At 39.7% G+C, this 72,089-nt stretch overlaps 2 protein-coding genes and 1 non-coding gene across 3 annotated transcripts; all 3 read left to right on the top strand.

Annotated features, from left to right (window-relative positions):
* The first annotated feature begins 42,773 nt into the window (after positions 1 to 42,773).
* NT5C1B (5'-nucleotidase, cytosolic IB) lies at positions 42,774 to 57,992 on the top strand. The gene is made up of 10 exons (XM_086328370.1): positions 42,774 to 42,896; positions 46,133 to 46,222; positions 46,553 to 46,735; positions 47,353 to 47,490; positions 49,012 to 49,515; positions 49,806 to 49,973; positions 51,065 to 51,194; positions 52,630 to 52,752; positions 53,157 to 53,341; positions 57,626 to 57,992. Exons 1-10 carry the CDS (start codon positions 42,774 to 42,776, stop codon positions 57,947 to 57,949), a joined length of 1,968 nt encoding a protein of 655 aa, XP_086184496.1. The 3' UTR covers positions 57,950 to 57,992.
* Positions 50,610 to 50,716, top strand: LOC147362771 (U6 spliceosomal RNA). The gene has a single exon (XR_015137543.1). It is a non-coding gene; the product is annotated as a U6 spliceosomal RNA (small nuclear RNA).
* A 2,827-nt stretch (positions 57,993 to 60,819) lies between the features above and the next one.
* On the top strand, positions 60,820 to 65,747 carry RDH14 (retinol dehydrogenase 14). Its single transcript, XM_086323591.1, has 2 exons — positions 60,820 to 61,298; positions 64,698 to 65,747. The coding sequence occupies exons 1-2, from the start codon at positions 60,906 to 60,908 to the stop codon at positions 65,313 to 65,315; spliced, it is 1,011 nt and encodes a 336-aa protein (XP_086179717.1). The 5' UTR covers positions 60,820 to 60,905; the 3' UTR covers positions 65,316 to 65,747.
* The last annotated feature ends 6,342 nt before the right edge of the window (positions 65,748 to 72,089 follow it).

Below are 72,089 nucleotides of genomic sequence, written 5' to 3'. Positions count from 1 at the left end.
TCCTTGAAGAATCATGAGACATTCTTCAAAAACTAAGATGATATTAATGGATACAATGTTTATATAATTTTCCTTTTTGACAACTACTATAGAGTTTGTGGGAAAAATGATTAATAGCATAAAAATGACTTCTATCTTTGGCTAACTAGTATCCAGTAATTAATCAACTCATCACAACTGAAGATAATGTGTACTTGTAGCATGCTCAAATTTCTTAAAGATGACATGATTGCAAGTGGCGATATTCCAAATCATGAAATATTTACATGGCAATGAAAACAGTTAAGACACAACAGGCAAGTAAGGACAGCATTGTTCTGGACAGAAAAACAGAAATGTGAAATGTGCGCTCAAAGATGAACAGATATATGGGTCCTTCATAAGAGCCTAAGACATCTCTCAGGATAGGCCAGTCTTCTACAAGAGTAAATGATTAGAACCCTTTGCTATGTCTGAGATGCAGCTGTAAAGGCTATTGCCTCTCAAAACTGGAAATAGAACTGCCTTATGATCCAGCAATCCCACTGCTGGGCATACACACTGAGGAAACCAGAAGGGAAAGAGACACGTGTACCCCAATGTTCATCGCAGCACTGTTTATAATAGCTAGGACATGGAAGCAACCTAGATGTCCATCAGCAGATGAATGGATAAGAAAGCTATGGTACATATACACAATGGAGTATTACTCAGCCATTAAAAAGAATACATTTGAATCAGTTCTAATGAGGTGGATGAAACTGGAGCCTATTATACAGAGTGAAGTAAGCCAGAAGGAAAAACACCAATACAGTATACTAATGCATATATATGGAATTTAGAAAGATGGTAACAATAACCTGTGTACAAGCCAGCAAAAGAGACACTGATGTATAGATCAGTCTTATGGACTCTGTGGGAGAGGGAGAGGGTGGGGAGATTTGGGAGAATGGCACTGAAACATGTAAAATATCATGTATGAAACGAGATGCCAGTCCAGGTTCGATGCACGATACTGGATGCTTGGGGCTAGTGCACTGGGACGACCCAGAGGGATGGTATGGGGAGGGAGGAGGGAGGAGGGTTCAGGATGGGGAACACATGTATACCTGTGGCAGATTCATTTTGATATTTGGCAAAACTAATACAATTATGTAAAGTTTAAAAATAAAATAAAATTAAAAAAAAAAGTTAAAGTGAGTAATAGCTGCTCTGGCCATTGGCCAAGTGTCATTTAATTCATCTCTCTTTCTCTCTCCCTTCTTCCCTCCCTCCTTCCTTTCCTCCCTCCATCCTTTCTTGAATCCTCATTTTCCCCTTCTCCTCTTCCTTCTCTTCCTCCTTCTTCCTCTTTCATCGTCTCTACCTCTATTCTACCTCTATCACAATCTCAACCTCTCTACTCTGTCTGTCCATCCGTCTCTTTAGATTTTTCCTGAACTTGTAGCTTTAATGATTCAAGAATGAAAAGGAGATTACTAGTATATGTTGAGATATTCCTTTAAAATACTGTCAAGCATAGCAATAATAAACAGTCAAATCTAAGCCAATTTCTACATATCCATTATATTTGAACAATGTATTGTCAGAATGTCTAATCAATTTAGACTCTAGGAACTGGTTCCAAGGTTTCACATTGAATTAATTTACAAAATTTGCGCTGACTCAATTTCCCCTTCTTTCTACATTCCATTATCACTGGACTAAAGTAATCAAACTACTATTTTGTAATAGTAATCCTAATTTTTTACAAACACAGCTAATATAAGTAAACAGAGAACATTTGCAAACAGATATCAGGACACTGTTATTTGTATAAAATCTAGCCCAGAAAATATTGGATTTTCTTTGGTATAAGATGAACTACAGAATTTATTATTTTAAGAACCCTTCCAATTTGAAATTGCATAGCCTACATTTCTAGGATGCCAGATATCAATTGCCTTGAATTCCATAAAAATGGATTATTATCCATTTCTCTCATAGTTCTATGATTCAAGAAGTTATTAATAAGACACAAAAATGTACTGTTGCACTTTACTGTTCAAGCAAAAGTTAGAAAACATTTTTAAAAAAGCATTTCACTTAATGGTGCTTATCATTCTACAAAACCAGCTCATTTAGCCACAGTCCTTCCTAAAAACAACGGACACTCTTGCATATATATGCATTTTCCTATCTCCATCGGAGTGTCACAGTAGACCTCTTTAAACAGCAAACAGGACTTGTATCTAGCGTTAGCTTTATTTAAACATTGGGAGTATTGGTATTACTGACATCAGTCTCTTCCTTGAAGTCCCCATTCTCCATAACTAACTGTACAATGTATTTTCTCAGATTTACTTACCCAAAGGCAAGGGAAATATAATTGGCTTTCTGGTGACAGTAAGCAACTCTTCTCAGTAAAAGCCCATGTATTAAAATTGTATGGACTGGTTCACTACTAGGCATCATGTGGATGTTTCAGGAGAGTTTCCTAAATCAGTCAGTGGTGCGAGCAGGCTATAGTCAAAGGACATTTTGGCTAAATATTTGCTCCTGGCATTTCTTGACTTTCACTAGAAATCAGGCATGTTTTATTACACTGGAAATTCACCCATGGATGGTATAGCTGTAGTGGTAACTGAAGTGATTCCCATCGTGTTAATACTGCTAGCACTAGGTGTTACCGTTTATAAAATGATGACTTTCACTAAGCACTTCACATGTGATATCTCATTTAATCCTCCGAACCACTAGAAAATTATAATCATTACCCCCATTTTACTGATAAGGAAACAGAGTTTTAAACTTCAGGGCCAAATACCTAATAAGTAATAGATCTGCCTCTTAAATCCAGGTCTGGTGAATTCTACAGTCTGATTTCCCCCCTAGTTCTTTACTATAAATAATGTTTAGAGCATAAACAATTACTGGCATAGAAATAGAAATAAACTGGACATCAAAAGCTCTTTTTATAATGTAATTGAAATAGCTTATCTTCTAACCACATCCTTCATCCTGAGTTTGTTAGTATTCTGCAGGAAAACATGGGCCTAGAATCAGGTAAAAGAAGTACTGGCTTTGAAATTACCACCAAGTTAGTGTGTGATTTGGGGAAATCCAGTTAATCTCTTTGGGTTTTGGTATTGAGATATACAAAATGAAAGATATGGATTAGATCATCTTTGGGGTCACTTACTATTTTGAGATTCTATAGATGTCCATTAGTTGATAAAGCCTTGCCTTTGTGAAAACACACACTTTATCTAAACCACAATGACCATGCTTTTTCTAATTAACAGGATCTTAAGAAATGAGATTCATCTTTTTTTTTTTTTTTTTTTCCTGAAGCTAACACAGCACTAGAAATCAACCCTCTGTGTGCGCTTAATTGCTCAGTTGTGTCCAACTCTTTGTGACCCCATGATTGTAGTCCATCAGGTTCCTCTGTCCATGGAATTTTTCAGGCAATAATACAGGTGTGATTGCCATTTCTTCCTCCAGGGGATCTTTCCAACCCGGGTACCAGACCCACATCTCCTGCATTGCGTCTCTTGCATTGCAGACTGATTCTTTACCACTGAGCTACTTGGGAAGGCAGTAAATCAACTCTACTCCAATATAAAACAAAAAAAATTTTTTAAGTACTTAAGTGCAGTGCTGTGCTGCATGTGGTGGTGTTAGTGTTATTCTTTCCATTGACTGTTATCTTAAATGAGTTTTTATTTTATAGATAATGGTCTTATATGGTACAGAAGGTGCTTCTTCATACATGCTTCTCATTAATGATTAGTGTTCATTCATTCACTTGCTTGTGTGCTTTGACATTGCTTTTTGTTTTTTTTTTTTTTCTTTTTTTTTTTTTTAAATTTTATTTAAAAAAAAAAATCACATGCTCCCCATCCTGAACCCTCCTCCCTCCCAACCTCCCCATACCATCCCCCTGGGCCTTCCCAGCGCACCAGCCCCAAGCATCCAGCATCGTGCACTGAACCTGGACTGGCATCTCGTTTCATACATGACATTTCACATGTTTCAATGACATTCTCCCAAATCTTCCCACCCTCTCCCACAGAGTCCATAAGACTGTTCTATACATCAGTGTCTCTTTTGCTGTCTCGTACACAGGGTTATCGTTACCATCTTTCTAAATTCCATATACATGCGTTAGTATACTGTATTTATGTTTTTCCTTCTGGCTTACTTCACTCTGTATAATAGTCTCCAGTTTCATCCACCTCATTAGAACTGATTCAAATGTATTCTTTTTAATGGCTGAGTAATACTCCATTGTGTATATGTACCACAGCTTTCTTATCCATTCATCTGCTGATGGACATCTAGGTTGCTTCCATGTCCTGGCTATTATAAACAGTGCTGCGATGAACATTGGGGTACACGTGTCTCTTTCCCTTCTGGTTTCCTCAGTGTGTATGCCCAGCAGTGGGATTGCTGGATCATAAGGCAGTTCTATTTCCAGTTTTTTAAGGAATCTCCACACTGTTCTCCATAGTGGCTGTACTAATTTGCATTCCCACCAACAGTGTAAGAGGGTTCCCTTTTCTCCACACCCTCTCCAGCATTTATTATTTGTAGACTTTTGGATCGCAGCCATTCTGACTGGTGTGAAATGGTACCTCATAGTGGTTTTGATTTGCATTTCTCTGATAAAGAGTGATGTTGAACATCTTTTCAAGTGTTTGTTAGCCATCTGTATGTCTTCTTTGGAGAAATGTCTATTTAGATCTTTGAACAAAGAGAAGAAATACAGTTCCACCCATCAGAACACTGACACAAGCTTCCCTAACCAGGAAACCTTGACAAGCCACCTGTACAAATCCACACACAGTGAGGAATAGCCACAATAAAGAGAACTCCACAAACTGCCAGAATACAGAAAGGACACCCCATACTCAGCAATTTAAACAAGATGAAGAGACAGAGGAATAGCCAGCAGATAAAGGAACAGGATAAATGCCCACCAAACCAAACAAAAGAGGAAGAGATAGGGAATCTACCTGATAAAGAATTCCGAATAATGATAGTGAAATTGATCCAAAATCTAGAAATTAAAATGGAATCACAGATAAATAGCTTGGAGACAAGGATTGAGAAGATGCAAGAAAGGTTTAACAAGGACCTAGAAGAAATAAAAAAGAGTCAATATACAATGAATAATGCAATAAATGAAATTAAAAACACTCTGGAGGCAACAAATAGTAGAATAACAGAGGCAGAAGATAGGATTAGTGAATTAGAAGATAGAATGGTAGAAATAAATGAATCAGAGAGAATAAAAGAAAAACGAATTAAAAGAAATGAGGACAATCTCAGAGACCTCCAGGACAATATTAAACGCTACAACATTCGAATCATAGGGGTTCCAGAAGAAGAAGACAAAAAGAAAGACCATGAGAAAATACTTGAGGAGATAATAGTTGAAAACTTCCCTAAACTGGGGAAGGAAATAATCACCCAAGTCCAAGAAACCCAGAGAATCCCAAACAGGATAAACCCAAGGCGAAACACCCCAAGACACATATTACTCAAATTAACAAAGATCAAACACAAAGAACAAATATTAAAAGCAGCAAGGGAAAAACAACAAATAACACACAAGGGAATTCCCATAAGGATAACAGCTGATCTTTCAATAGAAACTCTTCAAGCCAGGAGGGAATGGCAAGACATACTTAAAATGATGAAAGAAAATAACCTACAGCCCAGATTATTGTACCCAGCAAGGATTTCATTCAAGTATGAAGGAGAAATCAAAAGCTTCTCAGATAAGCAAAAGCTGAGAGAATTCTGCACCACCAAACCAGCTCTACAACAAATACTAAAGGATATTCTCTAGACAGGAAACACAAAAATGGTGTATAAATTCGAACCCCAAACAATAAAGTAAATGGCAACGGGATCATACTTATCAGTAATTACCTTAAACGTAAATGGGTTGAATGCCCCAACCAAAAGACAAAGACTGGCTGAATGGATACAAAAACAAGACCCCTACATATGTTGTCTACAGGAGACCCACCTCAAAACAGGGGACACATACAGACTGAAAGTGAAGGGCTGGAAAAAGATTTTCCATGCAAATAGGGACCAAAAGAAAGCAGGAGTAGCAATACTCATATCAGATAAAATAGACTTTAAAACAAAGGCTGTGAAAAGAGACAAAGAAGGTCACTACATAATGATCAAAGGATCAATCCAAGAAGAAGATATAACAATTATAAATATATATGCACCCAACACGGGAGCATCGCAGTATGTAAGACAAATGCTAACAAGTATGAAAGGAGAAATTAACAATAACACAATAATAGTGGGAGACTTTAATACCCCACTCACACCTATGGATAGATCAACTAAACAGAAAATTAATAAGGAAACACAAACTTTAAACGATACAATAGACCAGTTAGACCTAATTGATATCTATAGGACATTTCATCCCAAAACAATGAATTTCACCTTTTTCTCAAGCGCACATGGAACCTTCTCCAGGATAGATCACATCCTGGGCCATAAAGCTAGCCTTGGTAAATTCAAAAAAATAGAAATCATTCCAAGCATCTTTTCTGACCACAATGCAGTAAGATTAGATCTCAATTACAGGAGAAAAACTATTAAAAATTCCAACATATGGAGGCTGAACAACACGCTGCTGAATAACCAACAAATCACAGAAGAAATCAAAAAAGAAATCAAAATTTGCATAGAAACGAATGAAAATGAAAACACAACAACCCAAAACCTGTGGGACACAGTAAAAGCAGTCCTAAGGGGAAAGTTCATAGCAATACAGGCACACCTCAAGAAACAAGAAAAAAGTCAAATAAATAACCTAACTCTACACCTCAAACAACTAGAAAAGGAAGAAATGAAGAACCCCAGGGTTAGTAGAAGGAAAGAAATCTTAAAAATTAGAGCAGAAATAAATGCAAAAGAAACAAAAGAGACCATAGCAAAAATCAACAAAGCCAAAAGCTGGTTCTTTGAAAGGATAAATAAAATTGACAAACCATTAGCCAGACTCATCAAGAAACAAAGGGAGAAAAATCAAATCAATAAAATTAGAAATGACAGTGGAGAGATCACAACAGACAATATAGAAATACAAAGGATCATAAGAGACTATTATCAACAATTATATGCCAATAAAATGGACAACGAGGAAGAAATGGACAAATTCTTAGAAAAGTACAACTTTCCAAAACTCGACCAGGAAGAAATAGAAAACCTTAACAGACCCATCACAAGCATGGAAATTGAAACTGTAATCAAAAATCTTCCAGCAAACAAAAGCCCAGGTCCAGACGGCTTCACAGCTGAATTCTACCAAAAATTTAGAGAAGAGCTAACACCTATCCTGCTCAAACTCTTCCAGAAAATTGCAGAGGAAGGTAAACTTCCAAACTCATTTTATGAAGCCACCATCACCCTAATACCAAAACCTGACAAAGATGCCACAAAAAAAGAAAACTATAGGCCAATATCACTGATGAACATAGATGCAAAAATCCTAAACAAAATTCTAGCAATCAGAATCCAACAACACATTAAAAAGATCATACACCATGACCAAGTGGGCTTTATCCCAGGGATGCAAGGATTCTTCAATATCCGCAAATCAATCAATGTAATACACCACATTAACAAATTGAAAAACAAAAAACATATGATTATCTCAATAGATGCAGAGAAAGCCTTTGACAAAATTCAACACCCATTTATGATAAAAACTCTCCAGAAAGCAGGAATAGAAGGAACATACCTCAACATAATAAAAGCTATATATGACAAACCCACAGCAAACATTATCCTCAATGGTGAAAAATTGAAAGCATTTCCTCTAAAGTCAGGAACAAAACAAGGGTGCCCACTTTCACCATTACTATTCAACATAGTTTTGGAAGTTTTGGCTACAGCAATCAGAGCAGAAAAAGAAATAAAAGGAATCCAAATTGGAAAAGAAGAAGTAAAACTCTCACTATTTGCAGATGACATGATCCTCTACATAGAAAACCCTAAAGACTCCACCAGAAAATTACTAGAACTAATCAATGATTATAGTAAAGTTGCAGGATATAAAATCAACACACAGAAATCCCTTGCATTCCTATACACTAATAATGAGAAAACAGAAAGAGAAATTAAGGAAACAATTCCATTCACCATTGCAACGAAAAGAATAAAATACTTAGGAATATATCTACCTAAAGAAACTAAAGACCTATATATAGAAAACTATAAAACACTGGTGAAAGAAATCAAAGAGGACACTAATAGATGGAGAAATATACCATGTTCATGGATTGGAAGAATCAATATAGTGAAAATGAGTATACTACCCAAAGCAATTTATAGATTCAATGCAATCCCTATCAAGCTACCAACAGTATTCTTCACAGAGCTAGAACAAATAATTTCACAATTTGTATGGAAATACAAAAAACCTCGAATAGCCAAAGCGATCTTGAGAAAGAAAAATGGAACTGGAGGAATCAACCTACCTGACTTCAGGCTCTACTACAAAGCCACAGTTATCAAGACAGTATGGTACTGGCACAAAGACAGAAATATAGATCAATGGAACAAAATAGAAAGCCCAGAGATAAATCCACGCACATATGGACACCTTATCTTTGACAAAGGAGGCAAGAATATACAGTGGATTAAAGACAATCTCTTTAACAAGTGGTGCTGGGAAATCTGGTCAACCACTTGTAAAAGAATGAAACTAGAACACTTTCTAACACCATATACAAAAATAAACTCAAAATGGATTAAAGATCTCAACATAAGACCAGAAACTATAAAACTCCTAGAGGAGAACATAGGCAAAACACTCTCTGACATACATCACAGCAGGATCCTCTATGACCCACCTCCCAGAATATTGGAAATAAAAGCAAAAATAAACAAATGGGACCTAATTAAACTTAAAAGTTTCTGCACATCAAAGGAAACTATTAGCAAGGTGAAAAGACAGCCTTCAGAATGGGAGAAAATAATAGCAAATGAAGCAACCGACAAACAACTAATCTCAAAAATATACAAGCAACTCCTACAGCTCAACTCCAGAAAAATAAATGACCTAATCAAAAAATGGGCCAAAGATCTAAATAGACATTTCTCCAAAGAAGACATACAGATGGCTAACAAACACTTGAAAAGATGTTCAACATCACTCTTTATCAGAGAAATGCAAATCAAAACCACTATGAGGTACCATTTCACACCAGAGATTCATCTTAAAACATTAATTATGGCTGAGAAAATTGTCTGAATAATCTAGTTATAAAGATGGGAAACACTGGACATTGTGCTCAGTGTTTCACTAATGCCTTATCAGTTCTGAGATATGTCTCTTTATACTTATTTTACAGAAAAGGAAATTGAAGCCCTGAGAGGTAATGTTTCTTATCTCAGGTTATGTAGCTAGAAAAGGGTGCAGCAGTGGCTCAGACCCAGATCCCTCTCCAAAATCACAGACTGTCAGGAATTAAAGGGGTTTTGGAGTTCACATAGCTTAATGTTCTGTCTAAAATTAATATTGCATTACTAATTCCAGTGAAGTAATTTAGGATCTTTTGTACTGGATAGAGCTGTGAAATGTACAGTCTCCTAAGGTTTGGATGAAGAGATAAGGACATAAAACACACTAGAAGATTTTTTTTAAAAAAAAGGTAAGATCCAATAAAATGAAGGAAAACCCAAATTTAACACAATGATTAGGAGCTCAAGCCTTAAAAACTGACTTGCCTGGGTTCAATCTTGACTCTGATACTTAATAGGTATGTGAGAAAACAAGGTACTTCAAACTCGGTAAGCCTCAGTCTCTACATCCATGAATTAGGAGTACAGTATCTATTTCAACACTGTGCTATTAAGATTAAATGGTATAATTCATGTTAAACTGCTTAGCAGAAGTATCTAACACACTCATAAGTAGGCTATTGTTCTTATTTTTCAATGAACAAAAGGGAAGAACATGAATCTACAGTCATTACTTCACTCTGATCTCCAAAACTCCCAACCTTTCTTCCCAATCCCCTACTGCCACTGTAAAGAAGTTACATTTCACTAAGGACAAATCATGCCCATGGTTCAGTAACTGACTTAAGTGTGTCAACCAGCCATTATTTGTCTGACTATTAGCTGTCTCACCAGAGATAGCTTTAAGAAAAGAGCAGCAAATATACTAGTCCCAAGCCCTCACTGTAGAGCTTCGGCATTCAATATAAACCTCAGCCTGACTAAAGACATCATCACAGACCAGGTAGTAACCCATGCAACCTCTAATCAAAAAAAAAATATTTGGCAAGAATTGGAAATGTCAGAAAATGAGGAGGGAAGGAAGAGTATGAGGTAAGAAAAGTGCTTCAGCTTCAAATATGATTAAGATGGATGGTTAGCGATAGGGTTGTGCCAGAAGCTAGTAGCATGGATGATTTGTCTTGGAAGAGCTCATCTAAAACAATAATTCTTGTTTACGTGCAATTTTTATAGCACTTTCCTTGGAAAACATGAAGGTTCTCAGCACAGTACCTCAAGTTCTTCCAAGGAACAATTATAATGAATAGTTTTAGGGCTACAACAAGTTTGGCAAGAAGGGGCGTAATTAGGGAACAATGAGGACAATGAGCAGCCAAAGGAGAACGGCATGGAACAATAAACTCGGATGTGTGATGATGCAGAACCAGGAAGAGAAATCAGTCTAGTGGTGCTGACTCTCAAACCCTCATCTCTTAGAATAAAAAAAGCTGTTTATTATAAATTCAACTTTGATTGAGCATACTATATTTTAGGGGCTTCCCAGGTGGTGCTAGTGGTAAAGAATCCACCTGCCAGAGCAAGAGACACAAGAGATGTGGGTTCAGTCCCTGGGTCAGGAAGATCCCTTGGAGGAGAGCATGGCAATCCGATCCAGTGTTCTTGCCTGAAGAAACCCTGGCAGGTTACAGTCCATTGGGTCGCAAAAAGTCAGACACAACTGAAGCAACTTAGCACGCACACAAGGGTTAGTATAGGGTAACCTCTAAAGGTTCTTCACGGTCTTAGAAGTGAAAAAAGCCTGGCAATAATTTAATATGGGACCAAATTTAAACAATACACATACTACATTCCTGAATATAAAAGCAAAGAATGTGTGCTATTTAAATGAACCACTATGAGAAAAGATTTAAATTTTATAAGCTGGGCAAAGAGATGCCTAATGAAATAACTTTACCAAGGAGGAAAATGAAAATGAATTTAGATTTGATTAAATAAATGAAGAAGCAAAAGATTTTGGTGACTCTCCAAAACTAAATTTAAGCCAAGTCGTTCAATAAAAATTTAGCAATATTTATTCAAGATAAAAGCTACAAGATTTGAACAAGTTGTTCTAAATTTAATATCAAATGGAGGCTTAAAATGGAAATTAATGCACTTACTCCCACAAGATGAAGAAATCAAAAAAGTTATTATAATTTCAAGCAAAACAGTGGTAAGTTACAGAAGTATTTTAGTTATTTCTGACTAAGAAACAGCTAAGCATAACACATGTATTAGAACTATTCCTTAATCAGGCAATCTGAAAAGATATCATATGTTTGATTTCCAAAAAAAAACAAACCATTTAAACATTTCTATAACATTCTTAGAAAAAATACACATAAAAGAGTGCTATTTGATTGTCTTGGAAATCTAATCAATCTTCATGTAACACTGAATTAATGGGAAAACACTTTAGTTTAAGTAGAACTTAAAGCAAATTACCTGCTTATGGCCCATTTTTAAGTTCAGTGCTATACCTACCAGAGAACAGAGGTATCTTATAAATCCACAGAAATGATTTACTCAGGGCCTTTAAAACTCCCCTATCCTGTGTAATTCTTTAGGTCACCAATCCCACACTTCCCTGCCCACCCACAGGCACACCAGGCCCAAGACAATTACAAGAGCCTGAACTTGTGTTGTGTTCACTGTTTTGGTTCTATATCATTCTCTCAATCCCTTTTTTGCAGCTGATTTCATACTGCCTTCCACTCTGTCTACTAAACTTGCTGCCCATTATCATCATCCTTACCTTACCTGTTACATCTGTCACTTACCACCACTTTCCTAGCTTCAACCTTGGTTTTTCTCAACAACACAGTTTTCTTTATACCATTCCTCTGGCCACCTTGAATGAGCTTCCTTGAGAAGTCCACTTGACCCCAAGACCTTCTGCTCCAGTGTACTCCACAGACAGGGCCACCATTAACTCTGCCCAATCCATCAGAGGAAAACAAGACCAATATTTTTATCCCCCCAAGTAAGTTATCCCAAGGAGTGAAAGTTGCTCAGTCGTGTCTGACTCTTTGTGACCCCATGGACCAGACAGTCCATGGAATTCTCCAGGCCAGGATACTGGAGTGAGTAACATTTCCCTTCTCCAGGGGATATTCTCAACCCAGGGATTGAACCCAGGTCTCCCACATTGCAGGCAGATTCTTTACCAGCTGAGCCACAAGGGAAGCCCAAGAATACTGGAGCAGTAGCCTATCCCTTCTCCAGCAGACCTTCCCGACCCAGGAATCAAACCAGGATCTCCTGTATTGTAGGCAGATTCTTTACCAACTGAGCTATGAGGGAAACCCTGATAAAAATTCTATAAAATTCTTAATAGGTGACTGAGCATATAGAAATAAGAGTGTCATCATTTGGCTGAATGAGAAATGACTACTCACTTGATCAATAAATAAAATTAAGTACCTGTGATGTATGAAACATCATACCAGGTGCTAAAGTCCAGCATATTCCATGACCACAGGTACTTTAAAATTTAATGGGTATAAACTTTTGACAGGTAATTATAAGAGAAATGAAAGTAATAAAGTAGAGATGCAAATACACAGAAGTGTATTAGAAAGAAATAGGAAGACTAGCTTATTGAGATGTCAAAGAAATCTGTGCAAAAGTCAGAGAAAGGTCTTTATAACATATTCCATCCAAAAACTCAATTTACAAATACAAGCATTTTGAGCTGGAAAGACAAAGTGACCAGTTTGCCCCATGAATGAAAGAGTAAAAGGGTAGTGGCTAACTTTATACACTTAGCTCTCTATCTTCTCACCTACTCTCTAAACAGCTTCCAAAACAAGGAACAGGTTAAAAATACTGCACTACACAGAGAGATGAACAGTAGGCAAGCAATTAAAGTTGTTATCGTAAATGAATTTTGTGTGTGTATATGTATGCGTGCGCTTGGGCTTCCCTGGTGGCTCAGATGGTAAAGAATCTGCCTTTAATGTGTGAGACCTTGGTTCATTGCATGAGTTGGGAAGATCCCCTGGAGGATGGCATGGCAAGTTGCTCAGTCATGTCTGATTCTGCAAACCCATGGACTTCAGCCCTTCAAGCTCCTCTGTCCATGGGATTCTCCAGGCAAGAATACTGGGGTGGGTTGCCACGCCCTCCTCCAAGGGATCTTCCCAATGCAGGGATCAAACCTGCATCTCTTATGTCTCCTGCATTAGCAGGCAGGTTCTTTACCACTAGTACCACCTGGAAAGCCCTTATAAATGGTAACCATCTTTCTCTCTGTCTTCATGTGGCCTGAGGCTGGAGAGAGAAAGAGATTGGATCAGCTCTGGTGTTTCTTCCTCTTTTTACAAGGAAACTAGTCCTATCAGATTCAGTTCAGTTCAGTTCAGTCACTCAGTCGTGTCTCTTTGCAACCCCATGAATCGCAGCACACCAGGTCTTCCTGTCCATCACCAATTCCCAGATCCCACCCAAACCCACGTCTATCTAGTCGGTGATGCTATCCAACCATCTCACCTTCTGTCGTCCCCTTCTCCTCTGGACCTCAATCTTTCCCAGCATCAGGGTCTTCTCAAATGAGTCAGCTCTTCCCATCAGGCGGCCAAAGGACTAAAGTTTCAGCTTCAACATCAGTCCTTCCAATGAGCACCCAGGACTGATCCTCTTTAGGATGGACTGGTTGGATCTCCTTGCAGTCCAAGGGACTCCCAAGAGTCTTCTCCAACACCACAGTTCAAAAGCATCAATTCTTCGGCACTCAGCTTTCTTCACAGTCCAACTCTCACATCCATACATGACCACTGGAAAAACCATAGCCTTGACTAGATGGACCTTTGTTGACAAAGTAATGTCTCTGCTTTTGAATATGCTGTCCGGATTGGTCATAACTTTCCTTCTAAGGAATAAGCGTCTTTTAATTTCATGGCTGCAATCACCATCTGCAGTGATTTTCGAGCCCAGAAAAATAAAGTCAGCCACTGTTTCCACTGTTTCCCCATCTATTTCCCATGAAGTGATGGGACTGGATGCCATGATCTTAGTTTTCTGAATGTTGAGCTTTAAGCCAACTTTTTCACTCTCCTCTTTCACTTTCATCAAGAGGCTTTTTAGTTCTTCACTTTCTGCCATAAGGGTGGTGTCATCTGCATATCTGAGGTTATTGAGATTTCTCCTGGCAATCTTGATTCCAGCTTATGCTTCCTCCAGTCCAGCATTTCTCATGATGTACTCTGTATAGAAGTTAAATAAGCAGGGTGACAATATACAGCCTTGACGTACTCATTTTCCTCTTTGGAACCAGTCTGTTGTTCCATGTCCAGTTCTAACTGTTGCTTCCTGACCTGCATACACGTTTCTCAAGAGGCAGGTCAGGTAGTCTGGTATTCCCATCTCTTTCAGAATTTTCCACAGTTTATTGTGTTCCACAGAGTCAAAGGCTTTGGCATAGTCAATAAAGCAGAAATAAATGTTTTTCTGGAACTCTCTTGCTTTTTCCATGATCCAGCGGATGTTGGCAATTTGATCTCTGATTCCTCTGCCTTTTCTAAAATCAGCTTGAATATCTAGAAGTTCATGGTTCATGTATTGCTGAAGCCTGGCTTGGAGAATTTTAAGCATTACTTTACTAGCGTGTGAGATGAGTGCAGGGTCCCAAATTTATGACTTCATCCAACTTTAATTACCCCTTTAGAAGCTTCATCTCCAAATATAATCATGTGGGGGGTGGTTAGGGCTTCAATATATTAATTTTGGGACAATACAATTCAATCCATAATAAATAGGTAATTACAGCAGATAGCAGAGGTATGAATGGGTGACAGTGGAAAAAGAGGAAAAGGGACAAAACCCAGAAAAATCTATGAAGGAATAATCACTATGGCCTGTAGCTTACTTGTATACTGAGAAGGACAGAATAATCCAAACTGAAGACAAGTTTTAAGGAATGTAATTGACAAAAAAACAAAAAAACCTGATGGTTGGATGGCATCATCAACTCAGTGAACTTGAGTTTGAGCAAGGTCTGGGAGATGGTGAGGGACATGGATGCCTGGTATGCTGCAGTCCATGGGGTCGCAAAGACTGGGATATGACTGAGTGACTGAACAACAACAAACTGACAAAAAAGAAATCATCCTTCTTTAGAAGACCACTGTCTTTTTGTTTTGAAGAGAAGTATCAGAAAAAGAGGGATGGAAACAATGCAAGGAATTTGGTTGAAATTAAGGAGTTAGCAAGTCATACAAATGGTTGTGTCTACTAGACAACAAGAAATACAGGCTAAAAAAGTAAATAAGAGGTTCACATTTTAGCCAAAAGGATCATTGAGATGTAAACAGTTATAGAATTGTTACAATTAAGATTGAAATTAGTAAAAAATTATGGGATTTTTCTGTTTTTTAAACATAAGTATATTTTTATTTCCTAATAATCAACCCATTTTATTTTATTTGATAAAACTGAATGTGGAAAATGATCAAATATAAATTTATTGAAACTTGAAATATTTCATGCAGCACTTCTAAAGCAAGTTTATAGTATACAAACCTCATGAAGCAACTTTGTGGAAGTAAAAATGGATATAAACTCTAAGTCTCTACCAGAGATCTGTAATGTTCAATGAATGATTCCAGTATCAATAAGGATAGTCTAGAACAGTGGCTCCCAGCTTTGCACAGCAGTATCATCAAGGGGTATTAATGAAAATGAAGGTTAACAGGGTTCACCCCAGGCTTCCTGAGTCAGATCTTAGAGCTGGGCCTGGATACTTCTACATTTAAATCATCCTCAGACAAATGTGATGCATGACTAGAATCTTGGTCTACAATAGAATGGCAAGATACTTCTCTTGGTAACATGGTGCTTTATCTTTCTGTCATCATGAGCCATTAATATTTGCAATGTGCCCTTTCCATGAGACTAGGCTTCCTTCCAGTGTCTGAGAAATCTGACATTTCATTCAGAAATCTCTGAATGCATTCAATGAATATTTTCTTAGTATCAGCATCAAATACTTTTATGCCCTATAAAAAGATGGACTGCACAGCAACCCTAGCAAACTAATACAGTGAAATAGAGGCTGAAGGAGGGGCCACTGCTTTCTAGTAAGATGGCATACTAAATCAGACAGCTTCCAAGACCACAAGCATGAGGGGAGTCAAGAGCCTGCAGAATGCTGTGCCCTGAGGCGTCCTCTCTGGAGAACTGGGTCAGTTCCCTGTGAGCAGCTCCCAAGTCAGCCCCTCATCCTCTGTCTTGCACTTTTTTGTCTTGCATTCCAATCTGTTGCCAATGCCTTGTAACCATCCCTCCTGCTGCCTTTTCAGATCTCATTCTTGGTTGGAGTAACCGCTGACTACAGGCGGTGGCTGTTTTCTGACTGTGCCACCTACGGATCTCTTCTCTGTAAATTCATGCTTAATCACCTGCTACTCAGTGAAATGTTGAATTGTTCAAATAAACACTGCCGGGAGAGCTAAGATCAACAATTTAGGCCTGTGTGTTAGCAGTCACCTCTTAAAGGGTGTGGGGAGGCCCAGGCTTCTGTCCTCAGCCCTATGATTACCATACCTGACAATCCACTGCTTTCCCACATCTGATACCCGTGTGGATTAGGTACTTCCTGTTTAGAAATTCATTTTCTCACAGTTCTGGAAGCTGATGGTCCAAGGTCAAGGTGTTGCCAGTTTTGGCTCCTTCTGAGGCTTCTCTCCTTGGCTTGTAGGTGATCATCTTCTTCCTTTGCCTTCACACTGTCTTATGTCTGTGTCTGTCTGTATTCTAATCTCCAGTCCTTACAAGGACACCAGTCATACTGAGTTAGGGCCCAGCCATATGACCTTGTTTTACATTAATTTGAGCCTCCTTGGTGGCTCAGATGGTAAAGAATCTGCTGCAATGAGGAAGACCCAGGTTTGATCCCTGGATCGGGAAGACCCCCTGGAGAAGGAAATGGCAACCCACTCCAGTATTCTTGCCTGGGAAGCCCCATGGACAGAGGAGCCTGGCGGGCTACAGTCCATGGGGTCACAAAAAGCTGGACATGACTGAGAGATTAACATTTTACATTATTTCTTTAAAGGCCCTATCTCCAGATACAGGCCCTATTTCACATTCTGAGGGGCTAGAGGTTAGGACTTAAACTTATGAATGGAGCATAGGATATAATTTAGCTTAGCACCCCTTGATATGAGCACTTTTCTTCTGTTATACTACATTTTTCTGTCCATGAGGAACCTCAAAATTCTAAGTGGGGAGGATAATCTCCCTGAGGCATGTTTTCATCCTTTTGGGAGAGGTAAATGTCCTCTCAGATAACTAATAGGGCATGGAAGGATAGGCTCTGAAGAAGGCAGAGATAAACTTATGAAGCTTAATAAAGCTTATACATCGGGGCCTGCTCTTATGAGTTCTAGAAGCCACAGAGTGTTCTGGCAGGAAAGGAAAGTAAGGCTACAACCAGGAAAGGATTTCTAGATATTAAGCATTTCTGATAAACTGGCAAAGAGATTTCAAAAAGAGAAATCTGAATCACCAAGCTACCAGTAATTTGTTGTGATTTTGTTTAATTGTCTTATTAAATTTTTATTTTCACACCTAATATTATATTAAAACTTCTGTTTTGTTTTTTTGTTTCTCTTAAGCTTCAGAGTCTCCCAAAACCTAGAGCTGCCCCATGGAAGATTTGAAACACATGAAATTCTTTCTCACAGATCAAATACTTAAATGTCTAGAAATCTAGGACAAAGCTCCAAAGTTGAAGTGCTAAATCATCGACTAAAGAAAAGCAGAAGAGATTTGGGAAGTGAACAAGCAAAGTGTATTCTGTCTCTGGAATTCCACAAGATTGAGACAGAGCTGACAGAACCTGCCCATGGCTGCTGGCCACTCTTCCTGAAACTTAGCTATCTTTTAAGTATTCAGTCCTGGACTGCTACCCATGCTAAAAAATGCCAAAGTACAGAGGAGGGAAAAAATATATTTCACTGGAAAATAGTTTAAAAGTCTATATTCTAATTGTAAAATCATCTTTAACAGGAACTGAGGCCCCTTTTCTCAGCAACTTAATTTCCAATCTCACCCAAAGCCATGTCTTTGTAATCAGATCAAGGTGACACACTGAGGGCCATGCAGCTCATGTTTACCAGAGTTTTGATGCACCATACGAACTAATACTCCCAGCCACAGAGCTGCAACATGCACCGTACTAACTGCCAAGCTTGAAGACCCCCAACTGTAAGAAAAATGCAAAAAAAGCTGTAACACCTCATGCCAGTGCTTAGTGGTATGCAAAACCTCATTCCTCTCTGCTATTTTCAACTGTGAATTCTAGTCCCTCTAATTATGGCTCAATTATTCTTGGTCAAGGAGCTTATATTTGGAGTTTTGTGATACTAACACTTTTCTCTACAGTTTGAGTTCGGGACTAGTTGAGAATCAGACATGGTTGTCAGAGAGACCCAACATCAGATGTATTACTTAAAATAACTAGATAAGAGGATATGAATTAAATGAAAAGTCACAGTGAACTTTCTAAAATTTCTTCCAAACTTTACCCAAAAGTGGAGTGGACAACTGGAGGCCTGTCCAGCTGGCCAGAGTTCCCTGGTAATACGTGCTTATGGCAAAGAGAAGACCCAGAGGTACCCTCTATAAGAGCAGCCACATTTGAAAGAAATTGAATTTAGGAGCTAAACCAAACCACTTGCTTCCAAACTCACCCATTAGATGCGTCATGCCTATCCATGTGGAAAGGAGTATGGAGAGGCAGGAAGGCACAAAAACTCCAGGAGACGTCTCTCCTGCCAGAACACCGAAACAGAAAGCACAGGGAGTGTGGGTCTCCATCTAACAGCACTAGCAACACAGAGCTCAAGTCTTACAAATGTTTTGAACTAAAGATCGGAGGAAAGGTATTTCCATAAATATATCCAAAGAAAGTAATCAGTGACACTAATAAGCAGTGATGTACCAGTATCTTCATTTTAACATTAGAGCAGGAAAAGAAATCAAAACAATAAGGAAAAAGAATTTATGTCTCTCTTAAAATATTTTCTGAATGCTTTTAATGAAATAAAAAGACATTCATGATATAATGGTGAATTTTTAAAAAGGAAACAAAATTATATTACAACAAAATCTCAAAACGTTTTATTACAACAAAATTGTAAGAATATATATGAAACATTACAGGCATATTTTTATTATGTATTTTATAGATGTTTTACAAGGAACATATATTAATAAAATCAGAATAAGATTATCTGTTTAAATCTTCCCAGCGTATCCAATCCATGATTCACTATGTATACTAATTTTATATTTAGGCATCATTTTCATGAGTTAAAAAGAAACTCAAACCTGTATAGCATATTATCGTATTGGGGACAAATGAAAATTCATATTTGTGTGGGTATTCCCATATTTCCACACATAAAACAGAAAACATATATTTTATCCTATTGCTATAATTTGCCTAAAAAAATGGGGACAAAAATCTAATATATCTATTGATTTTAGTGAAATTATCCTTGATCAAATAAATTAGTTTCTGTGAACAACACCAATATTATCCTTAATTATCCATGAATAGGGTTACCAGATAAAATACAGTGCTCAGTCACACAGTCATGTCCATCAGACTGTAGCCACCCAGACTCCTCTGTCTATGGGATTCTCCAGGCAGGAATACTGGAGTGGGTTGCCATGTCTTCCTCCAGGGGATCTTCCTGACCCAGGGATTGAACCCGGGTCTCTTGTGTCTCCTGTATTGGCAGGCAGATTCTTTACCACTAGTGCCACCTGGGAAGCCCTTAAAATAGAGTATGCTCAATCAAATTTGAATTTATAATAAACAGTTTTTTTATTCTAAGTATGTTCTATGCAATATTTGAGAAGTTTCATGCAATATTTTCAGGCTTCCCTGGTGACCCAGCAGTAAAGAATCTACTTGCAATGCAGGAGACATGAGTTTGATTCTTAGGTTGGGAAGATCCCCTGGAGGAGGGCATGGCAACCCACTCCAGTATTCTTGCCTGGAGAGTCCCCATGGACAGAGGAGACTGGCAGACTAGAGTTCCTAGGGTCACAAAGAGTCGGACATGAATGAGTGACTAAGGACATGCAATTCTTGCAACATACTTACAGTGAGAAATCATTTATTGTTTATCTGAAATACCAGTTAAATTGGCCACCCTGAATTTTTATTTGTTCAATCTGGCAATCACATTTATGATATCATTTCAGAAAGCCACAATCTCTACTCTGCATATTCATTATTCTAGCTCCAGCAAGGACTAAACAATTGAATTAACTGGAACATAGTTTATCAAGCTAAAACTAGAGCTTTCTAATTCAGAGGAGCACACTCCCAGGGAGCGTGCAGAGATTCCAAGCTTGTACACCTCGCTCTGGATGCCCCACTATCATGGCCTTTGCAGACCCCTCTCTCCCCATCCCTTTAGAACAGTCCCAGATAAAACAAGAGAAGCAGAGAATCCAAGTGTTCTAGTTTCCAAATTAATTATAAGTGAAATATGTGGGAGCCCAGCCATCCTTCCCTATCTCTAAAAGCCACCCAGCCACACCACTGTACCCCATGACAGCTGCAGGAGAATGGGGTTGCATCAACTGTGGGTCATTCCCTGAAACACAGAAAGCAGGAAGCCAGGAGTCACCCATGGAATACCTGTCACCATTGGAAGAAAGAAGGAAGAATCTGACTTCTTTCTTAGTATCCCAAAGATGCCTATCTCACACTGTGATCACAGTAAGATAAAGGCAGGGCACGGACAAGAGGGTCACATGGACAACTGCTGTTTTATTGGCCTGCAGCTAGTATTCCATTGATGTATGAACAATAAAGATATAGACCAAAAGAAGCAGGATTCAAATGCCCTGCCTCACACATAGGTGAGACCTCATCCTCCAGAAGATTTTAGTAGCCAGGAGGCTCTCTGGATCCTTCATTAAGTACTGATCTGAAACTTCAACAGATACCCCTCGTTGTTTGATACTGTTGTTTAAAAGAAAGATCAGCAATATGAACTCTGACAACCAGATCAGCAGGAAAAGGAAAGAATCCAGCAGAGGACCTCAAAAGGGGACATGTTCACTGTCTGACCTTATAACCACATGACCCGCCACACCGAAAGGCATTCACAATGGCAGGTCCAGCTTCCTCCTTGAATAACCTCCCCTCCCTCCAATTCACTAAAACATTCAATTTCTGCAAAGAAGTTTTATAATCTAGTAGAGAAAGTGACAAGTAAGACAGCATCATAGTTAACTCTTGTTATTCAATCACATAAATGGCCCTAAGACCCCAGCTGATGAATTATACGTTCATCACCCTACAGCTGTACTGTTCACCTGTCACGGTCCCACACACACACAGACTGAGGATAAGCCCCATCGTCCAACAGTTTGAAATCTATACTCTTAGCCCAACGTGCATTGGATGCAAACCAAGAAACAGAAATGACACCTTCTGTATTCTAATTTTTGCGACTTAAATATCATTTGCTTTCAAAATTATTCCAGTATTTTGTTTTGCATTTTGCTAAAAAGCCAATTCTGGGCTCCAAAATCACTGCAGATGGTGATTGCAGCCATGAAATTAAGAGACACTTACTCCTTGGAAGGAAAGTTATGACCAACCTAGAAAGCATATTAAAAATCAGAGACATTACTTTGCCAACAAAGGTCCATCTAGTCAAGGTTATGGTTTTTCTAGTGGTCATGTATGGATGTGAGAGTTGGACTATAAAGAAAACCGAGGGCTGAAGAATTGATGCTTTTGGACTGTGTTGTTGGAGAAGACTCTTGAGAGTCCCTTGGACTGCAAGGAGATCCAACCAGTCCATGCTAAGGAGATCAGTTCGGGTGTTCATTGGAAGGACTGATGTTGAAGCTGAAACTCCAGTCCTTTGGCCACCTGAGGCGAAGAGCTGACTCATTTGAGAAGACCCTGATGCTGGGAAAGATTGAGGGCAGGAGGAGTAGGGGATGACAGAGGATGAGATGGCTGGATGGCATCACCGACTCAATGGACATGGGTTTGGGTAAACTCCAGGAGTTGGTGATGGACAGGGAGGCCTGGCGTGCTGTGGTTCATGGGGTCGCAAACAGTCGGATATGACTGAGCAACTGAGCTGAAAAAAGCCAATGCTTTCCTGGTGTGCAGTTAGCATATTTTCTTTTAGACCTACCCTTTGTAACACTATACACTTTACTTATAGATTATTTGCCTTAACAGCCTATAGAACCCGGCTTCTAGTCCTCTTCAACCAGTCTAGCTCTTCAGTTGAGCTTTTCTTAACTATCTAGGCTGATTGTCTCCACATGTCCTTTGACTGGAAGCTTCTATTCAGCCAGCCCTTAAGTATACACAAAGAAGTAGAAAACTGAAAGCAAAGACTCCTAGCCATTAGGAATAAAGCTCTATTCCCATGTGTCCAATTTTTATTTTAAACTGATTCTGGCAATGAAAGGCATCTGAAAATCCTCCAAAAATTAAACTATATTGTCCCTATCAACAAAATACTTCTGATAACTGTTTGCAAACCAAGCCCCCTGTTAGAGAATCTGAAGGTCTGAGCTCTTTGACACAGGGGTCCATCAATTTGCTCCTTTCTCACTGAATTCACAGGAGTGTGAGGTGGGAAAGAATGATTAACTCATCTTGGCTATCACTCAATCTTGTGAGAGGACAGCATCTAAACTCAGATGACTGTACCAGACTATTTTCCCCTCACAGAAACAAAAGCTGGGTTTATCTCCTGGGTATTTTCATCAGAATGGTAAACCTCTACTGCTGTTCATCAAAAAAGACCACCTCCCCACTCTCATGCAGTGTTCAGATGGGGAGTGGTCAAAAAGCAGAAAGTCTGGTTGAGTCTCAAGGTTTCTACCTGCCAGGAGTGCTGTAATGAAAGTGCATAAGACCTGGTGTGAGCCCCAGCATCCTCATTTGTAAAATAGGAATGAAACCCTGCCTCCTAGGCCAATATAGGAAATGAATGAGAAAATTTGAGCAAAAATATTCTACAACATGGATGGATACAGAGATTGTCATACTGAGTAAAGTAAGTCAGAGAGAAAGATAAATACCATATGGTATCATTTATAGTGAAAGTTGCTCAGTTGTATCCAACTCTTTATACAGCCCATGGAATTCTCCAGGCCAGAATACTGGAGTGGGTAGCATATCCCTTCTCCAAGAGATCTTCCCAACCCAGGGATTGAACCCAGGTCTCCTGCATTGCAGGCAGATTCTTTACTAGCTAAACCACCAGGGAAGCCCAAGAATACTGGAGTGGGTAGCCTATCCCTTCTCCATGTGATTTTTCTGACCCAGGAATTGAACCGGGTCTCCTGCATTGCAGGCAGATTCTTTACCAGCTGAGCTGCCAGGGAAGCAATCCCAAGGACTGTAGCCCACCAGGCTCCTCTGTCCATGGGGATTCTCCAGGCAAGAATACTGAAGTGGATAGACATTCTCTTTTCTGGAAGATCTTCTTGACCCAGGGATCGAACCCAGGTCTCCTGTGTTGCAGGCAGACAGATTCTTTACGGTCTGAATGACCCTGATAAAAGCAAGTTCATAGCATGTGAGTTGTAGCTACAGAGAAGAATGTCTCCAGAGGATTCCTCTCAAAGCACAGGCAGAGATCCTTATTTGAAAATAATGTTTTCATTTTAATATACTAATGTTAAGCAATGTTTATCTGCACCAGATATGTCACTTTGGAAAAACATAGCAGGCTGGTATTTTCAGTTTGTTTATTTTAGACCACTTATACAATAGCAGTTTCTCTCTCTATAAAAGCCTTTCCTGATCAATAATGTGTTTAACTTCAACTTTAAGAAGGTATTTAAATTAGCACATGATTCTCAAGTTCTTTCTTCCTAAAGCAGTTCTACAGAGTAACTTTCTAAATATTGCTTTCGTCTGGGCCAAATCAACTGGCAATGCCAGAAATACATTACTGCAAAGTTGCATTATAAGACAGTGCCATCAAAACAAAATGGTGAAAACCAGAACAGTTTTTATTAATAGCAGCAGAACCTAATTTCATGGGCTTTAATTTACCATTTTTATATTTTACTATGACATTATCCAGATATAAATTGTTATGATCAGAAGCTATTCACTAGGGATAAAAAAAAGTTAGAACTCTGCTTTTAAAATAAGACTTTGCCTATATCAGTGAAGGACACACTAATAAAGATTGGTCTGGAACATTTCTCTTTATGACGATTGACTTATCAGCAATAGTTACTGAAGCAGAGTTGGAAATTACATAATTGCCAGAAACTGTAGATATTTGACTTGGCAAGAACCCTAGGTTTATCTGATTTATTTTTGTAAGAATTGGGCCCCATGGATATTTAGAAATGTTTAATGAAAGAACAGTAGAATATAAATGAAACAAGCAAAAATCCTCTTTTCAAAGGCGGCATTTAACTCCGTCGTCACTGTTGCGATAACACAAATAAACCAAAGACAAACCTTTGGTGATGGTGCTGGGGAAAGCACAACTACTCCAAATCAAAACATCGTGAGCTACTAACATCTGGACATTTTCCCCCTCTTCATAATCATGCCCGTCCATTCTTGGCCTACTCTTTATCAGTGGGCACTGCATAATGTGACACTGAGCCTCAGAACATATGCACAGTAAAGAGAGGACAAAACACGAAAGACATGTTTATGTTACAGGCACGTTCTGACCTCTGTCTGCACTCAGGGAGGAGGCCATCCACTGTCAAGAACAGAGAGACAGAGAGAAAAAGAGACGAGTGTTTTACTAACCCGATTCCATTCTCCTGCCTTTGGACTTCAAATGCCTAATATAATGCTTGTTACAAAGCTGATTCTCAATAGAGTTTTGTTATTGAACTGAAGCAAATGAGAAAGATGGACTATGAGAAAATAAAATAAAATAAAGCAGCTAGATACAGTAAGAAGAGACAGACTGCAAAGCCCTGGCTTCTCTTCCTGGTTCCATCATTGATCTGCTTTATGACTTTAGGTTAAGTCCATTCTTCTTTCTAGACTTTGGTTTCTTCATTTATAAAATAAGCCCATTTTTCTTGATGGTATCCAAAATGTCATCTACTCCATTAACCCATACTTTATAAAAACCTGTTGTCCCACCAAAAGTGTCACACTTCCTCCCCAATACAACCAGCTGCTTGTACCAGCCAGTGTATTTACTTGATAAGTTCACTTATTTTGGTGATGCTTCTCAACATAATTTCATACATTACTTAACTTTTTAATTGTGCTTCCTCTTGATGTTCCTACTTGGCATAGCTCTGATATCATCCGAACTTTGGTGGGCAGTCACATAGCCAAAAAATTGTTTTGAAGTCAGATAAACAGAGTTCAGTTTTGGTTCCTTCATTTCCCCAGAAAGTTACTCAGTTCCCATGACACTTATCTGCAAAGTGAGATTCCTATTTCCTTCATCATTGAGTCGCTGTAAGACTGAAAACAAATAAACACATAGAGTAGTCATCTGGCATCTAGCAGTTTCTCAATATATGTGTTTGCTTATAATCCATCTATGGCCTTGCAGATCCTATTGTGGAAATGTAGGTATGTTTCCTATGTCAGTTTCACATTGTAAGATCAAGCTTGGAAATGAATGGGTTAAAGAGATCTTAGAGAAAGAGAAGTCCATTCATTTCAAAAGGTAGTCACCCAGCCTTCATTCTTTCAGAAATATTTATTGAGGCCTGTGATGAAGCAGGCCAATTTATGCACTAGAATACAAAGTATAATCAAGGTAATCCGGGAGGGACAGACATACAAATGACAATCGAAGTGTCCTGTAATATGTTTGATAATAGAGGGTTATATATAATGTTAGAGGAGCATCATGGAGCATGAAAATCTGATAAGATTTGCCATTAACTTAGTAGTTTCAAAATTCTCTTGCTTGCATTAGCTTTTTTTTCCCTAATTGGAGGAAAATTTCTTTACAATGTTGTGTTGGCTTTAGCCATACAACAATGTGAAGCAGTCATAATTACATATAAATATATCCCCTTGCTCTTGAGTCTCCCTCCTCTCCCCCATCCCACCCTTCTAGTTCATCATAGAGGGACAGGCTGGCTTCCCGGTATTATATAGCAGCTTTCTACTATCCATTTGGCACATGATAGAGGATTTGTGTCAATGCCACTTTCTCAGTTTGCCCAGATCTCACCTTTCTCTGCTATGTCCACAAGTCCATTCTCTATGTTTGTCTTTCCTGCAAAATGTCCATCAGTACCATTTTTCTAGATTCCATACATGTGCATTAATATATAATATTTGCTTTTCTCTTTCTGACTTAATTCACTTTGTATAACAGGCTCTAAGTTCATCACATCCAATCCTAAAGAAAGACAATGCCAAAGAATGCTCAAACTACTGCACAATTGCACTCATCTCACACGCTAGTAAAATAATGCTTAAAATTCTCCAAGCAAGGCTTCAGCAATATGTGAACCATGAACTTCCAGATGTTCAAGCTGGTTTTAGAAAAGGCAGAGGAACCAGAGATCAAATTGCCAACATCTGCTGGATCATGGAAAAAGCAAGAGAGTTCCAGAAAAACATCTATTTCTGCTTTATTGACTATGCAAAAGCCTTTGACTGTGTGGCTCACAACAAACTGGAAAATTCTGAAAGCGATGGGAATACCAGACCACCTGACCTGCCTCTTGAGAAACATGTATGCAGGTCAGGAAGCAACAGTTAGAACTGGACATGGAACAACAGACTGGTTCCAAATAGGAAAAGGAGTATATCAAGGCTGTATATTGTCACCCTACTTATTTAACTTTTATGCAGAGTACACCATGAGAAACACTGGGATGGAGGAAGCACAAGCTGGAATCAAGATTGCCTGGAGAAATATCAATAACCTCAGATATGTAGATGACACCACTCTTATGGCAGAAAGTGAAGAGGAACTAAAGAGCCTCTTGATGAAAGTTAAAAAGGAAAGTGAAAAAGCTGGCTTAAAGCTCAACATTCAGGAAATTAAGATCATGGCATCTGGTCCTATCATTTCATGGCAAAAAGATGGGGAAACAGTAGAAACAGTGGCTGACTTTATTTTTCTGGGCTCCAAAATCACTGCAGATGGTGACTGAAGCCATGAAATTAAAAGATGCTTTCTCCTTGGGAAGAAAGTTAAGACCAACCTAGACAGCATATTGAAAAGAAGAGACATTACTTTGCCAACAAAGGTCTGTCTAGTCAAGGCTATGGTTTTTCCAGTGGTCATGTATGGATGTGAGAGTTGGACTATAAAGAAAGCTAAGTGCCAAAGAATTGATGTTTTTGAACTGTGGTGTTGGAGAAGACTCTTGAGAATCCTCTGGACTTCAAGGAGATCCAACCAATCCATCCTAAAGGAGATCAGTCCTGGGTGTTCATTGGTGGGACTGATGTTGACTGAAACTCCAATACTTTGGCCACCTGATGCAAAGAACTGACTCATTTGAGAAGATCCTGATGCTGGGAAAGATTGAGGGCAGGAGGAGAAGGGGATGAAAGAGGATGAGATGGTTGGATGGCATCAGGGACTCAATGGGCATGGGTTTGGGTGGACTCTGGGAGTTGGTGATGGACAGGGAGGCCTAGCGTGCTGTGGTTCATGGGGTTGAAAAGAGTTGGACACGACTGAGTGACTGAACTGATAATAGGCTGTCAGTTCGTCACATCACTACAATGGACTCATATCTGCTCTTTTTATGGGTGAGTAATATTCCACTGTATACAGGTATCACATCCTTAGTTTTTAAGAGGAATATAGTGCTTGGGGAAATACCCAGCTCTCATGTTTGAGTCTATTTTTTAAAGCAGGGTAAAGATAAATAATCAACTTCTTCCATAGGAAAATAAGTAATGGAGTATTAGTTCAATAATTATTTCAAAGATACCAATGAAGGGACTTTCCTGGTGGTCCAGTGGTTTTAAGACTTCATCTTCCAATGCAGGGTGTGTGAGTTCATTTCTTGGTAATGTCACATAGCCAGAAGAAAACAGAACATAAATAACAGAAGAAATAGTATAACAAATTCAGTAAAGACTTCTAAAAAATATATGTTTCTCAGTCATGTCCAATTCTTTGTGACTCCATGGACTGTAGCCTGCCAGTCTCCTCTGTCCATGGAGTTCTCCAGGGTGGAATACTTAAATGTGTTGCCATTCCCTTCTCCAGGGGATCATGCTGATCCAGGGATCAAACATGTGTCTTCTGCATTGCAGGCAGAGTCTTTACCAACTCATATTATAAACAAGTCTATTTGTACTTTGAAACATATCATGCTTATGTTTTTTTCTCATCATTAAGAAAAAGTCCATGCATACAAATAACTCAAATGTTCACAAGGTCTTTATATAGTCAAAGTCAATACGGGTAGCTAAGAAGTTTCTCACGTTAGAATATTATTCAGTTTTAATAGTGAATAACTGCTAGATAGGATAAGTACCTTCAATGACCTGGATGCTAAATAACTTAACAAAATTAGGACTCTAATCTAATCCTTTTCATAAACATGGTGAAAGAAAGTGAAAGTGAAGTCGCTCAGTCATGTCTGACTCTTTGTGACCCCATGGACTGTAGCCTACCAGGCTCTTTCATCCACAGAATTTTCCAGGCAAGAATACTAGAGTGGGTTGCCATTTCCTTCTCCAGAGGATCTTCCCGACCCAGGGATCGAACCCAGGTCTCCCACATTGCAGGCAGACACTTTACCATCTGAGCCACCAGGAAGCCCATAAACATGGTACTTACTCTGATTTCAAATATTTTTCTCAAAATGACATAGGTTCTTTTTGAATCTTTTGCATTTTATCTTTCATTATCTCTTGAGTATAGAGGAGTGTTTCTAGTTTCAAATGTTTAAAAGTTGGTCTGATAGCTATGTGTATGTAAGAAACTGGGGCAAGAAACACTGGAGGCAGGACAACAAGGAAGAAGGCTCTTCATCTATTTTAAAAACTACCACAGTGTTATGGGTTAGCAATTTCAAAACTATCCAATCTTTACACTAGAACTAAGGGAAAAAATATGTTGACGGAAGCCCAAATAAGGGAATTACAAATACAGAAAAAGAGATTAAAGTGAATCATATAGAGCTAGATTGCAATTGGGGATACCAGAATAAATTCATGAGTTTCAATACTATAAACATGTAGGTAGATAAACAGATATGGAAATAAACACAGATGTGTGTTCGTGTGTGTGTGTGTGTGTGTGTGTGTATTACAAAGCTCCACCAACTGGAAGAAACTAGAAGCTGTGACATACTAGAAGCAACAAGCCACTTAATGCCTATATATTGGTTTCTAAATACTAAACAAAACAGAGCTCTCAAGAAATATTAATAGCTAATTTCAGAGGTGGAAGAGAGAAAGTGTAAAATACATCCTTAGAGCTCTGTTATTTCAGAAAGTAGAAAAGAACTGAAAGAATTATGGGGACAAATCAAAGACACATAAGAGGTTACTTGGAAGAGCTTTTACTGGCCAAATCTGGAAAAAATTTGTGCATCTAAATAAATGATGATATTAGTGAGTTTTTACCCATTGAATAAAACAGAAATCTATGAACCCTAACCCTAATTTATTTAACTTATATGCAGAGTACATCATGAGAAATGCTGGACTGGAAGAAACAGAAGCTGGAATCAAGATTGCTGGGAGAAATATCAATAACCTCAGATATGCAGATGACACCACCCTTATGGCAGAAAGTGAAGAGGAACTAAGGAGCCTCTTGATGAAAATGAAAGAGGAGAGTGAAAAAGTTGGCTTAAAGCTCAACATTCAGAAAACTAAGATCATGGCATCCGGCCCCATCACTTCATGGGAAATAGATGTGGAAACAGTGGAAACAGTGTCAGACTTTATTTTTCTGGGCTCCAAAATCACTGCAGATGGTGATTGCAGCCATGAAATTAAAAGACGCTTATTCCTTGGAAGGAAAGTTATGACCAACCTAGATAGGATATTCAAAAGCAGAGACATTAATTTGCCAACAAAGTTCTGTCTAGTCAAGGCTATGATTTTTCCTGTGGTCATGTATGGATGTGAGAGTTGGACTGTGAAGAAGGCTGAGTGCCGAAGAATTGATGCTTTTGAACTGCAGTGTTGGAGAAGACTCTTGAGAGTCCCTTGGACTGCAAGGAGATCCAACCAGTCCATTCTGAAGAAGATCAGCCCTGGGATTTCTTTGGAAGGAATGATGCTAAAGCTGAAACTCCAGTACTTTGGCCACCTCATGTGAAGAGTTGACTCATTGGAAAAGACTGATGCTGGGAGGGATTGGGGACAGGAGAAGAAGGGGATGACAGAGGATGAGATGGCTGGATGGCATCACTGACTCGATGGATGTGAGTCTGGGTGAACTCTGGGGGTTGGTAATGGACAGGGAGGCCTGTCGTGCTGCGATTCATGGGGTCTCAAAGAGTCAGACATGACTGAGCAACTGATCTGATCTGATGAAATGTATAAAATAATAATCTTATAAAAATGCATAAATGCATGAGGAAATATACTTTATTAACACATCTTCTTAGTTCAATGTTTATTTTTGCCTTTGCTGCCCTTGCCTTTAGAGTTAGATCCACAAAAACATTGCTAAGACCAATGTCAATGAAATCACTGCCCATATTTTTTTCTAGGAATTTTATGGTTTCAGACCTTACATTTAAGTCTTTAGTTGATTTTGAGTTCATTTTTGTGTATGGTGTAAAATAGTGGTTTAGTTTCATTCTTTTCTTTGTATCTGTTCAGGTTTCTCAACAGCACTTATTGAAGATTTATTATTCTTTCTCCATTGTATGTTCTTTATTCCTTTGTCATAAATTTACTGTCCATATATGTGTGGATTTATTCCTGAGCTATCAATGATGTTCCATTGATATGCGTCCAACTTTGTGCCAGAAATATACTGCTTTGACTACTAGAGTTTTGTGCTAGCTTGAAATCAAGGTGCATAAGTCCTCCAGCTTTGCCGTCTTTCAAGATCGTTTTGGCTATTCAGCATCATTTGTAGTTCCATACAAATTTTGGAATTATTTGCTCTAGTTCTGTGAAATGTCATTGTGATTTATTTTGATAGGGATTGCACTGAATCTGTAGGTTGCCTTAGGTAATATGGCCATTTTAACAACATCATTTCTTCCAATCTTTGAACATGAAATATCTTTCAATTTATTTGTGTTTTCTTTGATTTCTTTCATTCCTTCTCCTTGGTTAAATTTATTCCTAGGCATTTTATTTATTTTGATGCAATTGTAAATTATTTTCTTCATTTCTCTTTCTGACAGCTTATTATTAGTATATAGAAACAGCACAGATTTCTGTATACTTGTTCTGTATCCTATGATTTTACCAAATTCATTTATTAATTCTAACAGCTTTTTAGTGGAGTCTTTAGGGTTCGCCATATATTGTGTCATACCTGAATGGTCTAGTGGTTTTCCCTACTTTCTTCAATTTAAGTCTGAATTTGGCAATAAGGAGTTCATGGTCTGAGCCACAGTCAGCTCCCAGTCTTGTTTTTGTTGACTGTATAGAGCTTCACCATTTTTGGCTGCACAGAATATAATCAATATGATTTTTGGTGGTGACCATCTGGTGATGTCCATGTATAGAGTCTTCTCTTGTGTTGTTGGAAGAGGGTGTTTGTTATGACCAGTGCATTTTCTCGGCAAAACTCTATTAGTCTTTGCCCTGCTTCATTCTGCATTCCAAGGCCAAGTTTGCCTGTTACTCCAGGTGCTCCTTGACTTCCTACTTTTGCATTCCAGTCCCCTATAATGAAAAGGACATCTTTTTTGGGTGTGAGTTCTAAAAGGTCTTGTAGGTCTTCAAAGAACCATTCAACTTCAGCTTCTTCAGCATTACTGGTTGGGGCATAGACCTGGATTAGTGTGATATTGAATGGTTTGCCTTGGAAACGAACAGAGATCATTCTGTCGTCTTTGAGATTGCATCCAAGTACTGCATTTTGGACTCTTTTGTTGACCATGATGGCCACTCCATTTCTTCTGAGGGATTCCTGCCTGCAGTAGTAGATATAATGGTCATCTGAGTTAAATTCACCCATTCCAGTCCATTTCAGTTCGCTGATTCCTAGAATGTCAACATTCTTGTTTGACCACTACTAATTTACCTTGATTCATGGACCTGACATTCCAGGTTCCTATGCAATATTGCTCTTTACAGCATTGGACCTTGCTTCTATCACCAGTCACATCCACAGCTGGGTATTGTTTTTGCTCTGGCTCCATCCCTTCATTCTTTCTGGAGTTATTTCTCCACTGATCTCCAGTAGCATATTGGGCACCTATTGACCTGGGGAGTTTCTCTTTCAGTATCCTATCATTTTGCTTTTTCATACTGTTCATGGGGTTCTCAAGGCAAGAATACTGAAGTGGTTTGCCATTCCCTTCTCCAATGGGCCACATTCTGTCAGATCTGATAGATAGAGTGCCTGATGAGCTATGTAATGAGGTTCGTGACATTGTACAGGAGACAGGGATCAAGACCATCCCCATGGAAAAGAAATGCAAAAAAGCAAAATGGCTGTCTGGGGAGGCCTTACAAATAGCTGTGAAAAGAAGAGAAGAGAAAAGCAAAGAGGAAAAGGAAAGATATAAACATCTGAATGCAGAGTTCCAAAGAATAGCAAGAAGAGATAAGAAAGCCTTCTTCAGCGATCAATGCAAAGAAATAGAGGAAAACAACAGAATGGGAAAGACTAGAGATCTCTTCAAGAAAATCAGAGATACCAAAGGAACATTTCATGCAAAGATGGGCTCAATAAAGGACAGAAATGGTATGGACCTAACAGAAGCAGAAGATATTAAGAAGAGATGGCAAGAATACACAGAAGAACTGTACAAAAAAGATCTTCATGACCCAGATAATCACGATGCTGTGATCACTGACCTAGAGCCAGACATCCTGGAATGTGAAGTCAAGTGGGCCTTAGAAAGCATCACTAGAAACAAAGCTAGTGGAAGTAATGGAATTCCAGTTAAGGTATTCCAAATCCTGAAAGATGATGCTGTGAAAGTTCTGCACTCAATATGCCAGCAAATTTGGAAAACTCAGCAGTGGCCACAGGACTGGAAAAGGTCATTCCAATCCCAAAGAAAGGCAATGCCAAAGAATGCTCAAACTACCGCACAATTGCACTCATCTCACATGCTAGTAAAGTAACGCTCAAAATTCTCCAAGCCAGGCTTTAGCAGTTTGTGAACCATGAACTTCCAGATGTTCAAGCTGGTTTTAGAAAAAGCAGAGGAACCAGAGATCAAATTGCCAACATCTGCTGGATCATCGAAAAAGCAAGAGAGTTCCAGAAAAACATCTATTTCTGCTTTATTGACTATGCCAAAGCCTTTGACTGTGTGCATCAGAGTAAACTGTGGAAAATTCTGAAAGAGATGGGAATACTAGACCACCTGATCTGCCTCTTGAAAAATTTGTATGCAGGTCAGGAAGCAACAGTTAGAACTGGACATGGAACAACAGACTGGTTCCAAATAGGAAAGGCAGTACATCAAGACTGTATATTGTCACCCTGCTTATTTAACTTATATGCAGAGTACATCATGAGAAACGCTGGGCTAGAAGAAACACAAGCTGGAATCAAGATTGCCGGGAGAAATATCAATAACCTCAGATATGCAGATGACACCAACCTTATGGCAGAAAGTGAAGAGGTACCAAAAAGCCTCTTGATGAAGGTGAAAGTGGAGAGTGAAAAGTTGGCTTAAAGCTCAACATTCAGAAAATGATCATGGCATCTGGTCCCATCACTTCATGGGAAATAGATGGGGAAACAGTGGAAACAGTGTCAGACTTTTTTTTTCTGGGCTCCAAAATCACTGCAGATGGTGACTGCAGCCATGAAATTAAAGGACGCTTACTCCTTGAAAGGAAAGTCATGACCAACCTAGATAGCATATTCAAAAGCAGAGATGTTACTTTGCCAACAAAGGTTCATCTAGTCAAGGCTATGGTTTTTCTTGTGGTCATTATGGTTGTGAGAGTTGGACTGTGAAGAAGGCTGAGCGCTGAAGAATTGATGCTTTTGAACTGTGGTTTTGGAGAAGACTCTTGAGAGTCCCTTGGACTGCAAGGAGATCCAACCAGTTCATTCTGAAGGAGATCAGCCCTGGGATTTCTTTGGAAGGAATGATGCTAAAGCTGAAACTCCAGTACTTTGGCCACCTCATGTGTAGAGTTGACTCATTGGAAAAGACTCTGATGCTGGGAGGGATTGGGGGCAGGAGGAGAAGGGGACGACAGAGAATGAGATGGCTGGATGGCATCACTGACTCGATGGACATGAGTCTGAGTGAACTCCGGGAGTTGGTGATGGACAGGGAGGCCTGGCGTGCTGCGATTCATGGGGTCACAAAGAGTCAGACATGAAATCCACTGAGCGACTGATCTGATCTGATATATTGTGTCATGTCATCTGTAAATGGTAACAATTTTACTTTTCCCTTTCCAATTCAGATGCATTTTATTTCTTTTTCTTGCCCAATTTCTGTGGCTAGCACGTCCAATTCTATGCTAAAGTGGTAATAGGGGCATCCTTGTCCTGTTCCTAATCTTAAAGGAAAATCTTTCAGCTTTTCAATATTGTGTATGATATTATTCATGAGTTTATTGTATATGACCTTTACTATGTTGAGGGACATTCCCTCTACACCCACTTTGTTGAGAGTTTTATCATAAATGGATGGTGAATTTTGTCAAAAGTGCTTTATGCATCTATTGAGAAGATCATATGGTTTTCATTCTTCAGTTTGTTAATATAATGTGTCACAATGACTGATTTGCAGATGTTGGATCATCCTTATGTCCTAGAATAAATCCCACTTGACTGTGGTGTATGATCCTTTTAATATATCTTTGGATTTAGTTTTCTAATATTTTATTGAGGATTTTTGCATCTTTGCTCATCAAGGATGTTGGCCTACAGTTTTCTTTCTTTTTTTTTTTTTTTTGTGGTGTCTTTGTCTGATTTTGGTATCAGGGCAATGCTGACATTCATATTCGTCAAGTATGTTTGGAAGGTTTCCCTTCTTGATTTTTAGGGAGAATCTCAGGGCAGGTATTAAATCTTTGCAGGTTTTTAGAATTGGCAATCAAGTTGTCTGGTCCTGGTGTGTTGTTTATTGGAAGAATTTTCATTAATGTTTCAAATCCCTTACTAATCCATTCAGATTTTATGTTTTCTTCTCATTGGTCTTAGAAAATTGTATGTTTTAGGATTTTATTCATATCTTCCAGGTCACACAATTTGTTGATGTACAATTGTATAGGCTTCCCTGGTGGCTCAGTGTTAAAGAATCTGCCTGTAATGCAGGAAATGTGTCTATAATACAAGAGACATGAGTTAAATTCCTGGGTCAGGAAGATCCCCTGGAGAAGGAAATGGCAACCCACTCCAGTATTCTTGCCTGGGAGAATCCATGGACAGAGGAGCCTATGGTCCATGGAGTTGCAAAAGAGTCTGACACAACATAGCAACTAAGCAACAATTGTCTGTAGTAGTCTCTTATGATCTTTTGTATTTCTGTACTATCACTTATAACTTCTCCTCTTTAATTTATGATTTTAATTATTTGAGTCCTCTTTTTTTTCTTGGGTAGTCTAAGGGTTGTTCTTTCTAGAGACATACAAGAAAGAAACAGAGAAAAACTACAAAACAAACAAAAAATCTAGAAAATAATTAACAGTTAATTTAAATGTAAATGGACTAAATTGCCAATCAAAAGACAAAGAGTGAGTGAATTGATTTTAAAAAAGAGAGAGAGATACCCAGCTATATGCTGCTTACTAGAGACTACTTTCAGAAGAAAGGAAACACACAGTAAAAGGATGTGTGATGGGAGGACATGGCTGATCTTGAAGAATATTAATGATCTTAAGCCAAAAGATGCTAATGAGCAACAGGATGTGATAGGGAGGAAGACGCAGGGGTCTAGGATAAATCCAGGATTTTACCTGAACTACTGGGAGGATGGTAGTGCCATCCACAAAATAGGAACACAGGAGTAGAAGTAAACTTGTGATTTTACTGGAAAGGAGAAAGTGGGCAGCCAAGTAGACTAACCAGAAAAGAAAAAAAGGCTATGAATCTTGAAGTCAAACTTCAAAAGACTGCAAAGTGTTATGAAAGTCAATTTGGCCCATATGCATCCCCAGGAATACAGAATCCAAGGTAGACTAGACTTGGGATTCTACTTTGAGCTGTGCTGAGCTAAGAGACATTCATTGCTGACCTACATTTTACAACCATGTTGGGGGGGGAGGGACCTCTAGAAACAAGCTGCTTGCTCCTCAAATAGCAAACACGCATATTTTCTCACCACCAACGGGGCTGTTGCCAGGAAATCACACAGACCCCAAATAAAAAACAGGCCAAAGTAAAACAAAGAGAAAAGACTCCTAGTCTCCTGTTCATGGGGCACTAAAGTTCAGGGCAAGGCCCTCGCTAGGTGGTCACAGGGTCCAGATAAAGTCCTCCCCAGCGTCCCTGAAATTTGTTTTTGCAGGTGAATCAGGAGGCAGGGGACCTGGGACAATGATGGTTACTGAGTGCCTGTTCTGTGCCAGGCATTGTGCTTCGTCCCTCACATTTCTTGTTTCTTTTCTCTCTATGAGGTCAGTATTATTATCATTCCCATCTTACAAATGAGGAAACAGGCTGTGAGCTTAAGGAACTTGCAGAGACCCATAGGAAGTGGCAGCATTAATGTTCAAAGCCAAGTCTGCAGACCACAAACCCATTACTTATCTCCACAACATACCACCTGGCCAAGGAGGCAGACGTGCTGCCTGGGAGCTCCTGGAGCCCAGAAATGAAGTTCCTACCACTGTCACCTCCACGTAGGAAATAACTTGGTGACAATGCAGGGGCAGTGTGATGAACCTGCATACATGTAGACATCTCAACCTTCTCTTTTTTCCTTTTCTTAAAGCTGAGTCCTCAGAGCCCCTCTCAGATCATGAGTTCTCCGAGCAAGCTGATAGCGGCCTCCAGGTCCCAGGCTAGAAAGTATTCCCCTGCTTTGTTCTGCTCAAGACTTGGCTCTGGAAAGTGGAAGCACCACAGCATCATACATTACCAGACAGTTAAAAGGCGGCCTCTGTGAAACCCAGGACACGTCCTCCTTAACACACCCCAGTCCCAGGTGCGGCTGCGTATGTGACGTGAACACGAGGGTACATACTGAAGTCCTGCTCAGCACTTGCTCATCTGGCCGGCATGCAACAGGAAACTGAATAACTTTTTTCCCCCCTTTGGATGAGGCATAGCAAGCTGATTAATGATGTGAGGGAGAGTGGGCTAAGGAGGGGAGTTCTATAAATGTTTCTTTTAGGAGAGTCATAGCAGGCATGGGAAAGAAAGGTGTGCATTGTAAGGGGTGGAAGGCCGTGTTTGGCTAATTAGGGTTTGGTTAATGTTGGTGAGTGTTGAACATTCCTGCTAATGGCTGTTACTAATGGGAGAAATGGGATCATTTGTTAACTTTACTTATGAAAGTAAGTGTTGAAGGCAGGATGGAGGGGAAAAGGTGAACATGGACCATTTTGGCTTAGCCAAATGAGAAGTGGAAAAAATTCCTCATGATTTTTTAAAAAGATCAAGACCCTGATTTCACACTGGCACCAAGTTCTCTCACCTTTATGAGAAAGTGGTCACCAATTTCTACTTAGCCTGCCTGATTTTTAAGCCCTTTGGCCATCTTCCAATTGACCTTTTCTCCCTGTTGAAACATGCAGATATATATATATATATATTTTAATGGAAGTTGTCTTGGAGGTATGTGTTATTAAGAACTCACTGTGAACTGTGCTACATGCTTTTACTTGCATGATTTCATTCAAGTTTTATGACAAAATTGTGAGACGCATATAAACACTTAATTCCTATTTTACAGATGGGAAGATTGAAGCTCAGAATGCTAATCTATATAGCAATTAAGTAACACTTCTATTTTTAAAGGACTTATACTTTAAAAGAACATCTTTAACTTTATGATTCCCCTCCAGATTACTTTAAAAATATATATTTTCTAGGGACTTCCATAGCGGTCCAATGGTTAGGACTCTGCCTTCCAAGCAGGGGTCACAGGTTCAATCCCTGGTCAGTGAAATAAGATTCCACATACCTTGAGGCCAATAAACCAAAATATAAAACAGAAACAATACTGTAACAAACTCAATAAAGACTTTAAAAATGGTCCACTTTAAAAAAAAATCTAAAAAAAAAATTAAAGTTTAAAAATAAAATAAAATTTTTAAAAAAATAAAAAAATAAAAAATGGACAAAGGACCTGAACAGATATTTTTCCAAAGATGATATACACACGGCAAATAAGTACATGAAAAGATGTTCAGCATTACTATTAGGGAAACACAAGTCAAATCTCAATGACATATCACCTCATCACAATGGCTATTACCAAAAAAACAAACAAGAACTGAAAAAAAAAACCAAACCCAAGTATTGGTGGGGATGTAGAGAAGGTGCTACACTTGTGGATTGATGGTGGGAATGCAAAATGGTGCAGTCATTATGGAACACAGTATGGTGGTTCCTCAAAAAAAAAAAAAAATTAAACATAGAATTACTGTACGAAAAAAAAAAATTACAAGTGTTTTACATTTTTTAATTCTTTCCCAATCCATCAATCATATCACATTAGCCTGTGCCACAGACAGAGTTCTCTGGCTACCCAAATTCACGGTTTCTCCTGAGTCATACAGATAATCAAGATGGACACACTCAAGAAATATGAACTTCAAAAACAGCTTATTCTTCACTGGTGAGTGCTGAGCAGCATACTCTCTTCTCTGGATAACCATCCCAGAACTTGTACTTTGCAGATTTGACCCATGTAAACAGAACACTCACATACCTGCCATCTGGGCAGGGCCTGGTATATGCATGCTGCCCTTCAATCAATATTCTGGATGAGGAATTTCCACTTACCAACTCATAGCAAGCGTACTATTCACAAACACTGTCAGCAGGATTGATATGAGAAGTTTCTCCTTATTCATGCTCTGTGACTTGTAGAGACATGGTCTCATTGGATAAGGCTCATATTTAGAAACTTGCAAGGTTTTTCTGATCTAATTAATTAGACTATTCAATTAACTGCATAGGGTTTCCAACTGACCTACTGTTAAGCTGGGGATAGAAGAATGGGCCACTGGAGAAGCTCCCAGATGAGGAAGTGTGATTAAACAAAAAAAAAAACAATCATTGTTAAGTTTCAGAGGCAGATAGGATTGAGTTAGAAACTTGATTCTATCTGCTGCCGATTTTGTGACTTTGGACAAGTTGCCTCATCAAAATCATGAGCTCTCATGGTCCATGTTTTTTCATTCATAAAGATTTCAGACCATCCCTAGGCATTTCAGAAGGGAAAATGAGCTACTGCAAGCTTTTGAGGGCCCAGGTTCTAGAACTCACACAATGCTACTTCTCAGCACCACTGTAGATAAAACACAGGCAGGCCTGATTCAAGGGGTGGGAAATCCCTGCTTCCTGAAGAGAGGGACTGCAAAGTAATGTGTGTGACTCACTTGGCCACAAAACCAGGAATTCTGGGCCAAATATATTAAAAGCATTCCACATATCTTTCTCCCTAAGAGATCCTCAAACTAGATATCATAATACCCATCTTGTAGAGATAAAAAACAAGGTTCAGAGATGTTGGGGGATTTACTGAGGTGTTGAGAGGTTTACTAAACAATTAGTAGCAGGGCTAGCTTTTAAATGCAGGTTTATTTGACTTGAAAACCCACATCGATACCTCAGGTATACATTTTGAAGGTCAATTATGAGTGATGACTCCATTTCTACAGAAAGGTGTAAAAAGGATATATCACTTTATCCTCACATTTATTTTTCAGTTCTGTTCAGTCACTCAGTCATGTCCGACTCTTTGCAACCCCATGAACCGCAGCACGCCAGGCCTCCCTGTCCATCACCAACTCCCGGAGTTTACCCAAACTCAAGTCCATTGAGTCGGTGATACCATCCAATCATCTCATCCTCTGTTGTCCCCTTCTCCTCCAGCCCTCAATCTTTCCCAGCATCAGGGTCTTCTCAAATGAGTCAGCTCTTCGCATCAGGTGGCCAAAGGACTGGAGTTTCAGCTTCAACATCAGTCCTTCCAATGAACACCCAGGACTGATCTCCTTTAGGATGGACTGCTTGGATCTCCTTGCAGTCCAAGGGACTCTCAAGAGTCTTCTCCAACACCACAGTTCAAAAGCATCAATTCTTTGGCACTTAGCTTTCTTTATAGTCCAACTCTCACATCCATACACGACCACTGGAAAAACCATAGTCTTGACTAGATGGAACTTTGTTGACAAAGTAATGTCTCTGCTTTTTAATATGCTGTCTAGCTTGGTCATAACTTTCCTTCCAAGGAGTAAGTGTCTTTTAATTTCATAGCTGCAGTCACCATCTGCAGTGATTTTGGAGCCCCCTCAAAATAAAGTCAGCCACTGTTTCCACTGTTTCCCCATCTATTTGCCATGAAGTGATGGGACCGGATGCCATGATCTCAGTTTCCTGAATGTTGAGCTTTAAGCCAACTTTTTCACTTTCCTCTTTCACTTTCATCAAGAGGCTTTTGAGTTCCTCTTCACTTTCTGCCATAAGGGTGGTATTATCTGCCTGTCTGAAGTTGTTGATATTTCTCCCAGCAATCTTGATTTCAGCTTGTGCTTCTTCCAGCTCAGCGTTTCTCATGATGTACTCTGCATAAAAGTTAAATAAGCAGGGTGACAATATCCAGACTTGATATACTCCTTTTCCTGTTTGGAACCAATCTGTTGTTCCAGGTCCAGTTCTAACTGTTGCTTCCTGACCTGCATACAGGTTTCTCAGGAGGTAGGTCAGGTGGTCTGGTATTCCCATCTCTTTCAGAATTTTCCACAGTTTATTGTGATCCACACAGTCAAAGGCTTTGGCATAGTCAATAAAGCAGAAATAGATGTTTTTCTGGAACTCTCTTGCTCTTTTGATGATCCAACGAATGTTGGCAATTTGACCTCTGGTTCCTCTGCCTTTTCTAAAACCAGCTTGAACATCTGGAAGTTCATGGTTCACAAACTGCTAAAGCCTGGCTTGGAGAATTTTGAGCATTACTTTACTAGCATGTGAGATGAGTGCAATTGTGTGGTAGTTTGAGCATTCTTTGGCATTGCCTTTCTTTGGGATTGGAATGAAAACTGACCTTTTCCAGTCCTGTGGCCACTGCTGAGTTTATTTTTAGGAAAAAAAAAAAATCATTGGACTTCCCTAGCCACCCTAGTGGCTCAGTGGTAAAGAAGCCATCTCTCAATGCAGGAGATGCAGGTTCAGTCCTTGGGTTGGGAAGATTCCCTGGAGGAGGAAATCACAACCCACGGTATTCTTTCTTACTTGGGAAACCTATGGACAGAGGAGCCTGGTGGGCTACAGTCTATGGGGTCACAAAGAGTAGGACATGACTGAGCAACTAAACAACAACAACAAACACTCAGTAGGTGTCAAGGTGCTCCCAGGGCTGTTCCACGACTGCTAAAACAGTCACAGACTATCAGAGGGCTAAAGGGATACGTTCATCACTCCTCCAAAAATATCCAAACACTTGAATCCAAGAGACTTAAGAATAAGCTCAGACACCTCTCCATCTATTAACTTTCCCATACTTTCAAAAATAGAAAAGGTATTTAAATCAAGTGCCTAAAGAAGTCCTAGTTAGCCTATATTCCTTGAGGTAGAAGATGGTGGTCAATAATTTGCAAGCCTGGGTTTTACTCTTTTAGCTCCGGATTTGAAAAGTCACTAAGGTAAAGTAAGTTAAGTGAGTGTGGTGGACACAGTTTAAGATGATGGCCCACAGAAGACCCTTATCCTTAAATGATTCCTTCCCCCTGTATGAAGTGGGACACCACCTCCATGATATGTTCTACAAAGAGATTTTGTAGCTATCATTTAGCTTACTCATCAGCTGACTTGGTTATATTAAAAGGAGATTTTTTCCAAGTAGGCATAACCTAATCATTTGATTTCTTTAAGAACAAAGCATTGTCTCTGTCCCTTAACAGAAGAGAAAGGCAGAGAGATTCAAGACAAGAAAGGAATTCAACATGACGGAGGTTCCCCATTAATGAGAGGGAGGGCTTGGGGCAAGGACCTGAGAATGGCCTCTGGGAGCTGAGAGTAAATGCTGGCCAACATCCAGCAACTTGGACTTCAGTCCTACAGTTGCAGGAAACTGGATTCCTTGAACATGAACTGACTTGGAAGCAGATTTTTCCTCAGAGCTTCCAATCCATCCCGGCGTACCTTGGTTTCAGCCTTAGGTGATCCTGAGCAGAGAACTCAGTTAAGACCACTTAGACTTCTAGTTTGAGGAACTATGAGATAATAAACAGACTTGTTTAAACTGATAAATAAATGGCGATTTGTTACACAGCAGGAGAAAATGGACGCAGCAAACCAATTCAAGTGGCAGATGAAGACAACGGGAAAATCAAATTTTTCTTTCCTTCCATAAGCTATTCAGTTGTCTCAGGAAAGGTGCAGCTATGTTGACTAACATGAGGCCCAACATGCCCCAAGCCATCCTTTTTGTGACATGGACAGTGTCCACTGCTAACTCATGAATGCCATTGTCTTCAAAACTTTATATTTCAACTATCACAACTGCCATTTGGTGCTGATACCATCATTATCTTCATTTTCTAAATGAGGATATTGAGATTTAGGATCATTAAACAACCTGTCAGAGATCACAGTGAGAAATGGGGGCTGGGAGGGGACAGAATTTAAGGATGGAAAACCAGGCAGTCTAACCTGGAGTGTACATAACCAACTATCTAGAAGACCTCTGGAGAACTTTGATTAAAGCTGTCAGAACTTCTCCTGTCTCACTCCATGATGGCTTGACAATATCAGATAGACATGGCACATGTCTCTGACCTAAAAGCAGAACCATAAGTGAAGAACATTATTGGACCTTATACACCAGAGTCAGGGACTGGATTTTACGTATTCTTCTCTGTGTGTACACAAGAGGGACAGATGTATGTTTAGATGTTTCGGGATGGGGCAAACACCAGGCAAAACAGTGAAAGTGTCATTCTGCCACACTATGTCTATCCACATTAAGTACTTTAACTTAATGAATGGACGTGGCCTTGCCATTGTGAAAGATACACCAAATACTGAAGCTACACTCAAGTGTAGAACAGGTCTCAGCGGTTAAAAATAGTCTCCAGATTTTCAGAAAGTTCTCCAAAGTGTGTCAGGATAAATAGTAAGAAATGATCAGGCCCACAAATGAGTCTGCCATTCATTTTGGCAGTACCAGAAAATGTACACCCACAAACGGGATTGATAGGATAAGTAACTTAGAAATATTAGACAGATTTAAAAAGAAGGAAACAGTAATGCTGATGGTGATATTAAACATTTGAACATTGTTTAGACATTGATTCATAAAAACCCAGACAATGGTTATGAATGGATGCACTCAAATAAATACTATTTCTTTTTTTAAAAAGTCACATATTCACAGAGTCAGCTGGTTACTATGGAATCACATATGATGTCATAAATTTGACATTCTAAATGCAAACCTAAACTGAGCAACAGAAACAACAGGAAATGGAGCTGGGGAGAAGAAAACCTACATAACAACAAAAGAATATCAGTAGTTAGAGAAATGAGTCAAACATCTCTGAAACAGAAAAAGAAGGTCAGTGAATTGAATGTCCTAGAATCTTGCCAAAGGACTGAGGAAACATAGATGTCAGCCCATCCTTTTCTCGGGGGCAATGCTTTGCAGCAATCAAATTTCAGAGGATGACCACACATAGAAACAAAAGGAGAGGTAAAGAATATGGAGAGTGGAGGAAAAGGAGCTGAAAGCATGTGGTGTAAGTCCATCCAATAATCAGCATTCATTGAGCAGATGCTCACACGCGAGTGGTAAGAGGTGAAACACAGTTGCTATCTTTGAAGAATGCACAGCCTAGTAGGAAAGAGAATACATAAACAAAGTTCAATTTGGCGCTCAGTAAAAGTGTGTACACAAGACACAGGCAACACGGAGGAATGTTTAACACTGGGAACTTCTCCCAGGTCATGCTGAGCTTAGCTCTGAAGAACACTGAGGGGAAAAGGAGGTTTTAAGAAAATAAGGGTGGTATACAGACAAATACAAGTCATTTGGCATAAATAGAACAGAAATAAGATGTAGAGTGGAGGGTATACAAGTTACAGGTAGACAGGATACAGCATGAGTCTCTTGTCTCTCTAACCAAGCGAATGAAGAATGCACCTGAAAATAAAGCATCAGTAGATTTACATTTTATAAATATCATAAATAAATCGAGTAGATAGACCTAGAAGTTGAGAGGATTTGAGGCCATAAAATCTGGTTAAAAGCTGTATTTTAAGATTACATGTCCATAATGATCTAAAGGCCTAGAACAAGGCAATGGTAAAAGAAATGGAGAAGAGGGACTGGATTCAAATATCTTTTGGAGTTAGAAGTGGTGGGATTTTACGGTGGTGGTGGTGGTGTGTGTGTGTTTGGGGGCACGGTGACAAAAAGATTTTAGGATTAGTTCTAGGAATGCACAGCTAGGCCATTCTCTTCAGACACAGACTCAATCACTCAACTCGAGATTTTTCATGAGTGCAAGACACAGAGCATAAAGAGATTAACAGACTGCCCTTGAAAACCTCAATTTATGCTGGAAGTTGAGCTCCTTAAACAGATAAATAATATTAATCTTGACTGCATTATAGTTACTGAATTGGCAGGAAGCAATAGAAATACTGGTCCAGTAAAATAGTATTTCCTGCAATTGAAAATGAAAAAAAAAATTGAATAGATGTCCATGAAATAAGTTATCATCTTGTGTTTTCCTGCATGGCCTTCCCTATTAGTTTATTGATAAGAAACCTCTTTTCACTCTTGATGCTATGAATAGTTAGATGATACGGATAGAATACATGCCTATTGATTGATTTCTATAGGATTAAGGTCTTTGATTTTAAAAATCTATTATTGATGAGGCTCAGATCTACAGAAAATTGGTTTATGGAAAAAAAAAAAAAAAAAAGAGAGAGAGAAGTTTCAATTCTACATGGCAAATGAAAAAGTTCCATAAGAAGCAACCTTCTGAGTAATGGGGAAAAAAATGTTCTGTGTAAGCAACTCCACACTTAATTCTAAGTGCTACTGACCTCTGGGAAATTATCCCAAAGCATTTCCCCCGTTATCATTTTTCAAATGATAAATGCATCATGTTTCGAAATCTATTGGCCTTTCTTGGTGGCTCAGTCGGTAAAGAATCCATCTGAAATGCAGGAGAATGCCTGTAAAGGAAGAGACCCAGGTTCAATTTCTGGGTCAGGAAGATCCCCTGGAGAAGGAAATGGCAACCCACTCCAGTACTCTTGCCTGGGAAATCCCATGGACAGAGAAGCCTGCTGGGCTACAGTCCATGGGGTCACAAGAGTCAGACGAGTCAGACACGACTTAGCAACTAAACTACCACCACCTCAAATCTATACATCAACAAATTTCTATATTAAAAATTTGTTCGTATAGTTCTCTGATATGTATTCTTTTTACTCACGCTTGTTAGAACAGGGGAAAAAATAATATCTAAAATCTATATTTTTTGATAATGGCAAGGAGACAAATTCTAATTCTTATTTATCCTTTCATTCCCCATACCCAAAGTTTCTAATGTCCCTGAGGTAAAAAATTAATAAACATTCTTTGTTTCCATGTCAAGAATGAGACTGGATCGAGGTACTCAAAAGACAGCCTAGAAGGAGATAAATCTAGAAAGGATTCTGAGAAATCAGTTCGTCTGACCACTCAGGTGAGCTGACCTCTTTAGAGTTGGTGAGAAAATTAAAGAGTAGACAGCATAACAAAAAATATTAGGGGGCAGTGGAGTTTGGGGAGACAAGACCAAGCTATCAAGATGTGCATTAAGGGATACCTAATGCCCTTGTGGAGAGGTTGAGAAAAACCTAGGAGAAGCTAGCTGGTCCCTGCCTCCCAGTCCAGTCCACATCCCAGTCTTCATACAGAACAAGTGGTATAGAAACCTCTGCTCAGTCTAAGGGAAGAGACTGGTCTATGTTCAAATCAGGGAGGGAAGGGGAGTCTGGCCATCACATTGACCATTTTCTGCACCATCTTTCAGATGAGGCGTGCAGTCATACCGAATCACTCGCTGAGATGTTGCTCCATGCGGGGTCACCCATCGTGTAGACGCTGCCTTTGTGCAGCTGAGGGAAAAGTACTTCTTAGCCCCTGCCGCACAATACGTATTTATATTCACATGTGCCTGTTGTGGGAACAGGGCCGGCAGATCACGATGATCAGGGTGAGCAGAGATCAAACTATTGATTTTGGAGGGGAGCCACAGGCAATCTGGGTGAGGGGAAGGATACGGGAACAGAAATGTCCACTTGCCTCTCCATGGTCTCCTCCATCCTGTTCCTCCCAAAGGGAGTGCTAGAGGGCGCTATTCCTTCTCCTGCAGTGCCTGGAGCCCTGCGGCAGCCTTAACCAGGTACCAGCTGCTTTCATCTTTGCAGTCTGGTCAAAAGTGCTGGAGATGTCTTTTCAGCATCTGATAACAGGCTCATCCTTAAGGAAAGATGTGGGGAAAAGGGAGGAAGAATGCTCAACTCTACTAAGCTTCGCATAAGACTCTTAGAGTCACAGGTGAAAAAACATGAGATACCAGATTTGCTTCTTGGTTTTGGATGCCCTTCCAGGTAGATTCCCACTTCATGGATCCTCACAGAAGTTAGGATTCAATCAGAGCTAGAAAAATACACAAGGGCTAAGGCTGAATTACAGGTTATAGAGGTCAGGGACCTTCTCACTGATCACTGCCATATTTAGCTCGACATGGCTATTTCATCAAAACATGTGTGGAAGGACAGGGGGTGGGGGTGGGGTATTACACTTCTGGGTCTCTTCTCTCCTCAAAAGGGATCACAAGAATTAACTTTGCCGAAGTCAGACTCTCGAGGGTACGTAGTGCGAAATCAGTGGTCTCGAACTTCACGGAGCCCATCCACCAGACCTCCATCAGCAGAGGAGTCCAGAAGCAAGAACACCAGTCTTAAGGTAGAGATGGGCACGAAAGGGAAGAGCACATTGCAGAATAATAGTAATAATAACAGCAATGTGCATTGATACTTTCTATGTGCCAGGCCCTGTTCTGTGTATTTTATATCTTTCAGCTAATTAGTGTCACACACTCCCACCCCCACTAATCCCCAGCGTAAGGAAACTGAAACACAGAGTCACCTAAGATTTCTCATTAGTAATGCCCACAGAACTAAATCAAAACCTAGAGTCTCTAGGTCTCTAAACGGCTCCCTGAATGATTAAACTCCACGGTTTCTCCTTCCTTACTTCACACATTTAAAAACTATTCATTGAATACTCAAGACTCAGAAGAGGGGGTGAAAAGGTCAACAAAGGAGATAAATTGTTGAAGAATACTAGGCTGTGTGACACTGTGAGCCCTTAACTAGGCCTAGTCACACAAAAGAAAAAGTCTGTCGTGAGATTAAGTTTTTGAATGCAGAGGGTGACCCGGTCCCAGGCACTGGGAGAAACAATCTGTCTATCTTTGTGAGGACTGGCTCAATAATTTAACCAAGAACTTGCCTTTTGAAACTTGTGAAACAGTCACAAAAGCTGGAATGATATATGGATACTTATAATCTCTCTTACACCTTAGTGAAAGAGTCCTTTCTCTAGAAAGATTGCTTCCAGTTTAGGAAGATGATTCTCTCCAGTTGAACTTCCCTGGCACAAGAAACTCTGAAGGGGAGTCACTTGATTCTCCAGCCTGCCGACCTTCCCAGTATTCGCTGCTTTAACAACAGGGGGCAAAGGTGGAGACACATGCCCTGACATGATGCTTTATAGAGCCTTCAGTGGTGGGGACTTCCGGTCCAGCCACTCGCTGAGTTAACTGGAGGTGGCAGGTGGAGACAGGGGCAAGCAAGGTCCCTTACTCAAGCCCTCTGTCCTACCTGGAGGTCTCTGACTAAGCAGGTGTATGTGAACAAAGTGACAGAACTTTGTAAAGTGTGTGCCGACTATGTAGGAGCAAGGAAAAGGACCTCCACCCTGTCTATCACAAAAGGAAATGAACAAAGAAAGTGAAAGGGGCTGACAGGGCAGCTGGGGAAAATGAGAGCTGTCTTTGTGTTCACATAACAGAAATGTCTAACATTTGGAGCCCCTTAAGCCCTATTTAAGGGCTTCCCTCATAGCTCAGTCGGTAAAGAATCTGCCTGCAATGCAGGAGACCCAGGTTCGATTCCTGGGTTGGGAAGATCCCCTGGAGAAGGAAATGGCAGCCCAATCCGGTATTCTTGCCTGGAGAATCCCTAGAGGAGCCTGGCAGGCTACAGTCCATAGGGTCGCAAGAGTTGGACACGACTTAGCGACTAAATTACTACTACTACTACTACTAAGCCCTATTTAAAAGAAGCTGAGATGAACCAGGATCCATGTAAGAGCTAGGAATGGAACAGACAGAAGGGACAGCTCCTTGATGCCAGCTGGGTGGAGAGGAGTACAGGGACCCTAAGCAAGCATGGAACCCAGAGGCCCACTTTCTTGTTCCAGCTCCCCAATAGCTCCACGACCTCCCGGACTTCATCCACCTCCCCTAGCCATCAAGAGTCACCGAAACAGCTGTCAGCACAGCCCTCACCAACCACGCAAAACATGCCACTCGACTCACGGAATTCCATGTCCCCGGAGGCCCAGCTGCAGACCACGTCCCGGCGCACCACCAAGTCTGAGAATCCTGACACCTGGTCTCACAGCACGGGGCGAGAGATGCGAGAAAGCCGGGAGAAGAGAGAGTCCCGGGACACGCGAGACATGTCCCGCTCCCGGGACTCGCACGATTCCAGGGACACACACCAGCGGGAATACTCGCGCACGCCTCCCTCCGAATGGAAATCCTATACTCAGCGCAGGATGCTCTACCCCTCTCAGATGGACCACGACTGTGTGTCCGAACTGGCCAGGAAACGAGAGGAAGAGGAGGACGAGGATGAGGCCTACTGGGCGTCCGTGAGAACACTGTACGAGAAGACACCCAACTGCTCGCGCCCCAGGCCGGTGAGCAGGGCCTGCCTCCCCTGGGCACCCGGGTTTATCCCCACGCAGCCCAGCCCTGAGGCCTAGCTCCTCTCCGTGGTGCAGGGAAGCTCACTCAGGCCACTGCTTCTCCTCCCTAAACCTGCCCCTCTGCACTGTAGACGCCAGGATCCCATTCTTGGCTGTCTCCAGCATCCCAGTCCTCCAAGCCAGGACCACCTATTTGCTTCCCACCCTACCCTGGCATGAGCTCTATTCCTGACCCCTTTGTATCTGCGTGACTGTCCTCCTGTTGGTGCCCCTCTCTGCAGCCCAAACCCAAGCATGCCATCACTGTTGCTGTGTCATCCGGGGCACTCTTCAACATGATGGACAGCAGGAAAATCTATGATGAAGAGGGTCTGGAGAAATACATGGAGTATCAGCTTACCAACGAGAATGTCGTCTTGACCCCAGGGCCGGCCTTCCGCTTTGTCAAGGTACTCTGCAAAGCTGTCTCTGGCCCTCCAGGACTTTAGAGGGCAGGCAAGGACCCATGCCAACCCTTAGGATCTCATCCAGTTTTCCTTATCATTCCTAGTCCACCCTTGTCATTCTTGCCATTTGCAAGTTGACCCTAGGTCACTTTGTATTTTCAAAGAAACTTCAACACTGTTGAGGGAGGGACTGCAGCCCGAGGTTTGGAACTCTGAGTCCAAATCCTGAGATCTGTAACAGAAACGATCATTCCCTCCACAGAAGGAGCAATAACCAGAAGCAACAGTGAGTTTACAATTCCAAGTAGTAGAAATGAAACACCCCATTCAAATATGATGAAATTCACATTAGCTTCTCCTGCCCCAAACACAGCACATTAAAAAGTCAAGATGCTCTTGGCACTTAGGGGCATGATTTTAATAGAGAAAGTAATCTTGGAATTTGCACTAAAATGTATAGCACTTCTAGCTCTGATCCCCTATACAGCTTATACAAATATGATACAATAACATCATAACCAGGCAGAAACAAATGACACCTCTGCTAGTTGTAAGTAGAAAGTAGTTATGGAGCATAGTGGAATCATTGGATGAAACCACAAACCTATTCTAAAGACTCACATTTAAAAAATAGACAAAATGCTCACTTTGGTGGCACTTGTGCTAAAATTGGAACAATACAGAGACCATTAACATGGCCTCTGTGCAAGGATAACATGAGAACTCTTGAGGCAGCCTATATGTTTCACAATAAAAAATAATCATCAGATGATCAAAAAAGGCAGGTTTTATGAATCAAAAACAAAAATAGACAAACCCTAAAAGGGTTAGCCTGATCTTATGTCTACCTCACAGAAATAATTCTAGTAAACCAAAACATCACCCATCTTTCAATAAACATTTGCTGAGGTCCTTTGTATGAGAGGCTGAAAATACTGAAATGAATGGCATAACCCTGCCTTAAAGGAGCCACAATCTCTCAGGGAAGAGTCTTCGGAGCTTGAATTGGACACCTAAGGGATCCGTTCCCTCCAGACCCCCGATGCCCACCTTGCCTGGCCCTCCTCACACACGTCCGTGTTTGTAACCTGCAGGCACTGCAGCATGTCAACTGTAGACTCCGTGAGCTGTATCCTGACGAACAGGACTTATTTGATATTGTACTGATGACTAATAACCATGCCCAAGTGGGAGTGCGGCTTATAAACAGCGTCAATCACTACGGTAAGTAAAATAAATACCGTGTGGAGGAACAGCTTGCTGCTCTGGAAGAGAGAAGCCATGTTATTTTGCTCGCCGTGGCCTAACTAATGCAGCCTCTTTGATACTGACACCCCCTTCTGCGTGAGAATGTTTATTTGCCTATGTCAGAACAAGAGAGGCCATGTTCATTTTTAACTTCAGCCCAGAGTCGGGCCCAAAGCTCTGGACTTAACTTGTCAAGTGTGAATTTCAAAGTCTTAATCCCAGGCCCTGCAATATATTTCTCTGTTTTACGTTTTTCACTTCTGAACTTGACTTCAAGGAGCCGTCAGCCTAGGGCTTTCTCTGTGTGATCAGACTTCTTGCTCACCACAGATGCATGTTAAAGGTTTTAAGGTTTTTACCTTTCCTTTCCACTCTTAACATCTGACTCTCCCCGGCTGCTTGCCCCGTACATCAAATTCATACCCATGCCAGCAAAACTGTCTTTATTCCTTTACAGGGAAAATTTGTTTGACACTAGACTCTTCATGACATCTCCATCAGTGTGTTAGAGAGTTTCAAGGGAGGTCCCCATTTTTCCTCTTATGAATTTACCTGACTTATGTGGAGACCTTTAGCCTATTTGCTAAGTGACATGTCCAGTCTTACGGGTATGTCCAAGAAAAAATAAGATTTAAATTTGGTAAAACGATTATCCTTTAATTAAAAATAAATAAACTTAATTTAAAAATACTTCTATTACTAAATACAAAATTACTTTCTAGACAGTCCGTGCCAATTCATACTTTCATCCATAGTGTATGTAAGTGCCTATTTTACAGACTTCTCACCAGCATCTAGTGTTTTTTTAAAAACTTTGGTTGATTCAGAAGACATTTAAAGGTCTATTAATTTTTAGTCTGATAATGACCTCATTTAAAATTTCAAGTCAAGAGAGACAATTTCAGACCTTTTGTTCTTCAGTTTTAGGGAAATAGTTTAAACCCTATCACTACTGACTATTACATTGTATTGTTACTAAGAAAATATGGAAATGGTACTTAAAAATAGAGCCACATCTCAGGTGGCCCTCTCATCAAGTGAGGAGGCTATAGCTGAAGCAAAGGTGCACTCTTCTAGCCTAGACAAGAGTCAATGTTATCTAGTGGGTTTAAACAAGTATTTATGTCTCAGTTTCCTTTTCTATAATGAGGATAATAATGCCTGCCATCTCAGTTGTTGTGACAGTAAACTGGCGTGGCCTATCTGGACATACTTCATAAATTATTATGCAGCAGACATACCTACTATTATATAAAATAGCTGAGACATTTTTCAATATTGGTACTATGAACATAATTCTAAAATTTCTCTAGGCACTCAGTTATTCTGAAGGCAGCTTTAATTTGCATTTCCAGTAAGCATGCTGTCTTTAACTTGCTGCCATAACAAAGTCTTTCTTGCCTGATAATAGGATTACTAATTGACCGCTTCTGTCTGACTGGAGGAAAAAGCCCCATTGGCTATTTGAAGGCATATCTTACCAACTTGTATGTTTCTGCGGATTCTGACAAAGTACTAGAAGCAATACAAGAAGGTATTCCTTGGTTTTTTCTTTCTCGTTAATAAAGAAGTCTCACTAGTGTTTCCTTGGGCTCCAGTGATTATGTTGTTTACATCACTGTCACTGGATTTTCTGCTAAGGTGTTTCCACAAGTAGCAGCCCTTAAGTTTGTCTTTTAGAGCTTTGACCTTCCTTGAGGTGGACGTCTTCGGTGATTGTCCTACATCCATTTTACACCCTCCCATCCCTTATAGCAACAGAGGCAGCTCAAAGACAGCTCGTTTGAGATGTGTGGTTGTGAAGAGGAGTTGAGTTGTCAGGTAATAGCCAGAGAGGAAATTCAAGGTCTGGGAGGACTATTCTTAGTTTTGTTTTTAAATAGTAGACCCTAAAACTCATGGGCCTAAGACTGTTTATTAATTCCAATGGTCTGCCAGGGATCGCCTCCGCAACGATGTATGAAGGCGCCAAGGACATGTCTTACTGCGACACACAGCTCCGTGTGGTCTTTGATGGGGATGCTGTCCTCTTCTGTGAGGAGCCTGAACACAGTACCAAGGATCACGGGCTGGACAAATGCTTCCAACATGAAGCCCTAGCAGACAATAAGCCTCTTGGTCAGGTAGGTTCAGTGAAAGCTGCTTTATTTTGATCTACTTATTTTCCAACATATAGATATAGTTATTTCTTCACTGTTTTATAAATTTTTTTAGGCACTTCTCACTTCTTATCCTTTGTAGCCTTCTCTCTTTCTTTCATGAACTCCTCATTTTAAAGCTGCCAACGTTTTTGGTTTTTTTTTTTTAGTGTTCTTTTATCCTTTTGGAAATGTTTCTATCCTCTCCCCATGATAAAGAGTTCATCTCCTCCAAATTATAAGTAAAGAAAGAGAGGTAATACAGCTTACAAATTAGCCAATTCTACATAATAAGTTCTCAAAATAGTAAGATCATTTCCAGCCAGTCAGTAAACTTGTTGAATCTCTCATCCATGACCTCAGACTCCATGAAGGCATAACATGATTGAGAAAAATCTGCAAAACTGAGAGTTTGAATCCAGTCAAATAATGAGCCTCAAACAAGTGCAAACTATGAACAATGAATCAAACTGAAATTAAAATTTTAGGTTTGGGGAAATCAATCCATGAATTGAAGTGTTAAAGTTGTGGTCTAAAATAAACAAAACCTACAACTTCGAAACCAAAGGAGATCTGAATAGCAAAATTTTCTCCAAACTGAATAGGAAACAATAGATCATTCAGGTTTAACCTGTGAATCTTACCAAGACCTTTTTTTAATTGGCATTTTTTTCTCAGCTCTTCTTGAACTTAAGATGTACTTAAATATTATTAGTTTTATTACATTTATAAAACTATGAAGAGATTAGTTGAAAGCTGAATGTTTTACTAACTTACCGCACATTACAGCTCAAGTGATATTTAAATTCTATGTGTTCATGTGTGTGTTTAACTTCATAGTCCCTTCCGAAATAGCTTGTTTAGAAGTCTTGAGCTCATGTCAAGAAGTTGTTCAGTGTTAACAAAGTTTACTAATAAAAGGAATACCCTTTGTTATAATTGACATGCTTGCTTTGCTGAAATTTAGAGCCAATTGTATATTAACCTTTAAATATTATTAAAATGTACAAGATCTCTAAAAAATAGCATTTAAAAATTCTGAAAATAATTATTTCAAGATAATCTTAAAACACCATTTTTCCTCATCCCCGGGAAATAATCAAACTTTCTTTTAGATTCTGTACTTATCAGTTCCTTTTTTCCATATTTTAAATCATTTTCCCATTAAACAATTGTGAAGCTCAACACTGGTTATTGGAGAAATACCCAATGAATTTTATTAAGCATACTTGTTTCCATAATATGGTCCTTCTGAAGGTGGAAAAATATGCTACTTTTCACATAGAAAGGGTAGCTCTTCTATAAAGACCAGATTTTGCCAGATGTTTCCACTGATGGGAAAGAAGTTATGAGGTATGATTCCTAACTATGATTTTCAATTATGTTGGCCGTGGGGCTTGTGGTTTGGTCATAACAATGTCCAATTGTCTCAAATGGAGGAGATCTGAGGGTCACCAGCAAATGGGACAGCTGGACAGGATTAATTTATCCACTCTCATTGTCTCCTGATTTGATATCTGTCTCATTTCACCATTCTAGAATAGTGATCTCTGTGTATGTGTGTGCGCACACATGCATATGGGTGTGTATGTGTCTGTTTTAATCAGAGTTGTTGAGGTGTACTTCATATACAGTATAATTCATCATTTTTAGTGTATGGTTCTGAGGGTTTTGGCAAACATACATGTACAGACATGAAACCATGATCGAACTCAAAATACTAACAAAATTCACTTGTGTTTCTTTGTAAGTCATTGTACTCCCTCTCTTTAGGATCTGTCAACCACTAATCTGATTTCTGTCCCTAATGTTTTGCCTCTTCAGGTATCATATAAATGGAGCCCCAAAGGATGCAGTCTTTTGAATTTGATTTATTTTACTTCAAATGATGCATTTGAGATTCATTCATGTCATTCGTGTATCAGTAGTGTATTCCTTTTTATGCTGAGTACTAGCCTTTTCTACGGAGAAGGCAACGGCAACCCACTCCAGTGCTCTTGCCTGGAAAATCTCAGGGACAGAGAAGCCTGGTAGGCTGTAGTCCATGGGGTCACTAAGAGTCAGACTCGACTGTGTGACTTCACTTTCACTTTTCACTTTCCTGCATTGGGGAGGGAAATGGCAACCCACTCCAGTGTTCTTGCCTGGAGAATCCCAGGGATGGGGGAGCCTGGTGGGCTGCTGTTTATGGGGTCTCATAGAGTCGGACACAACTGAAGCGACTTAGCAGCAGCAGAGGCAGCCTGTTCTATGGATGAACCACATGTTCTTAACAATTTACCTACTGGAGAATATTTAGGTCATTTCCAGTTTGGGACATTTATAAATAAAGCTACTTTAAGCGTTTTCACACAGGATTCTGTGTAACATAAAATCTCATTTCTCATAGGTAAATACCTTGGAGTAAGATTTCTAGGTCACAGGATAAATATATGTTTAACTTTAAAGAAACTATTTTCCAAAGTGGTCATACCACTTTGCATTTCCATGAGAGATCTTTTACTCTGCATCCTTGCCAGTATTTGGTGATGTCAGTTGTTTTTCATCTGTTTGTTTTAAGCTGTTTGGTGGTTACATAATAGCACCTCATTGTGATTTTAATTTGCATTATCTTAATGACAAATGATATTGAACATTTTATTAAGTGCTTTGCCATTATATGTATTCTTTGGCAAAAAATTTCTGTTCAGATCTCTTGCTCATGTGAATTGGGTTGTTTTTCATTTTATTATTGAGTTCTGAGAGTTCTTTATATATTCTGGGTACAAGTCCTTTATCATATATTTCTTTGCACATATTTTCTCTCAGTCTGCGCTTGTTTTTAATTTAAATATTGTTCAGTGTCCTTCAATTAGCAGAAACTTATTTGTTGCTGTTGTTAAGTTACTCAGTTGTGTCCAACTCTTTGAGACCCCATGGACTGTAGCCTGCCAGTCTCTCTGTTCATGAGATTTCCCAAGCAAGAGTACTGGAGTGGGTTGCCATTTCCTTCTTCAGAGGATCTTCCTGATTCAGGGATCAAACCTAGGTCTCCTGCACCGTAGGCGAATTCTTTACCACCCAGGCCACCAGGGAAGCCTCAGATTAAAATCTACCATCTTCCTATTTTTTGGATTTGTTTCATCTTGAGTTAACTTTAATTTTTTTTCCTTTTATTATTTTTGCTTTTTAACTTATTGTACATGGGGGCTCCCCAGGTGGAACAAGTGGTAAAGAATCTGCCTGCCAATGCAGGATATATAACAGACACAGGTTCAGCCCCTGGGTTGGGACAATCCCCTGCAGGAGGAAATGGAAACCCACGCCAGTATTCTTGCCTGGAGAATCCCATGGACAGGGTAGTCTGGAGGGCTGTGGTACATGGGGTCACAAAGAGTCAGACACAACTGAAGTGACTTAGCATTTGTTGTATATATTGTATGTTTTTAGGCTTCCTAAAATTGCATAACCATTAATGATTTATTACTCATGTTAGATTTTATAGTAGTTAGCATCAGATATATAATATACAACCTTAATTAATAACAGTCTACTTTCATAATAATATTATGCCACATCATGTATAACGGAAGAATCTTACAATAGTACACTCTTAATTCCTCCCTCTCATGTTTTGTGATACGGTCATACATTTTAATTTCACCTATGCTATAAACTCAAGTTTTGTTTTAAAAATTAAGACTTTATGATTGTATCACATAGCAAAATCCAATTCTCTGTCCTGTGCTAGAGGTACAGCTAAAAGTAAGTGTTCAGAAAGGTTGAAGATAAAAGTAAGTGTGAAGTAGGGTATATATAAATTACAGTAAATATAGACAAGATTGGATTCAAACCCTGAAGAAACTGAACAAGATAGAAAAGTACACTTTATATAAATATTAAAATGTACAATTCTACAAAAATAAATAAATTTAAAAAGTAGTGTTTTTGGTTCAGTTCTAAGCTAAACTTGAGAGTAACCCCATTTTCCCATGGATAGTTTATGTCTGTTGCCCTGGTTCAACTTTTTACAGAAGCTTCTTTCACTCTTAAAATGTGTGTGTTCAAATGATAAATTATATGGCCATCCTATTTTGTATTCTAAGAATGCAAGGATGGTTCCATACAAGGAAATATAATCACAATAAACGAAAGAGTTTCAGCAATGTATTACTGGTCTATACTGCATGCTTCATGCAGTATTACACGTTTCTTATAAATATCTGCTTTTTTAGCATTCACTTCCTTTTGCTCCATGGATGACAGCTGTGACATATGTTCCTTTTGCAGGGTCCCTTGAAAGGCTTTATGGAAGATTTAGGCAGACTGCAAAAGAAGTTTTATGCCAAAGACGAACGGTTATGTTGCCCTATCCGGACCTACCTGGTTACAGCCAGGAGTGCAGCCAGTTCAGGCGCCCGCGTGCTGAAAACCCTTCGCCGCTGGGGTCTAGAAATAGACGAAGCTCTTTTCCTTGCTGGAGCCCCCAAAGGTCCCATTTTGGCAAAGATAAGGCCCCATCTCTTCTTTGATGATCATATGTTCCACATTGAAGGGGCACAGAAATATGGTACCACCACAGCTCATGTACCTTATGGAATTAGTCAAAAGTGAACAATTAGGGATGGGGAGGAGAAATAAAGCATCGAGTCTGGTATTACGGAATCATCTGTGGATCCCTAGGGTAATTAGGTATTTAAGTAGACTAGACCTCACAACTTTGTTAATTTGCAAAGGTTTTCTCTTGAGTTTTCAAAAACATTTTGAACTCTCAGGTTACCTTCAAGCTATTTCCATTTGAGCTGTCAATGCTGTTGATAACATTGCAACTACCTCTGTGTATAAGTCATAGTGATGACTCTTTAGAGTAAGTTTAGAACTTGCAAAAGGGCTATGTCAGAAGCCTACTTAGTTTTACAAAGCATTGCTCATTTTTGGATGTTGGTAGCTAGAATGAATCATTACCCATCATTGTTATAGAATAGTGGGTCTTCACAAGTGGAAAGATAGGGGTTAAGTACACTCTTGAAAACTGGAGCTTTTTAGTCTGTTGTCCCTGCCTTTCTATCAGTGCAAAAATGAAAATACCACTCTACCTGCCTGAGTATACCGATTTTGATATTGTTCATTCAGAAATAAAGAAGCTAGTTATTCATACAAGTTACTTTCATCCAAGATGAGTTCCAGACAGAGCATCCTAGAATCTTTGAAGCTTATTTGGTGGATTCATTGTCTCTGGACTACATGGCTTCATATTTGAAGTCTCTGGCTTTCGTTCTGGCAGGTAGGTCCAACGTTTGTACGAGGAAAGAAGTCTTGGCTACCACTTCAAAATGTGACAGTAAGTGTAGCTTCCTAGCTTCATTGTTGTCATTCTTTTGTGATTTTCGTTTACAAAAAAAAAAAAAAAGCATTGATTGGTTAGTAATCATAGTCTACTACAATGTTAGAAACAATGAGCTGGTTATTTTCAATGGTTACTTTATTTTTCATCAAAGCAAACTTCATGACATTATCACCTTCCTTTTTTTTTTTTTTTTTTTGTAATCAGTGAAGAACCTAACACTCAAAAAGATTAAATAGTTTGACTGGGAATGTACAGGTAATAAATGGTAGGACTAAGATTCAAATTCAGATCTCACTTCAAAAGCTATATGCTATTTCCCTTCCTCATACCCTCTCTTGCTCCTTCTACTCCATTTCTTCTCTACCCCACCCACATATTCCATACCTAGTTCTATTAAATCAGACCGCTGCTGACACAGACTTTTTGATCTGCTTCCTAACTGGATGTAAGCCAGTCTAAAATAATATCGGTCATTATGCTTTCTGAGTACCTACTGTTTTCTCTGCATTACCCAATAATAAGGCCACAAGACAGACTCAGATATTATCCCATCCCATCCTATTTAACAATCCCTTAGAAAAAATCAAATGTACAAGTTCAAATACCCAACACCAGAGGGTTAATAGTCTTCAGTGCCAACTGAGGTTGAAGCAGAGATCTATATGGGCTGGAAGTTGTCAGGAAATGAAGGTGGGCTTTGAAGGATGGGAAGATGTGGAAGGAGAGAAAGGAAGAGAGAGAGGAAACATGTGCTCCTGGCTCAGTGAGTTGGAGAGGCAGCATCAAGTTACAGGTAAGGTGGAATAAAGGCCTCCCTTTCAAGACTGTTGTTCCTGGTGCTCATCCCATCTCTGAGCTCCATTCTCAGCACTCAATAAGAAAATACCTTCTGGCATCCTACCCGTTTGCTCTTTGTATTAATATTATGCCTTTGGTTGCATGTTATATCCTTCCCAAATATAAGGAAGTGGAGGAGGGATTATCAAAATCATCTGTGGAGTGTAGTTCAAATTATAAAGGTTGTGTGTCTCATCTTTTGTCCTAAAGATTCTAGAATGGGGGCAGGCAGGGAGGTCTCTGTCCCAGACAGTAGGCACCCTGAGGGCAGAAATAGGACCCTATTTCCTTGTGACTCCACAGGGCACTGGGCCTGGCACACGCTAGATGGGTGAGTAGATAAATGTATTCCAGCTTAAGGGTAACCTGGCCTAAAGTTTGAAGTTTGCAGCTCAAAGATGTATCTCTGTGGCAATAGCCACCCCCACCTCCCTCATTTTTGAAGCATTTTACAATGTAAAAAACACTTTCACTTCCTTGTTACATTTAATATCCTCTGCAAACAGGAAAGAAGACACTTGTGGATGAGCCTGTAAGTCTATATGTACAGTCAGTCCAAGCTTTCCACCGTGTATCTCTCTCAGTGTCCCATAAGACCATCTGAGGATGACTTTTTATACAGTGATCAATGCTAAATAGTCTTCCATTCCCAGATCAGCCGCATCAGAATCACCTAGGAACCTGTTAGAAATGCAAAGTCTCAGGTTCTATCTTGGCTTCTAATGAATTCGAAACGCTAGTGCCTGGGCCCTGAAATTTCTGTTTTTACATGTCCTGTGGGTGATTCCGATGCAACGCCGAAGTCTGAGAACCGCAGATCTATTCTGTTTCTAACTGATTCATGCTGCTTAAGTTCTTAGCATCAGCTATGGGGGTCGCGGGGTGGGAAGCGTTTCCTCAGACTTCAGTTCCACAGGGACCATCCTCCAGAGAATGAAGGTAAACTGAACTGAGGGTTAACAAGTCCCAGGTGTCCTAAACGGAAAACACAGTAAACTAGCCCTAAATTGTGGGATTTGTAAAGCAGCCTAAAAAGAGATTCGTAAGTTCAAAGTAGTCATTAGGCATCCCACAGGCAAGGCCACCACCACTCTGGGATTTCCGTGGGCAGTGGCCTCAGGAGCCTGAAAATCTAAGGACCTGAGGTCATCCTCCTCTAGCGATGGGAGCCCATTCCACCGAGGCACCACAAACGCCGGACTCTCTTAGCCAATCAGGTGCCCTCGGAAAGGAGACTACAAGTCCCAGCATGCCCCACGCCGCCTTCAGGAGACGACGAACCGCGTGCCCAGTGTCCTTTGCGTACAGGTGGCCGGCTTTGGACCTGGCAAGCCGCGACCCCGGAAGTCCCGCGCAGGGGCCGGTGGGCCCTCGGCCCCGGTGGCTATGGCAGTGGGTACCGCGGCAGCGTTAGTGGCTGCACTAGGTGGGATCCTGTGGCTAGCCGCCCGGCGGTTTGTGGGGTCCAGCGTCCAGCGGCTGCACCAAGGCAGGGACTCCGGCCTCATGCGCGGGAAGACCGTGCTGATCACGGGGGCGAACAGCGGCCTGGGCCGCGCCACAGCGGCCGAGCTGCTGCGCCTGGGGGCTCGAGTGATCATGGGCTGCCGGGACCGCGAGCGCGCCGAGGAGGCGGCGGGCCAGCTCCGTCGCGAGGTCTGCCCGGCGGGAGGCCCCGACTCGGGGCCCAACTCCGGCGGTGCCGGCGAGCTCGTCGTCAAGGAGTTGGACCTCGCCTCGCTGAGCTCCGTGCGCTCCTTCTGTCAGGAGATGCTCCAGGTGTGGGGCTTGGGGCACCTTCTGGAGATCCGCGACCGGCTATTGTGGGGGGTCTCGACGGCCAGGGCGGGGCGTGGAGGGCCGTGGGTTGAACGAGGAAAGGACCGCCCACAGTCGAGGGGGTGTGACCTTGGGAATGACCGAGGCCAGGGGTAGAAATGATCGAGTGATGGAGGCGGCTGGGGAATTGAAAGCTGGAAACATTGGTAGGGCAGTCTTCTGTCTTCCAAAAATGTTGAGGGGGAAAAAAAGTGGACCCAAGAGGAAAATAAGCGAATTTCTGAACATTTCCTCTTGCCATGTGAGGACAGCCCAGGAGGAGACACGCCAGTTCTCTGAATTGTTTTTTTCCTGTGTCCCAAGTGACTCTTTTGCACTAAGCCATCTCTCAAAGAGCCTGAGAGCAGATAGGGGAGGTTGCTCGCCAGGGACTTTGGAGCAAGTCTTTTTTTTTTTTTTTTAATTTTCCCCTGCTGGAGTAGGAAGTTGCTCTCTGCCACCAGTGAATTCTTGAGTAGTATCCTTAGCGGGGACTCTGGCCTAATTTCCAAATAGACTGGAGCTTGGAACGCCAGTGGTCATGTGCTCTAAATAGGGACCGAAATAAAAATATCATACCTAGTATTTATTGAAAATGCCTGTGTGCCAGGAGCGGTTCTAAGCATTTCAGATTATATATATATATATATATATATACATACACATACACACACACTTCTAATTTTTAATGAAATTAAAGTGACTTTGGCTGCTATTGTCATCTGGTCCTCACTGTGACCCTGCGAAGTAGGCATTACTATCCCCATTTTGCATCGTAAGGCTACTAAGGCATAGGTAGGCTAAGTAATTGGCCCAGGATCTCTCTAAAGCCCTTGCTTTTAACCCCTGTACTTCTCTTCTGTGTGCCAGTGAGGTAGAGGATTTCTTTGTATAGATAGTAAATATTACACTGAAATGGATGTTCTCTGCTGAATTTGTGATAGAAGGGTTTCCTGCAGAGGTGACTTGCCAGAGGTCTTCAGAAGAGTGATGTCTAAAATTACCTGGCATAAAAAAAAAGAGCCCATATGAAAAGAAGTCTCCTGGGTCTAGAACAGAAGCTTCATACAGTTCTAATTTTTTCATGATGCCCTTGGGTCAAAACAAAAACTTAGTTTATTCATTAAGTAACTAGGTCCAAACAACCTATTAACTATTTCTGTAACAACAGCTGTTTGGAAAAAAATATATACATAGCTGAAAGAAAAGATACTTTTATTTCATTTTTTAATAACCATAATTATCATAACCATACGTATACTATTGGGAAATGTGCATCTGTTCACTGTACCAGCTTGTCGGAATCAGATTGGATTTTGCCACCCTCATTTCTGTTCTCTGCTGATTTTTAACATCGTACTTGCATTTATTACAACTGCTAAACACTCACCTTTGCAAAGATAGGACATCATCAGAGGGAATATAGAATATATTATATTGAATATATCCAATATAAAATGTTGAAGCTGTGCGCCACTTGGAGACTGTAGTTGAGATGTTGAGCAACATATTGTTTTGTTTGCCTTGAAATTTTAAAACACTCCAGATCATCCTGAGAGTTCCTTGTGACTCTTAGGGTTCCTTAATGCACAGTTGGGGAGCTGTTACAGATCTAAAGAGGTGTGTTTCATTTTGTTTTTAGGACTAGTATTACATTATCAAGTAAAACAGGTTTAGAAAAAAAGAAGTAATAGTTTATAAGAGATGTTGGAAGGATCAAAAACGGACCTTCCTATTCATTAAAGATGTAGATGGGGTAGCAGTGTATACTTATTCCTTGATACTATGGTTTTTTATTACTTTGAAAAGTAAAGGCACTTGACAAACCAATTAAAAGTTAAGGAAATAAACAGATAACAAAGTTGTTGTCCTTCCTGCTAAGTATGTATTAAGTTCCTTCCTGGCTCTGAAGTTCAGTAGTTCAGTGACTGTAATCAGAATTCAAAAAAAAGGAAGTGTAAATTTCCCACAAGTTGGTATTCTTGGTATTTATCTCATTTATCTTCTAGAACTTAAAAAACAGTAAATGATAAAGTCTTAAAATACACAAGCCCAGCAAAGAATGATGGCTTAGAAATGATTAATACAGGAAACTCTTCCAAAGGATTACTGAAAAGAACACTCCTTTCTTTCCCCCACGGGTGAACTTTTGCCTTCTTTTTGAAGTCGACTATTGGAAAAGCAAAAGGTGCTGAGACAGACAGAATGAGAAATAGTTAATCCTCTGACAGGTAGGCTCTGATAACAGTTGTGAAATTTAACACATTTTTCTTTTCATTTATGTTTGGCAAAAGGACCAGTAATATTTGAAATTTGACCTCAGATTTATATAATTGTGGGTCATCACTGTGTCTTTACACCTGGAACACGTATGTTTTTTTTTTTTTCCTCTGCCTATCAAAAGAGACAGAGGAACCAGGAAAGGATGAGGGAAAGCCACCTTACATTAGGTAAGGAATGAAAAGACTTCCCTTTTGACAGTCTAAATTTTAGGACTTTAATCTGGAGGGATGCAGAAGGATATGATCAAACTGCAGAACTCTAACTGTATAGATCTCCTAAGTTGGGGACCCTTTGAAGCTTGAAAGCTTTTCATATAGGAAAAAAGAACTGTGAATTCTAAAATCATAATAGAGGTCAAAGGTGCTTGTTGGGTCTACCTCCTGTTAGTCTCCTTTTCTGTTATTGTGAGACTTGGTATATCTGATTCATGGTGGTGTTTCTGGTATTTGTATAACTGTAATTTTTGTCTTAATGTTCTTTGATTTATTCATGATGTTCTCTCCAGTCTTAATTTGTATCCCTGATGCTCTCTATTTCTTGGCCCAGTTGTAAGAAAACAACTTGAAGTTGCTCCATCTGCATGGTGCCTTTTACCTTTAGAAAACCAGAGTAAAGCAATCCTGACTTACCCCTGGGAGTGAACAGTGCTGACCTGTCTTCTGCTGTAGTTCCACTCTTGAGCTCACATTGGTTGTCTCACTTTGGTTTAAAAATCTCAATTAGAAAAGCAGTCTAGCTTACCAATTAAGAATAGGGCCACTGTGTCAATCTCATCTTCAGATTTTTGTTTGCCACTGAGGAACCCTGTAATACCGGACATATCACCTAACTTTAGTGCTTTCGTTTGCTTATAGAATTGTTAAGAGTAGATGATGATAACATGAAAAGCACAAGTCAGGCGCCTCATAAGCTTTCAAGTTGTCATCGTCTTTTTTTCTCTCAGTTGTTGAAAACTCATAGAGGCATTTTTTAGAATTTTAGTAGTTTGTGGGAATTTTTCTTTTTTTTTAAATTTCATTTTAGGCACATTTAAGGCCTGTGTTCCTAATTCTGCCGTTCTCTTTTTTCCATTTGAAGGAAGAGCCTAGACTGGATGTGTTGATCAATAATGCTGGGGTCTTCCAGTGCCCTTATATGAAGACTGAAGATGGATTTGAGATGCAGTTTGGCGTGAACCATCTGGGACACTTCCTACTCACCAACCTTCTCCTTGGACTCCTCAAAAGTTCAGCTCCCAGCAGAATTGTGGTCGTTTCCTCTAAACTTTACAAGTATGGAGACATCAACTTTGAAGACTTGAACAGTGAACAGAGCTATAATAAAAGCTTCTGTTACAGTCGGAGCAAACTGGCTAACATTCTTTTTACCAGAGAACTAGCCCGCCGCTTAGAAGGCACCAGCGTCACTGTGAATGTGTTACACCCTGGCGTAGTGCGGACTAACCTCGGGAGGCACATACACATCCCACTGTTAGTCAGACCACTTTTCAATTTAGTGTCATGGGCTTTCTTCAAAACTCCAGAAGAGGGGGCCCAGACTGCAGTTTATTTGGCCTCTTCACCTGAGGTCGAAGGTGTTTCAGGGAGGTACTTTGGGGACTGTAAAGAAGAAGAACTGTTGCCCAAAGCTATGGATGAGTCTGTGGCGAGAAAACTTTGGGATATCAGTGAAGTGATGGTTGGCATATTAAAATAGGGACAAGGAATGGACGAGAGCTGTTTGGAAAACCAGATAGCAGCCCTGTCTTTAGTCAGGAATGGTGTGTCTTGGATCCTTGCTGCTTGAAAATACAATTTTGGTTTTACAATAGTACTGCTAAGAGGTTCATAGAGGTATTTTTAAGTTACTAAGAAGTTATTATTTGGAGAGCATAAAATTTCCCAAAAGATGTTTTAAATATATATAATAAGCATATCAATAATTATGAGTGATATGTTTATGCATGGATTACAAATATTGAAGAATTTAATGACTTGAAATAGATACCTTGAGAAGTTTTTCACGTAACTGTGAGTTTTATGGTATATTTAGTGTTAAATATTTTAATGATGATACTGGCTTTTGTGGGGAATAATATGCCTGGTGTGAATGCACAATTCTTACTTGGAATAAATTTATTGATACAGATTCTTAATTGTGTTTTTCTTTAGAAGCTTCACTGAAGTTAGTCCTTTATCATATCACTAGCCTCTACTGATGGTATGGCCAGTGTATTTTCTTCCCACACATTTTGTGCACTGCTTTAAGAAGTAATATTTCTAAAATATTAAAATTTGAAGTATTATTTCTAAAATTTGAAGTATTATTCAAATATAGAAGCTGTGTGGGTAAACCAGATTATAGCAATGCTTTGAGAATGGAGTTCTCAAAGGCTTTTCCTGAAAGAAATTTGTGGAATTCAGTAGTTTATAAGCAATTTCCAGTTAAACTTTTTAATATACTTTTGAGACTCTCCCTCAACTGGCCACAGGCTTACCTTGTACTCTTCACTCAGTGCTGTCCAGTCAAATTTTCTGAAGTGAGGAAATAATTCTGTCTGCACTGTCCAACATGACAGACTCTAGACACATGCACTTACTGAGCACTTGAAATTTAACTAGCAATTTAGTACACTAATTATTTGTTCACAACTCCAATTAGGCAGTTGGGATAGGAGTTATCCAAGGAAATATATTCTTACTAGATTTATTTCCTCAAGAACCAAGTATTGTACCTGATACACAGTACATATTGAATAATGAATTATGTATGAATAAATATTAAAATTAAGTAGGAATATTATAGGCATCAAAAATAATTTTAACTTTGTTTTAACCATCTCATAATATTGGCAAAGTGAATTATGACAGTGAAGAATAGACTGAACTACACAGAATTTAATGACCATTTTGACCAGGAGCAGTCCTGTCCGTAATATCTGGTTACCAGTATCAGTTCTTTTTAAGAAAGGCAGCATCTTGGCAGATGGTATGGAAGGTCTGTTTCCTCTTAGGGCACTGGCTGGTGAATATGAGGAGCACTGAGTGTTTGTATTATTACAGGTGTGTCTTTGCAGGTGTCATTATAGCTGCATCGTGTTCTTTGAAATGTATTTTTAAAAAATAATCCTAAAAAAGACCTGCTGAATTTAGAAATACGGGCAGGAAATACATCAGAATGCAACCTGGAAAAATGGAAGCTAATAAATCTGTCCTACACCTTGACTTCATTAAAAAGGAACCTTTTTTTTTTTTTTTCCATTTAATACCATCTTTTCTGGCTGTATTTTGATACCTGATGCTTTTCAGGGGATTTGGGACTTTTTTGTAAGAGTTGAGCCTTTCAGAGTTCTTATTTGTGGCACCATAATAAAATTGGATATATTAACTTATCATGGAAAACTAGAAACTTGTCTGGAAACACCAACTATTCAGGTCAAATGAGCTGCCATTTGGAAGATGTCCTTCCCACTTGGTGTTCAGTGGACTCAAGGACTAATCACTATAGTAGAACTAGTTAGATTTTGAAGATTATTTAAACCTTTTGCTTTCCTTTCCCCTTTCTGCTGACTTATTTCTATTTCACTGGACAAGGAAATAAGAAAAAGGCAGTTTTGTTACTGTGATACTCTTAGCAAATTGTTGTTGAGATAAGCATGTAACATGCCATACAATGGAATAATTGATTTGGAAACCCATTGGTTATTGACTTAATCTTTTGAAATGTTGATGTCTGTTTCAAGCAGGCTATTCTGAAAAGGTGAGACTTCTGGGTCTTCTGCCTCAACTTTGCTCAGAGTAACTATTTTATATAGTGGGATTCTAAGTAGTATTTAATTAGGACAGTGACCCCACTACTTAAATATACCACGACATTGGGTTTAATGAACAATTCTGTGACCTTGCCAAGTTACTTAACCTCAGAGAGGTTAAGTAACCATCTCTTCTGTTTCCTTGGCTCTGTCATTGAGACATGAATGCCTATTTTGGAGGATTGTTCAGTGAAGAAACCAACAGAGTAAAGAGTTTAACAAAATGCCTGCCACATGTTCATTTCCTCTTCCCAACGTACCTTAAGCGTTAATCAGTTCAGTTCAGTCGCTCAGTTGGGTCTAACGCTGCAACCCCATGGACTGCAGCACGCCAGGCTCCCGATTCATCACCAACTCCTGGAGCTTGTTCAAACTCATGTCCATCAAGTTGGTGATACCATCCAACCATCTCATCCTCTGTCGTCCCCATACTGTTAATAGTAATTAGTTGAGTATGCATAATGGGAAAAAAACAACCCTCTAAATCAAGAGTCAGTGAACTTTTTTTTTAAAGGCTAGATTGGGTACTTCCCTGGTAGTCCAATGGATACGATTCCACACTCCCAATGTCAGGGTCCCGGGTTTGATCCTTGGTTGGGTAATTAAGAGGCCACATACTGCAACTCAGCCCACACACAGCAACTAGAGAAGACCAAGCTGCAAAAAAGACTAAGCACAGTTAACATAAATAATTTTAAAACATAATTTAAAACAATTTTTTAAATAAGGCTAGATTGTAAATACTTAAGGTTATTAAGCCACAGGTATATATTCTTTTTCTGCTACATATTCTTTTTTTGACAATCCTTAAAAAATATAAAAACATTCTTGGATCACTCAGGCCATACTGTTGTACTTATGCAGCATCCGAATATATTCTTTTTGTTTTTAAGACACGGTGTAAGGCAGCAGCTCTCAAGTACACTGTTACTCCTATTTCTTAGTAAGGCTCATGTTGTTTCTCTTAATCATGCTCATCTCATTGGACTGTTTGCTTGCAGACCCAGGAAGTGGAGAGAGTATATTTTTCAAATCTCTCTGCAGCTCCAGATTCTGGTGTGAAGAATAGCAGTATCTGCCTTCAGCTCCCTCTCTCACAAACCTGCTGGGCCTGGCCTGAGATCTAAGAGAACCTGTATTTAAATATTTAATTGATTCCAAATGTGCTAAGGAACACTGCAGTGAAGACATGTTCCTAATCACTCTTCAGGAGCTTGGCCCCACAGAAGGAGCTTCACATGTTTCCCAAAGCTTCCCTGGACAGCAGGGAGTTAAGTTAGTTACAGGTTAACATGGAGCGCTCAGTTATACAAAGAAAGAGTTTTTGCTACGCTAGATATTTAATCAAAGTACAGTAGAAGCACTCTTAGCCAGTGATCATCTCTAACAGACTGGCTATAATAACCAGTTCTCTGATCTTTTTGTAAAACATGGTTGACTGAGGCCCACAGCATGGGGATCCACTAGGTTGGCAGGCTCCCTCTAGCATGTCACTGGCACTTCTGCCCTCACCTGTTCTGTGATACATTTAGGAAGGGTAAGTTCTGTACCATTCATTTTGTTTAATAAATATTTATTGAATACCTAGAATGTGTCAGGCATTATTCTAAGGCTCAGGGGACCTAGGAGGCAGCGAAGGAAACCAAACCAAACCTACACGTGTATGTTAACTATGCCTTTTATTAATCACACTAGAAGTTATTAATCATAATGCAAACTGATGAAATATAAATACAAAGAGAAAATGAAATTTTATGAAAAGAAAGCTGAGTGCTTTGTAAAAGCTAAATGAAGGTGAATCAATAGAAACTTACTGTCGGATAAAGTCTCAGAACAACTGTCAAATACTTAAAAATAAATATTACAAAAATCTAAAAGTTGTCCATATTCAGTCTTTGCAAGTGGCTTAAACTTTCACTCCATTCTAGAGACACAAAATCTGGAAATCATAGACTACCCTATTTATGTGAATATTAGAAGATAGAATTCTAAGTGAGCTCATACTCAGAAAAATAGTGAAGACAAACCCTTAGCTTTATATCAGAAGTTGGAAATGAATGAACATGTTAAATGTTTTTATTTCAAATAATAATGTTGCAGTGCATATTATTCATTTTTACAATTGCCTTTTTTAATCGACTTTTCATGTGACCCACCAAGTTCAAATAAGAAGGCTTCTATTGTATAAAATAAAGCTATCACTGACATATAAGAAAAATTTCAGTTTGGAGGAACTGGTTATGAATGTATCTGTATCATATTTTCCCAAAGCCTTCTAATCTAAATTTGGGAATATCTTTTATTTTTTAATGTCCCAATATATTTATTTGATATATTTGGTCCTAAATGTTTTTTGTAGCCTCAGTCCTGGGTGTTCATTGGTAGGACTGATTTTGAAGCTGAAACTACAATACTTTGGCCACCTGATGCAAAGAGTTGACTCATTTGAAAAGACCCTGATTCTGGGAAAGATTGAGGGCAGGAGGAAAAGGGGATGACAGAGGATGAGATGGTTGGATGGCATCACCAACTCAATGGACATGGGTTTGGGTGGACTCTGGGAGCTGGTGATGGACAGGGAGGCCTGGCGTGCTGCGGTTCATGGGATCGCAAAGAGTCGGATACGACTGAGTGACTGAACTGAAGACATATTTTCATCATCAACTGTTTGCTTCTCTCTCTCATTTAAAGCTCCTACAGATTGCATTAAACCAATAAATTCTTGAACACTTTTAATAGAATTATTTTTTCAGTATATCATTGTATCTTCAGAAGTTGCCGTGTCGCACATGATGTAATTACAGCTTGATCTGTCTTAAGTTGCAGGTCTTAAAATCTGTTTTCAAGCTTCCTTTGTAAATTCTAACTTAAAAAAATACTTGTACTTTTGTTTTCCTTCCTGTTTTTGTTTTTTGTATAGCCCATAGATTGAATAGTTATCCAGTCATCAGCAGAAAGACTAAATCCTAATGGCATCTTTTTTGCTACTAAGGGAGCAGTAATGAGTGAGTAAATAGAAGTTTCAGTTGTAAATATATTCAAAACACTTTTATCTGTGCAGACCTACACACAGTGTTGCCATTTTATGTATATCTAGGAGTTGTATACATGCTTTGAGGAATGCTGAACAGGGATATATGTGTGTGTATACACACACACACACACACACACACACACACACATATACACACGCAATCATCATTAGTTCAGTGAAAAAAGCCAAGTGAGTTTCTGCCACCAACCCATGAAAGCACAGGAAATGGCTTTGTGTAGTAGGTGTTCGAGTCTAAGCATTCTGTTGACAGAAGCAGGTTCTACCCAGGGATTTTGTGTTAATATAATCAAACACTTCAGAGCTGCAGCCTAGCAAGCTCAAGTCCACCAACCTCAGAGTTTATCTTTAGCTCATCTGGAAGAGTTTATTTTAAACATGGAACATTGTTTGCTGCTGTTGAAATGAAAGTGAGAGAGTTACAAGCTTTCTTCCACTGCCATCTGGCAGATTTACTGATGGATCGGGTTCTTTAATCCATGTAGCCCCGTGTGTGGGAGCTATTGTCTCCGTGCTGATCACTGCAGCTGGCTTGGCTGAACTTTCAAAAGCTCACACAAAGCTATCACGAGCCATCCTATAGATAAATGAAGCTGAGGGTGTTGCAAAAGTCACTGTGTATTTTCCCTTTTTCTCTGAGCACGCATTTTTTGCTCTATAATTTCCTGTGAACTGGAAAAGAAGATAACTGTATTTTGAAAAAATAATGGAAGCTATAAAAAAGCGACTATACTTAAATTAGAAAATTATGGCAAAGTAGAAAGGAAAGGAACAGCAGAGTTGGGATCTGTATCTCATTATATTGAAGGGAAAGATTGAAGGCAGAAAGAGAAGAGGGCGACAGAGGATGAGATGGTTGGATGGCATCACTGATTCAACGGACATGAACTTGGGCAAACTCCAGGAGATGGTGAGGGACACGGAAGCCTGGCATGCCGCAGTCCATGGGGTCACAAAAACTTGGACATGACTTGGCAACTGAACAACAACAATATCTCGTTAAAGTAAATGTTGCAAAAAATCAAATGAGAGTATTTTTTCCAATAAGAATTTATCTATTTTTCCTCTTTATGTGTGCTATGGGGACGTTCAATGATACACACATTACATAGTTAATCATTAGTTGTAGCCTCCATTGGAATGAAACTATATAGGATCTCACATAGGACATCACACTAAGTATAACTTGCAACTAACTCCAGGGGCTTGTACAATCTATTTCTGCTTTATTGACTATGCCAAAGCCTTTGACTGTGTGGATCACAACAAACTGTGGAAAATTCTGAAAGAGATGGGCATACCAGACCACCTGACCTGCCTCTTGAGAAACGTGTATGCAGGTCAGGAAGCAACAGTTAGAACTGGACATGGAACAACAGACTGGTTCCAAATAGGAAAAGGAGTACATCAAGGCTGTATATTGTCACCCTGCTTATTTAACTTATATGCAGAGTACATCATGAGAAACGCTGGGCTGGAAGAAGCACAAGCTGGAATCACGATTGCCAGGAGAAGTATCAATAACCTCAGATATGCAGATGACACCACCCTTATGGCAGAAAGTGAAGAGGAACTAAAGAGCCTCTTGATGAAAGTGAAAGAGGAGAGTGAAAAAGTTGGCTTAAAG

Source organism: Bos grunniens, chromosome 11 (assembly GCF_055505025.1).
Source record: "Bos grunniens cultivar Pamir isolate PY7600 chromosome 11, Bosgru_T2T1.0, whole genome shotgun sequence".
Classification (NCBI taxonomy): domain Eukaryota; kingdom Metazoa; phylum Chordata; class Mammalia; order Artiodactyla; family Bovidae; genus Bos; species Bos grunniens.
The sequence above is the reverse complement of the archived record's forward strand: the minus strand, read 5'-3'. Positions and strand labels throughout refer to the sequence as shown.

Excerpts from the sequence above, each read along its gene's own strand:
- NT5C1B (XM_086328370.1), top strand. The coding sequence starts at position 42,774 with ATGGCGATTTGTTACACAGCAGGAGAAAATGGACGCAGCAAACCAATT. Across the intron at positions 42,897-46,132 it reads ATTCAGTTGTCTCAGGAAAG|AATGAGACTGGATCGAGGTA; the intron begins GTGCAGCTATGT and ends TTCCATGTCAAG. Across the intron at positions 49,974-51,064 it reads CGGCCTTCCGCTTTGTCAAG|GCACTGCAGCATGTCAACTG; the intron begins GTACTCTGCAAA and ends TGTAACCTGCAG.
- RDH14 (XM_086323591.1), top strand. The coding sequence starts at position 60,906 with ATGGCAGTGGGTACCGCGGCAGCGTTAGTGGCTGCACTAGGTGGGATC. Across the intron at positions 61,299-64,697 it reads TCTGTCAGGAGATGCTCCAG|GAAGAGCCTAGACTGGATGT; the intron begins GTGTGGGGCTTG and ends TTCCATTTGAAG.